At 35.1% G+C, this 72,089-nt stretch overlaps 1 protein-coding gene across 1 annotated transcript; it reads right to left on the bottom strand.

The window, feature by feature from the left end:
• Nucleotides 1–61,859: 61,859 nt before the first annotated feature.
• Nucleotides 61,860–67,134, bottom strand: LOC131662465 (zinc finger BED domain-containing protein RICESLEEPER 2-like). Its single transcript, XM_058932248.1, has 2 exons — nt 66,961–67,134; nt 61,860–64,263 (listed from the first exon to the last, which is right to left on the bottom strand). Exon 2 carries the CDS (start codon nt 64,252–64,254, stop codon nt 62,230–62,232), a length of 2,025 nt encoding a protein of 674 aa, XP_058788231.1. The 5' UTR covers nt 64,255–64,263; nt 66,961–67,134; the 3' UTR covers nt 61,860–62,229.
• Nucleotides 67,135–72,089: the final 4,955 nt, after the last annotated feature.

The following is a 72,089-nucleotide window of genomic DNA, read 5'->3' as shown; positions in this document are numbered from 1 at the left end:
AAAAACCAAAGCAAGTTGATAATTTTGCAGGTTGTGATATTGACATATCAGAAGTTGCTGAGCCAAGAAGCAACGCATCAGAAGCAGAGCTCCTCAGAAGCAAAGAATCTGAAGATCAAGTAACAGCTTCTCTGGAGGATCTAAGTATTTCTGAAGAACCATCTGTCAGAAGATCATCCAGACTCATCTCTGGTCATTCAGAAGATGTCATTCTTGGAAAGAAGGATGATCCAATCAGAACAAGAGCATTCCTTAGGAACAATGCAGACTGTCAATTAGGTCTTGTATCTTTGATCGAGCCAACTTCTGTTGATCATGCTCTAGAAGATCCAGACTGGATAATTGCTATGCAAGAAGAACTAAATCAGTTTACAAGGAATGATGTTTGGGATCTTGTTCCTAGACCAGATGGATTCAACATAATTGGTACAAAATGGGTCTTCAGAAACAAGCTTAGTGAGAAAGGTGAAGTGGTAAGGAACAAAGCCAGACTGGTGGCTCAGGGTTATAGTCAGCAAGAAGGGATTGACTACACAGAAACCTTTGCACCAGTGGCCAGGTTAGAGTCTATTCGTCTATTAATTTCTTTTGCCACTCAACATAACATCACTCTCTATCAGATGGATGTTAAGAGTGCCTTCTTAAATGGTTATATAGATGAAGAAGTTTATGTCCATCAACCTCCTGGTTTTGAAGACTCTATGTCTCCTAATCATGTTTTTAAACTTAAGAAATCATTGTATGGATTGAAACAGGCTCCCAGAGCTTGGTATGAACGCTTAAGTTCTTTCCTTCTAGATAATGGTTTCACTAGAGGAAAAGTGGACACTACTCTCTTTTGTAAAACCTTTGAAAAGGATATTTTAATTTGTCAAATATATGTAGATGATATTATTTTTGGAACATCTAATGCTACACTTGGAAAGGAGTTTGCTAAGTCTATGCAGGCTGAGTTTGAAATGAGCATGATGGGAGAACTCAAGTATTTCCTTGGAATACAAATAAATCAAACATCAGAAGGAACGTATGTTCACCAAACCAAGTATGTGAAGGAACTTCTGAAGAAGTTCAATCTTCTAGACTGCAAAGAAGCCAAAACTCCTATGCATCCAACATGCATCCTAGGTAAGGATGAGGTAAGTAAGAAGGTAGATCAGAAGCTATACAGAGGTATGATTGGATCTCTTCTATATCTGACTGCTTCTAGACCTGACATTCTGTTCAGTGTTTGTTTGTGTGCTAGATTCCAATCGGATCCTAGAGAATCTCATTTAACTGCTGTTAAGAGGATTCTAAGGTATCTGAAAGGTACTACTAATGTTGGTTTAGTTTACAGAAAATCTAAAGAATACAACTTAGTAGGATTCTGCGATGCTGATTATGCTGGAGACAGAATTGAAAGAAAAAGTACTTCAGGAAGTTGCCAATTTCTTGGAAGTCACTTAATCTCCTGGTACAGCAAGAAGCAAGCAACCATTGCTCTATCAACCACAGAAGCAGAATATGTCGCAGCTGCTGGTTGTAGTACACAGATGCTCTGGATGAAAAGTCAGTTAGAAGATTATCAGATATTTGAGAGTAACATTCCTATATTCTGTGATAATACTTCTGCTATATGTTTATCTAAGAATCCTATTCTTCATTCAAAAGCTAAGCATATTGAGATAAAACATCATTTCATAAGGGACTATGTTCAGAAGGGTGTTATTTCTTTAAACTTTGTTGATACAGACCATCAATGGGCTGATATCTTTACAAAACCCCTAGCTGAAGATAGGTTTAAGTTCATTCTGAAGAATATCAGTATGGATTTATGCCCAGAATGAGAAGATGAGAAGTTCTCATATATGAGTATCTTCTGAAATGAATGAGGAACATTTTTTTTTAATCAGAAGTTCTGATTGAATTCTTTTAGAAATTATGATTCGGTTATTACTAACGTTTCATTGTCTAAGTTGATTCAGAACCTCTTTTAAAGCAAAACAGCTGTTACGCTTTATCTCGGGATGGTAAACCTGTCGTTACTATTCATGGATAAGCGCGCGTGCAGTTGAAGGGACGCCGACCATAGGTAACTGTGCTAGTCACCTCATTCGTCTTTATTATCTCTCCTCACGTCACGTAACATTAAATGCTTTTCATCATTCGTTTCATTTTATTTTCCTTTAAATACTCTTCAAAATGGTTTTCGGTTTCCTATCTCCTTGTTTCCTTCTTAAAAATTGTCTCTCCCTCTCTTCCTTATCAAACCCTACCTGATCATTTTTTTTTTTTTGCAAACCCATCATGAATTCTTCTTCAAAACCAGCAAATAGTGAAAATGATAAAAACAACAAACGAAAAGCTGTTGAAACATCACCTTCCAAACCCAAAAAGATCAAAATCACCTATGATCCTCTCAAGGTGAATCCTTTCGAAGCAATGCTGTCTGGAAATTATTCTAGACGTGTGTTTCATCCTCCTGGTGAAAGCCCTCCATCTTCTCCATCTTCTTCCTCATCTCTCGACCTTCAAGACTCAGCTTCCTCTGATTTTTCCTCTCCCTTAATCTCTTCTGAAGACATCTCTTCATCTTCACCCGCTGAGGATGTTGTCTCTGGAAAAGGTGGTGGAAGATCTGCTGCAGGACCAAGTCTCCCTGATCCCTCGCCTGAAAGCCCTAGAAGCAGTCAATGAGGCGTTTCACTCCTTCATGGCATGCTGGCACAGACGTGGTCTTAGCTAGGGTCCTAGGATTTGGTCTCAGTAGTTTTATTTTTCTTTGTTGCACATCTTTTGTAATCCTCCTTTGCTGATCAATGAAAAAGTTTCTTTGTGTTTTACATTCCAGTAAATGTTTTCTTTTGTCGTTTTATACATCTGAATCTTTTTATATATTCTTTTTGATGTTATGACAAAAAGGGGGAGAAAGATAAATGATAAATGATTTGATTAAATCTATCAGTTGCTGGGTAAAGGCTCCCACACATTCACTAACAAGAACTGCAAGTTCTATATGGTTTAAGTGTTTTGCAGGTACAAAGAAGTGAAGTGAATCTTCAAAGCAAACACTAGAAGCAAAACCATTGAAACTGAAGCAAGCTGAGTGCTGTCAAGCTTCAGAGATCAGAAGCAAGAAAGAAGAATGAATCAGAAGCACTGATAATAGAATTTGAATATCATTGTCTATCCTGTTCTGACAAAATTCTATTTGCCCTGATACACATAATGTTATGGCTCTGATACATTATTTGCTCTGATACATGTTTTTAGCCTAAAATGCTCTGATACATTTGGCTCTGATACATATCATGTATTTGAATATACATTTTATGTTCTAACTCGTTCATGCTGACTTTTGTCGTTTAGTTTTTGTTCTGTAACATTTCAGGATGTAGAGATGCTCAAATGATGCTCTGGTACATTCAACAATGTTCTGATACAAATCTAGCATGAAGTGATGTTGGTAGACATTCAAAGTTCTGAAGCTATCCGAGGGAAGCAGAAATCAGAAGATGTGAATGTTCTAAAAGATCCAGAAATTCAAGTTCTGAAGCTGTCCTGAATGGAAGCAGAAGTCAGAAGCTGTGAATGTTCTGAAGATCAAAGAAATTCAAGTTCTGAAGCTGTCCTGAATGGAAGCAGAAGTCAGAAGCTGTGAATGTTCTGAAGATCAAAGAAATTCAAGTTCTGAAGCTGTCCAATGGAAGCAGAAGTCAGAAGCTATGGATTCTCTGAAGGCAGAAGCTCATATGATCGTCTCTACCGAAATAATCAGGGAAGTCTTTTATTAAAGTTCTTCGAGTATTTATTTCAGGGGGAGATTATTTATCTCAGGGGGAGATTGTTAATCTCAGGGGGAGACATATTCATATGCTTTTGCTATAGCTGTGTAATTTGTCTTTTGCCGTCTACTCTTTCTGATCGCAAATTCATATCATTTATATATGTTTTTGTCATCATCAAAAAGGGGGAGATTTTTAGAACAAGATTTGTTCTTATCAATTATCTTAGTTTTGATGATAACAATAATATGAATTTTGCTTAAGATAATATGGTACTCTAATCCAATGCAATTTCCCTTTCAGGAAATATATAAAGAGTACGCATAATTCAGCGCTCAGAAGATGTGTCTCAAATGGTTCAGCATGCAACATCAGAACATGGTCTGGCAAGACATCAGAAGATGGTCGAAGCAGAATCAGAACATGGGTCTATGGAAGCATCAGAAGAACATGAGATCAGAAGCACTGAAGATCAGAAGATGGTATCACGCTCAGAAGCACTTCAAGGTCAGAAGATCAGAAGATGCTGTGCACCAAGCTGTTTGACTCTGATGATATTCAAACGTCGTATTCACAAACATCAGATCAGAAGGAAGTACACGTGGCAGACTACGCTGACTGACAAAAGGAACGTTAAAGCTACTAAAGGCTACGTCAGTAGACACAGCGTGAACAAGGCTCGAGGTAGTTGACAAAAGCGTATAACATTAAATGCAAAGCTGTACGGAACACGCAAAGCATTAAATGCATTCAACGGTCATCTTCTCAACGCCTATAAATATGAAGTTCTGATGAGAAGCAAGGTTAACGATTTCACACCAATACAATTCAAATTCACTTGCTGAAACTCTGTTCAAATCTAAACTCAGAATCTTCATCTTCATCAAAGCTCACTACATTGCTGTTGTAATATCTTAGTGAGATTAAGCTTAAATTGTAAGAGAAATATCACAGTTGTGATTATCGCTTTTAAGAAGCATTTGTAAACTCTTGAATAGATTACATTAAGTTGTAAGGAACTAGAGTGATCAGTTGATCAGTATACTCTAGGAAGTCTTAGCAGTTAGCTGAGCAGGAAGTCTTGGCAGTTAGCTGAGCAGGAAGTCTTGGCAGTTGGCTGAGCAGAAAGTCTTAGGAGTGAACTAAGCCTAGAGTGATCGTGTTGATCAGTAGACTCTAGAAAAGTCTTAGGAGTGAACTAAGCAGTTGTTCCTGGAGTGATCAGGTTGTGATCAGAAGACTCTGGAAGACTTAGTTGCGGCTAAGTGGAGAACCATTGTAATCCGTGCGATTAGTGGATTAAATCCTCAGTTGAGGTAAATCATCTCTGCGGGGGTGGACTGGAGTAGCTTCGTTAACAGCGAACCAGGATAAAAATAATTGTGCATTTTATTTTTATCGCTCAAGATTTTAAGTCACACTTATTCAATCCCCCCCTTTCTAAGTGTTTTTCTATCCTTCAATTAGATGTTCTGATCCAAAACACATCAAACTGCCAAAGTCAGCAGATCAAGAAGCAAACAACCAAAGATGGAAAACAAACCTATTCAGAAGAACAAACAGCATCAATGATCACATAGATCAAACTCAGAAACATCAGAAAGAGTATAAGACAAGCTTCAAAGAATCAAACAGACAGATCAGATACAAGAAGTTTTTGCTATATCAGAAGATCACATAAGAGGAAAGATCAGAAATTCTGATGTTAAAAGTTCTGAAGTTACAACGCAGTGACATTCAAAATGCAAACAACAAAAGATCACTTGTGAACCAATGAAGAATCTACATCTCAGCATACAGATTAAATAAAATACAAAGAGGTGAGAATGAATGGAAGAACCATTACAAACATCATCACATGGAAAACGGATACAACACTTAAAAGGAACAACTCCCAAGATTGATTAAAGAAGTAAGCCACATGCAGCGCATTGGGAAGACAAGTTAATCCTTAGAAGCAAGCTATCAACAGTTATCATTTTGTTTGAGATAAGGCTCTGTCACAAACACATGCAGCCAATCAAAGCATAGCATTCAAAAACCATCTCCAACCAGAATGCAACGGCTACATTCCAACGGTAACCACTCATCAAGCTATAAATAAAATCAAACTTCAATTCTGAATGTATGGTGTGGCATCCACCTATCCATCCAGAATAGAGAGTGAGTGATCATCCATCCCTTGAATGGATCCGGAGAGAAAAAGAAAATATTCATTGAGGATCATCGATGGAGATAAGAAGAAGTGTGCAACCAAAAGATATATTCAGCACAAAACAAGAAGAAAGAATCTACATAATGCATCTGTGCATCTGTAGATGAAGCAGCTGAGCATGTACATCAAACTGAAGAAATATGAAGACATGCATCAGAAGATACAAGAGGCAACACATACTATGTATGTGACAAGTAATAGTGTTGAAATGCACTTGTCATATGCCAGTACCTTACAAAAGAGAGAAAATGTGTGAGAAAGAAAACACACATCAGAAGATACACAAGAGGCAACACATACTATGTATGTGATCAGTCCACAGTGTTGTTATACACTAAACACATGCCTATGTGAAGAAAGATGGAAATGGAGAGCCTGGTTGTGAAATCTTGCAAGCTAATCAAATTTCTCCATTGGAGGCAACATACACAATGTTTATGATGATTAAATGTTGAGAAATACATCATAAGCCTACCATGCCTATGTGAAGAAAGATGGAAATGGAGAGCCTGGTTGTGAAATCTTGCAAGCTAATCAAATTTCTCCATTGGAGGCAACATACACAATGTTTATGATGATTAAATGTTGAGAAATACATCATAAGCCTACCATGAAGAAACTCTCAAAGGGTGAAGAAGAAAATTTGTTGTTTAGTTGTATCCTCCAATGGAGTTAGAAGACATCCAAGAATACTCAATCAAGAATTAATTGATCATGTTGAAAAGAAGAGGAAATAGAATACACTAAGTTGTTGCTCGTAGAGTGTTTCATGTTTACCAATGTTAATCAATATGTTATCAGCTGTTACAAGCTTTATGATCAGTATTCAAGAAAAATATGAAGATCTACAAGCCAGAAGCAATCAACAAAAGTGCTGATGTTCTAAATCTGCTTTCAGAAGAAGAAGAAGATCTCATCCAGAAGTTGAAGAATAGAAGACTGCAAGATATTTTATTCTTGTATTTAAAATGTAAAACACATAGAGTTGTTACTCGCAGTGTGTTATAGCTTAGAAACTTCTGATTTATTATTCAGGCACCAGAAGTGATTATTAGTCAGTGTGTCATAAACTTACGTATTGATAATAGGATACCATCTGCTTAATTAAGAAGCACAGTTGCAATCTCACGAAGATAGATGAACGTTATATCTCGCTGAGATCACTAAACGGTTCATCGTCAGAAGTTAGTCACAAGCAGTTAGCTTGTGCGGGGTAAGTCACAATTTGTTGTTGTGTAGAGTTAGTCACAACACGTTGTTATGTAGGGTGCCTGAGTCAATGGACGTTAAATCTCGTGGAGATCACTGAACGGGTCATTGCCCAGATGGTTAGTGTAACACCCTTCTAAACCCCACAGGAATTAATAATTAATTTTCAGAGTAAAACATGAAAACAAGGGTGCCACAATTCGAAACAAAACAAACTCATCATATATTCATTGTCATGCTTTCACTAAGGAACAATTCATCATAATACATAAAATCTCATGTTTACGCAGCGGAAAATTCATCATACGGATAAGCATAACATCATCTATGCAATATCCCACATATTTTAATACAATAACAACACGATAGAGTATCATCATAAACTCTAATCTAACGTTCCCCCAGTGTTACAATATCAGAGCATGACACCTGACGCTACACTAATACACTGACTTATGAGCTAATCCTCACCAAGTCGAAAGCAGCTATCCTCAATCTGAAAATGTCAACAGTAAGGGTGAGTCTCATCACAGTTAACAAATATTATTGCATCTTAGATAACAACACATCATAGTTATATTATTCACCCAATTCATCATATTCAGATTATCAGGAACATCCATCATTTTACACAAACGTCAACAAAACACATCTTTCAAACAGACAATCATATTCAACATTAATTCAACAAAACACACAACCAACACGTCATCAATATTTACAACACTGGAATACTTCCAATCATGTTATAAAAGTATGCATATGTATGAACTGACACTATGCATGTGGTACCAAAATTCGTGAATCATATTCACAGGACTTCTCTCCGCGATACTGCCCTTTTTAATCGCTCACACCCCACATGGGCACACGATTAACCTCATCGCTCACACCCCCATGGGCACACGATGACTGCTTACTAATCTCCGCACAATGGGAATTAGCCACCAACGATCCACTCATCAACGGGATCCATCATCAAATGCATATGAATGAATGAAAAACACATAACATACTTAAAAACATCATCGAATCACGATGAACAACTCATCTCAACACCACATCACCAATAAGTATGCACATGTTTTTCAACATCATTCATTCACAATCAATCATCATCATCATCATTAAAGAACATACATGTGTCCACATCAATCATCGTCATCAATAAGAAGAACACACATGTATCCACATCATTCCAAAACAAATCAATCAACATCATACAATTCTCAACAATTCATCACATCATAATGTTTCTCAAAACAACATCTTATATTGTCACATTTCATCATATATGTCCACAATATATCATCCAATTAAACAAATCATCACATGATTAATATTTCAACGTAGCATGTATTTAACACATCTCATCACGTACATGTACAATACATCATTCACCAAGAAATAAAATCATATTTAAAATAATTGGATTCACACCTCATTCCATCATTTAAACACGTAGGCTATCTCATAAGATTCATCGTGCTCGAAACGGCACTAAAAACGGACCTACGGTTCGAAAGTTACACATCATTTAACTTTTCCAAGAAAACAACTAACGCTACAGCACGCGGCGCAACCAAAGTTCGCGGCGCGACCTGAAGCACACAAGCACGTTCGCGGCGCCAACCTATGCACGCGGCGCGATGCGAGAAAACAAGTACGCCTTCGCGGCGCCAACACTAGGACGCGGCGCGAACCGGCGATTTCGCAGACTATCGGGTCTGCGTCAGATCCTGCGATCTGACTCAATCTGAGTCCAAAACTGACTCTAAACATCATATGCAGGCAGTTAAATCATCAATTGCATCACTATTCATCATCACACATCAAAACAACACATAATCTATCAATAATTCATGCAATTTTCATCAATTCATAACCTCCCTAAACCTAACATATGATCCAATTGACTCAACAACATCCCTAATCAATATTATTATCTAAGAACACGATAATAGATGATAACCGGAGAGTCCCCCCTTACCTTAGCCAAGAGTTCTTGATCTTTGGTCCTCTTCCTCTTTGATTCCTCTTTACGTTCCTCAGCTCTTCTCTTCCACTTCTCATCTTTCACGTTCTGACTCTTTTTCCTCATTTCCCAATTTTCCTTATTTTATGAAACATAACATTTTAGTTAGTAAAGGCTTTACTAACATAATACCCCCTCTTTACTAACACCACACTTGGCCCAATAGCCTATCTCATATTTCTTTTCAAATAATTCCACAAAATACTGAATAATTCCAAATAATAATTTAATTTCCAATTAAATTAAATTTAGAAAATATGGGGTGTTACAACTCTCCCCCACTAAAAGAGTTTTCGTCCTCGAAAACATACTTCAAGTAACCAGCTCGTATAAGAGTCCTTCACCTGACTCTCCAGCTCCCAATTAACAGTACCATCAGTCAATCCTCAAAATCCATCCAACATAACCAACAGGAAACATGTTTCATACATTCCAATCCCAGTTCTTACGTCACATTTGACCATCCAAGGTGTACCACTCATAATATCTCCAAAAGGTTAACAACAATAGAACATTGAGGTACAACCTATACCATACGCTCAACAACTGAGTAATACAATTACACAATCCATAGTATGATCACACTTGATCAACAATGCAGTAATGAATTCCATCTACCAACATACCAACCTTAGACACACTCTTCCATCTGAGCGATAAAATAATACTTACATTTTTCACCAGCTTCTTCCTTCAAGGAACTCAACTGTAATATTCATATATCATCGGATTTCAACTTTCTGACTCCTCTTAAGTCACACCAGCAATTATCCAACACGTTACATTCCGCTTTTCCGCATTACTCTGATTACTCGTCACAATCATCTATACCAAATAGATTTTCTGAGTTTTACCCGATTCCGACTCTCTCTTTACTAATTCGTTCAAGAATCATTCTTCATCATTCATGGTACCAATTTATCATTTAGCAATACTTACTCGTACTCAAAAACAAAGTCTTGAATTACTACATCTATTAAAACATTCTAACCATCAGAACGAGTATACACAAGCAATTATAATCACACTCATCAGCTTCGATACACCATTTCTTACAAACAACTCAAATTGAGTTTCGCTCTTTTCTAAGAATTAAATCAATTCCTCCCTTCATAGAGTATAATTCTTCATTATATCTGGAATCTACAATGTCACTTCAATAACAGCGCAAAATTATTACAACATCATATAGCATCAACTCTTTGTTTTAAATTCGCCGAATACATACTTGTTAACTACGTACAACCGTAGTAACATATTCATCATCTCGGTAATTATTCAAAAGAGTTACAATCCTTTGACACGACACCCTCACATTCACTGAATTCTAAATCCAACGTATAGATCAATACATATTCTCTATGTAGGCTTCCGACATATTAATTCCTTACTTCCCGCGAGTAGTACTCATAACACTACTCCTCATCACACTTTCGCTGCGCGACTCTGATTACCCATCTTAAGTCATCATCCACCATGTTGCACTCTTTCATATTCACCTCTTCATAAGTTTACACAACATAGTGAGTGATTATTCTCACAGCTTAGTATTCATCACATCTTAAACCATTAAGGTAACAAAACAAGCTTATCTCTTCTATATGATTCCATCTACTACCAACAAGAGATTTAGGGTGATCAAGTCCTAAATTTGTCAATAGATAGTTGATAATCATATTTAAGCATAAACCGTTGTTACTACATAATAGTGTCCCTTCCCGAGTTTGCACCCAAACTCATTAACATCGTCATAGTCCAATAATTCACTATGGTGTCCTTCTTCTAGAATATTCTTCCGCAGCTCAAAACATCAGGAACACAAATCTAATCACTCAACCTCATTATACTATTCTCGTTGATTATGAATCCACCGCCTTTACCTTGGTAATTCAAAGTCAACCTATCGATCAACCCAACATCATCTTCCTGACCTTCTCTAATCTCGTCACGAATACCACTAGTAATCTTCTAGCATACCCAATCAAACACTACTAGGAGTGCCTTCACATACCAACTCAAGTCTCAAAATTGTCCAATTAAATCCAACTCATTCATCATTAGCACCGACATATTTAAAGACTTCATACGCAACACAGTAGCACAACATTTTCCTTACCAGAATGGTAATTCAAACCAAAATTATAATCCTAGAAAATACTCTAATCATCTCTGTCGCCTCATATTAGGCCCTTTCTGATCAAAGAGGTACTTCAACTCTTATAATCCCAAAACACTTCGAATCTTAAACCATACAATTAACCTGCAAGACCAAGACAACGTTCATAACTCGTGGTCCTACTCCAAATTTTACGACATATTTCGTGCCTAATTATCATTCCACTCGACATCTCAACAAAGTCTTCCTCACATTCAATAGGTGTCAGGAATCCTTTAAAATTCTTCTTTTATACTTATCGTTACTCTGCCATCACAATTACGATTCCAAGAGTTCTAAAGTTTATTTCATCTTTACTACTAATGCACTCTTCACTAAAATCCATCGGTACTCAAGTCATCTTTATCATCGAACATCTCGTCAACTTATTCATCGATAACATATTCTGCTCAATTCTGTTTCAAACAATCGCGGTATTAGGCATTCTTATTCAACCAGTTTCACGCTTCCTTAACCGACTCCTCAATATTTCCTTATAGGATCAATCTACTGTATTTATAACTCTCCCATAAGGTATAACATAATTCCACCTCTTCGTAGGTTCAAACGGCACATTAATCCGACACTCGAAACTCAAGATACGAACTTCCAATCATTGCCCAAAAATGCAACACTGACATCATGCAGCGACACTTTATACGATATATCCAAAACTCCTCAAATGCTATATTCAATTCTTAAAATTACTCCTCAACAAACCTTCTAATTATTCCTTCGATCCATTCAACACTGACACTGACATCCCGTGCAGTACCAATAAACAAGTCTAGTTATAAGAACAAGAGTAACCGTAACTTCTCCTCTTTCCAATGTCATCCTGTCACAATTAATTATGTTACAGCTGCTGTAACCATTTTTATAACAAAGTTCATCTCGTTAGCTTTCCGACGCTTCAAACGGAACTCAATTCGGATGTCCAGAACTCCAGTTATGAATTTTCGAAGTTCCGCAGCCATTCAGCAATTTTCCTGCGTTTTGCTTACGAAAATCTCTCTCCAAAACTCATTCTCTTCAACTCTATCACATTCCAAACAGCCCCTTATCGTATCTCTTCACTTCCAAACATCCTTATAACTTAAGCGACACATTCCCCCACCGAAGTCCGCTTTCTGCAACATCACGACAACAATCCTCATTGCAAACTCGTAACTGAACCTCTTCCGAGACGCAAGGCTACTCAACTGACAACTTCGCAGCACACCGGCAGAGCTGACACATCGCAACTCTCCAATCTCCTTCTCTTACAATAACTGTCAATTACCTCTAATCACCTTCCTTCAAGATGTTCCAACTCAATTCCCAGTGAAGTCTTAATTCCAAGTCACCTTCAACTCGGGAAACAACAAACTCCGACAACGCTCGCACTGTTTCCAACAACAGCCTACTGAATCAATCTTCTTCAACTGAAACAAAACCGAGAAGCGAAGCTTCTCCCCCACTTGTTTCAATCCCACACCTGCAACAAACAACCAAGTACCGACAGTGATTCACTCACATGTCGCGTACCAAGGAATAAAATGCCGACAATGTACAACTGTCGCGCAACTCAACTGACTCAACAATTGGCCGGACGGACCGACCTGCTCTGATACCACTATTGTAACACCCTTCTAAACCCCACGGGAATTAATAATTAATTTTCAGAGTAAAACATGAAAACAAGGGTGCCACAATTCGAAACAAAACAAACTCATCATATATTCATTGTCATGCTTTCACTAAGGAACAATTCATCATAATACATAAAATCTCATGTTTACGCAGCGGAAAATTCATCATACGGATAAGCATAACATCATCTATGCAATATCCCACATATTTTAATACAATAACAACACGATAGAGTATCATCATAAACTCTAATCTAACGTTCCCCCAGTGTTACAATATCAGAGCATGACACCTGACGCTACACTAATACACTGACTTATGAGCTAATCCTCACCAAGTCGAAAGCAGCTATCCTCAATCTGAAAATGTCAACAGTAAGGGTGAGTCTCATCACAGTTAACAAATATTATTGCATCTTAGATAACAACACATCATAGTTATATTATTCACCCAATTCATCATATTCAGATTATCAGGAACATCCATCATTTTACACAAACGTCAACAAAACACATCTTTCAAACAGACAATCATATTCAACATTAATTCAACAAAACACACAACCAACACGTCATCAATATTTACAACACTGGAATACTTCCAATCATGTTATAAAAGTATGCATATGTATGAACTGACACTATGCATGTGGTACCAAAATTCGTGAATCATATTCACAGGACTTCTCTCCGCGATACTGCCCTTTTTAATCGCTCACACCCCACATGGGCACACGATTAACCTCATCGCTCACACCCCCATGGGCACACGATGACTGCTTACTAATCTCCGCACAATGGGAATTAGCCACCAACGATCCACTCATCAACGGGATCCATCATCAAATGCATATGAATGAATGAAAAACACATAACATACTTAAAAACATCATCGAATCACGATGAACAACTCATCTCAACACCACATCACCAATAAGTATGCACATGTTTTTCAACATCATTCATTCACAATCAATCATCATCATCATCATTAAAGAACATACATGTGTCCACATCAATCATCGTCATCAATAAGAAGAACACACATGTATCCACATCATTCCAAAACAAATCAATCAACATCATACAATTCTCAACAATTCATCACATCATAATGTTTCTCAAAACAACATCTTATATTGTCACATTTCATCATATATGTCCACAATATATCATCCAATTAAACAAATCATCACATGATTAATATTTCAACGTAGCATGTATTTAACACATCTCATCACGTACATGTACAATACATCATTCACCAAGAAATAAAATCATATTTAAAATAATTGGATTCACACCTCATTCCATCATTTAAACACGTAGGCTATCTCATAAGATTCATCGTGCTCGAAACGGCACTAAAAACGGACCTACGGTTCGAAAGTTACACATCATTTAACTTTTCCAAGAAAACAACTAACGCTACAGCACGCGGCGCAACCAAAGTTCGCGGCGCGACCTGAAGCACACAAGCACGTTCGCGGCGCCAACCTATGCACGCGGCGCGATGCGAGAAAACAAGTACGCCTTCGCGGCGCCAACACTAGGACGCGGCGCGAACCGGCGATTTCGCAGACTATCGGGTCTGCGTCAGATCCTGCGATCTGACTCAATCTGAGTCCAAAACTGACTCTAAACATCATATGCAGGCAGTTAAATCATCAATTGCATCACTATTCATCATCACACATCAAAACAACACATAATCTATCAATAATTCATGCAATTTTCATCAATTCATAACCTCCCTAAACCTAACATATGATCCAATTGACTCAACAACATCCCTAATCAATATTATTATCTAAGAACACGATAATAGATGATAACCGGAGAGTCCCCCCTTACCTTAGCCAAGAGTTCTTGATCTTTGGTCCTCTTCCTCTTTGATTCCTCTTTACGTTCCTCAGCTCTTCTCTTCCACTTCTCATCTTTCACGTTCTGACTCTTTTTCCTCATTTCCCAATTTTCCTTATTTTATGAAACATAACATTTTAGTTAGTAAAGGCTTTACTAACATAATACCCCCTCTTTACTAACACCACACTTGGCCCAATAGCCTATCTCATATTTCTTTTCAAATAATTCCACAAAATACTGAATAATTCCAAATAATAATTTAATTTCCAATTAAATTAAATTTAGAAAATATGGGGTGTTACAGTTAGTCACAGCAGTTGGCTGTGCAGGATGGTTAGTCACGATGGAGAATCCTGCAGTTGTAATCATGATTTGGTTATAGTGAATTAAGACTTTTGTTTAGAGGTAAATCACCTGAAGAAGGTGACTGTAGGTAGCCTTATTCAGAAGGTGAACCAGGATAAAAATAAATGTGTCTTTTACTTTCTGCATAATGTTAGAACAAGATTTGTTCTGATCAATATTCTTGTTTTGATGATAACAATATATATGAGTTTTGTATAAGACAATATGGTACTCTAATCCTTTGCATTTTAAATTTCAGGAAATACATAAAGAGTATGCACAATTCAGCGCTCAGAAGCACTGACTCAGAAGGTTCTGGATGGCTACATCAGAACATGCTCTGGAAAGACATCAGAAGATGGTCAAGCAGAATCAGAACATGGACTATGAAGCATCAGAAGAACATGAAGTCAGAAGCAGAAGCACTGATGTTCTGAACGGTATCACGCTCAAGCACTTCAAAGTCAGAAGACAAAAAGATTCTCTGCACCAAGCTGATTGACTCTGATATTCAAACGTTGTATTCACAAATCCGAGTTCAGAAGCAAGTACAAGATGACAGGCTATTAAGTCTAATCTCTGACTGACAAAAGGAACTTTAAAAGCTAAAAAAGGCAAAGTCAGTAAAAGCAGCAAAAGCATGGCTCGAGGTAGTTGACAGAAGTGTGAAACATTAAATGTAGCGTTGTACTATTCACACAATGCATTAAATGCAACCTAACGGTCATCTTCTCAAACGCCTATAAATATGGAAGTTCTGATCAGAAGCAACAAACCAACTCTTGCAAAAATACTGAAACGTTGTCAAATTCAAAGCTCACGAACTTCATCTTCAACCTCACAAACTCTTGTAATATTTAGTGAGTGTTAAGCTTAGAACTTAAGAGAAATATCACTGTTGTAATTATAGCTTTATAAGAAGCAAATTCATACACTTGTAACATTATTTCTACATTGATTGTAAAAGGTTCCTAGAGTGATCAGTGAGATCAGTAGACTCTAGAAGACTTAGAGGTTATCTAAGGGATGATTTCTTAGAGTGATCAAGTTGTGATCAATATACTCTAGAAGACTTAGAGTGTTTCTAAGTGGATAACCATTGTAATCAAGATTGATTAGTGGATTAAATCCTCAGTTGAGGTAAATCACTCTAAGGGGTAGACTGGAGTAGTTTCGTTAACAACGAACCAGGATAAAAATATTGTGTTCATTGTTTTTATCTTAAGAGTTTTTAAAGTCACACTTATTCAAACCCCCCCTTTCTAAGTGTTTTTCTATCCTTCAATTTCCATCAGAGCGCCGGTTCTAGGTGCAAGCACTTAACCGTGTTAGATAAAAGATTCAGGGAGAAAAACACAAAGTCAATATGGTTGAAACAACTGCATCAACAACCACACCTGTTCCTACTGATCAATACAACAATGGAAATGGAAACAATGGCTACACTAGACCACCAGTGTTTGATGGTGAAAAATTTGAATACTGGAAAGATGGACTCGAAAGTTACTTTCTTGGTCAAGATCATGACTTATGGGATCTACTTGTGGATGGTTACAGACATCCTGTAAATGCTAGTGGAGTAAAGATATCAAGACAAGAAATGAGTGATGATCAAAAGAAACAATTCAAAAATCATCACAAGTCAAGGACTAAACTGTTGAATGTTATTTCTCATGCTGAATATGAGAAGATATCAAACAGAGAAACTGCCCATGACATCTTTGAATCCTTGAAGATGACTCATGAAGGGAATGCCCAAGTCAAGGAGACAAAAGCTCTTGTTTTAATCCAGAAGTACGAAGCTTTCAAGATGGAGGAAGATGAAAACATTGAAGTAATGTTCTCAAGATTCCAGACTCTGACTGCTGGATTAAGAGTGCTTGACAAGGGATATACAAAGGCTGATCATGTCAAGAAGATCATCAGAAGCTTTCCCAGAAGATGGGGCCCAATGGTGACTGCATTCAAGATTGCTAAGAATCTAAATGAAGTCTCTCTTGAAGAGCTGATCAGTGCCCTGAGGAGTCATGAAATAGAGCTTGATGCTAATGAGCCTCAAAAGAAATGTAAGTCTATTGCGTTAAAATCAAATAATAAAAAATGCACTAACGCTTTTCAGGCTGAAGAAGAAGATTCTGAAGAGTCAGAATCAGAAGAAGAAGAAGAAGAAGAAGAAGAAGAAGAAGAAGAAGAAGAAGAAGATGTTGAACTGTCCATGATCTCCAGAAGAGTAAATCAACTCTGGAAGAGTAAACAAAGGAAGTTCAAGAACTTCAGAAGTTCTAAAAGGCCTAAAAGAGGAGAATCTTCTAGACACAGAAGATCTGACAAAAAGAAAGTGATATGCTTTGAGTGCAAGGAGCCAGGTCATTATACGAACGAGTGTCCAAAGCTTTAGAGGGAAAAGCCCGAGAAGAAGTTTGAAAAGAAGAAAGGACTTATGGCTACTTGGGATGACTCAGATTCTTCTGATCAAGAGTCAGACTCTGAAGATGAGCAGACAAACATTGGGCTCATGGCCACTGTTGATGATGAATCAGAATCTACATCAGACTCAGATTCTGAAGAGGTATTTTCTGAACTTTCTAGAGAAGAGTTAGTTTCTAGTCTAACTGAACTTCTGGAAATCAAGGCTCAACTTAGTATCAAAGACAAGAAGCTGAAAAAGCTCTTTGCATCTGAAACTAAGAAGCTTGAATTAGAAAATTCTGAACTTAAGGAAAAAGTTTTAAAATTACCCAAAGATGTTGAATCATCTTCTAGTTCAGAAAAGTCTATTCCAAGCATGAACAATATTCTTAAGGAATATGACTTGAGTTTCAGGAAGTTTTTATCTAGAGGTATTGGAAGAAGTCAACTTGCCTCTATGATATATGCAGTTAGTGGAAACAAGAGAGATGGCATAGGCTATGAAGGTGAAACCCCATACAAACTTTAATCTATGGATGATATGAAAATCACATACAAGCCCTTGTATGATCAATTCAAGTATGGCCACTCCCATGATATTAAGCTCACATCACATGCTAAGAGTTTCCACATTACACACACCAAGAAGCATGTTACACATACTAGAAAATATCATGTGACTCAGAATAGGGAATATCATGTTGTTCCTCCTGTTAATTTTCATGCTAAACCCAAGTTTAATCAGAACTTGAGGAGAACTAAGAAGAAAGGACCCAAGAATTTGTGGGTACCTAAGGAAAAGATTATCCCTGTTGTAGATATCCTTAGCAGCAAAGAAGACAAAGGAAAACATGTCATGGTACCTGGACTCTGGGTGCTCGCGGCACATGACGGGAAAAAGGTCTATGTTCCAAGACCTGGTGCTTAAATCTGCTAGAGAAGTTAAGTTTGGAGGGAACCAGAAGGGCAAGATCATTGGCTCTGGAACCATAAGTATTGGTAACTCTCCTTCCATAACTAATGTTCTGCTAGTAGATGGATTAGCTCATAACTTATTGTCCATAAGTCAATTAAGTGACAATGGTTATGACATAATCTTCAATCAAAAGTCTTGCAAGGCTGTAAGTCAGAAGGATGGCTCAATCCTATTTACAGGCAAGAGAAAGAACAACATTTATAAGATTGATCTTCAAGATCTAGAGAAGCAGAAGGTGACTTGTCTTATGTCTGTTTCTGAAGAGCAATGGGTCTGGCACAGAAGATTAGGCCATGCTAGTTTGAGAAAGATTTCTCAGATTAACAAACTTAATCTGGTCAGAGGACTCCCTAATCTGAAATTAAAACAGATGCTCTCTGCGAAGCATGTCAGAAAGGTAAGTTTTCCAAACCTGCATTCAAGTCTAAGAATGTTGTTTCTTCCTCTAGGCCGCTAGAATTTCTGCATATTGATCTTTTTAGCCCAGTCAAAACTGCATCAATCAGAGGGAAGAAATATGGATTAGTCATCGTAGACGACTATAGCAGATGGACATGGGTAAAGTTCTTGAAACACAAGGATGAGTATCATACATTGTTCTTTGACTTCTGCACTTAGATCCAATCTGAGAAAGAGTGTAAAATCATAAAGGTCAGAAGTGATCATGGTGGCGAATTTGAGAACAGATTCTTTGATATTTATTTCAAAGAAAATGGTATTGCCCATGATTTCTCTTGTCCTAAAACTCCACAGCAAAATGGAGTTGTAGAACGAAAGAATAGGACTCTACAAGAAATGGCCAGAACCATGATCAATGAAACCAATATGGCTAAGCATTTCTGGGCAGAAGCAATCAACACTGCATGCTATATTCAGAATAGAATCTCCATAATACCTATTCTTAATAAGACTCCTTATGAATTGCGGAAGAACAGAAAGCCCAACATTTCTTATTTCCATCCATTTGGATGTATATGTTATGTTCTAAACACTAAAGATCATCTACATAAGTTTGATTCTAAGGAACATAAGTGTTTCCTTCTTGGATATTCTGAACGCTCTAAGGGCTATAGAGTATACAATACTGAAATATTGGTTGTTGAAGAATCAATCAATATCAGATTTGATGATAAGCTTGGTCTTGAAAAGCCAAAGTAGTTTGAGAATTTTGCAGATATAGAAATCTCTAATTCAAACTCTGAAGAACCCAGAAGCAAAGTATCAGAAGATCAAGTTGCTGCTTCATTAGAGAATCTCAGAATTTCTGAAGAGCCAACTATCAGAAGATCTACTAGACTCAACTCTGCTCACTCAGAAGATGTTATCATTGGGAAGAAAGAAGATCCTATCAGAACAAGAGCATTCCTTTAGAACAATCCAGAATGTCAATTTGGTCTAGTATCTCTTATTGAGCCAACTTCTGTTGATCAAGCTCTAGAGGATGCTGACAGGATAATTGCCATGCAAGAAGAACTAAATCAGTTTACAAGGAATGATGTCTGGGATCTGGTTCCTAGACCAAAAGGATTTAACATCATTGGAACTAAGTGGGTCTTCAGAAACAAGCTAAGCGAAAAAGGAGAAGTTGTAAGAAACAAGGCCAGACTGGTTGCTCAGGGCTATAGTCATCAAGAAGGTATTTACTATACTGAAACCTTTGCACCAGTGGCCAGGTTAGAATCTATTCGCTTATTAATTTCTTTTGCCACTCAACATAACATCACTCTGTATCAGATGGATGTTAAGGGTGCCTTTTTAAATGGTTATATAGATGAGGAAGTATATGTCCACCAACCTCCCGGTTTTGAAGACTCTAAGTCTCCAGAACATGTTTTCAAATTAAGGAAATCATTACATGGATTGAAGCAAGCTCCTAGAGCTTGGTATGAAAGATTAAGTTCTTTCCTTCTGGATAATGGTTTCACTAGAGAACAAGTGGATACTACTCTCTTTTGTAAAACCTTTAAAAAGGATATTTTAATTTGCCAAATATATGTTGATGATATTATCTTTGGAACCTCTAATGCTACACTTGGAAAGGAGTTTGCTAAGTCTATGCAGGCTGAGTTTGAAATGAGCATGATGGGAGAACTCAAGTACTTCCTTGGGATCCAGATCAATCAAACTTCTGAAGGAACTTATGTTCATCAGACCAAGTATGTGAAAGAACTTCTGAAGAAGTTTAATCTTTCAGAAAGCAAAGAAGCAAAGACTCCTATGCATCTAACGTGTGTTCTAGGTAAGGATGAGGTAAGTAAGAAGGTAGATCAGAAGCTCTACAAAGGTATGATTGGATCTCTTCTATATCTTACTTCTTCTAGACCTGATATTTTATTCAGTGTTTGTCTGTGTGCAAGATTCCAATCAGATCCTAGAGAATCTCACTTAACAGCTGTTAAGAGAATTCTGAGGTATCTGAATGGTACTACTAATGTTGGTTTAGTCTACAGAAGATCTGAAGAATAAAACTTAGTAGGATTTTATGATGCTGATTACGCTCGAGATAGAGTTGAAAGGATAAGTACTTCTGGAAGTTGTCAATTTCTTGGAAGTCATCTGATCTCCTGGTACAGCAAGAAGCAAGCTACAATTTCCCTCTCTACAACAGAAGCAGAATATGTTGTTGCTACTGGATGTAGTACACAGATGCTCTGGATGAAGAGTCAGCTGAAGATTATCAGATATATGAGAGTAACATTCCTATCTTCTGTGGTAATACTTCTGCTATTTGTTTATCTAAGAATCCAATCTTACATTCCAAAGCTAAACATATTGAGATTAAACATCACTTCATTAGGGACTATGTTCAGAAGGGTGTTCTATATTTAAACTTTGTGGATACAGACCATCAATGGGCTGATATCTTTACAAAACCCCTTGCTGAAGATAGGTTTAAGTTCATTCTGAAGAATATCAGTATGGATTTATGCCCAGAATGAAAGGATGAGAAGTTCTGATATATGGATTAGATTTGAAATGAACATTTATTTCTTTTATAAGAAGTTCTGAAAGTTGATCAATTAGATATTCTGATTCTGTTATTGCTAACGTTTCATATGTTTAAGTTGATTCATAATCTCTTTTAAAGCAAAATAGCTGTCACCAGCTATTCTAGAAGATGAACATGTGTTCACTCTAATTGGACAAGCATGCGTGTAGTTGATGAGACGCCGCCCTAGGTAACTGTGCAAATTATTTCAAATATCACGTTTTGCCCTAGCGTCACTCATCATTAAATGCTAACTGATTCAAACTCTGTAATCTTGTTCATTTAGAATCATATTTCATATCATTTCAAATTCGTGCCTATATAAACTCATCTCCATATCATTTCATCTCTTTCCAGTCTCTCATTGTTCATTATTTGTGTTTGTTCGTCTCTCTCTCTCTTTGCATAAACCCTAGTTACGTAAACCCTAAATCTCAGTGTGTATCCATGGCTTCTTCTTCAAATGTTCAACGCAAGATCTCTTCAAACCAAGTTCAACAAAAGAAATCTGCAAACCCTCCTTTGAAGTCGTGTTCGATTCCTTATGATGAACTGGAGGTTCTCTGTGAAACAATGGTAGATTTTGAAAATCTTTTGGCTCATAATTTCACAATCAAAACTGGAATGCTTGTACAAGGATGGACAAATTTCTTTGAAAGGTTGAATGGACCAGTTTACCCTTTATTGGTTAAGGAATTCTGGACACATGCTACAGTTACTTCAACTGCCATCATCTCCTTTATGCTAGGGCATGAAGTTGTTGTGACTGAGAAGCTGGTAAGGAAAATATATAGTCTTGATGGTATGGATGGAATCACTGGAGCTCTTCATGGACGAACTGATTGGGATAAAGTTGATCGAGAGTTGTTTTCTTCTGGTGTTGCCTCTCCCTACACTACTGACTTGAAGCCTCCCTACAGAGTATGGGCTAAGATCATTCTGGGATCTCTCTATCATAGAAAATCATCAAGTTCTGCTACCTACATCAATCAAGATCAGAAGTATGTCTTGTTCTGCATTGGAAAAGGCATGGGAGTGAATCTTCCTCACATTTTGTTTCAGCATCTAAAGACAAATGTTGAAGAATCAAGGGATGAAGAATGTAAGAAGTATCAGTTTCAGAAGAATACTATTCCTTTTGGAAGAATGATATCTGATATTCTGACTGAAAGTGGTTTGTTAGATACTTTGAGAGCAGCTGGCCTTTCTCAGAACTTTACTGCAATTCGTGGGCGTATTCTAAATTCTCAGTCTCTAAGAAGGATGCTATTGATTGAAAAGGTGACCACTCCTCCAAAAGTGTTTCCATATATTCTGACAAGAAGAACTCTGGTTGTTGGTTTCTCACATATGTTCAAAGAGGAGCTTGATAAAACTGTCAAACGTTATTTGAAATCTTGTGTTAGAGCACAAACTTCTGTTGATCCTGCTTGGATTCGTGGAAGAACTCTTCCATCTCTGGATGAGTTAAGAAAGAAGGATAAGAAGAATAAAGAAAAGAAGCTGAAGAGAAAGATCACAGAAGAAGGACCTGATGCTAAGAAAGCAAAGAAACAGAAGAAACCTTCAGATATTGTAATATCTGAATCTGTACATGCTACTAACTCTGAACGTGTATCAACAGATTCCCTTAAAGTACCCAGAACTTCTGAACAGTTTCAGAAGCTCATAGAAGATGCTTTCAAAGCAGATTCTTCTAGCTCTCAATCTACCTCTGCCCTTCCCCCTCAGAAAAAGCCTACTCCTTCAAAAATTCAATCTTCTTCCACCATATCAAATCAACTCCATTCTTTACCAATTCTTAACCCCCCTAAATGTTGTTTTTCCTTAAATTCCATCTGAAAATATATTCTCTACAACATCCATTCATTCTGCAATCTCACCTATTATTGATCATTCAACCACCTCCATCGTAGATTCTTCATCATCTCTAACCTCTTCTTTCACCTCTATTTTATTCTCAAGAGAACCTGGACCCTACTTCATTATGAACCCAGACTCTTCTACCACCCAATTCAAAACCCCTAACCCTGAACTATCTATTGGTGTACGTTTTGAATTCTTAAAGCATAAGGTACAGACAGGATTGGAAGCATTGAAGGTTGCACATAATGCCAAGACGGATTATGTTGCTACTAGGAGTCTCTAGAGAGCTTTCAGAAGAGAGCTTAATTCTGACTTAATGAAGCTTCAGAAAACATGTGAAGCAGAAGCTCCTGGTCCTTCTGGTTTTCTAAGGGATTTTGAAGACAGCTATTTCTTTCCCATCAGGAGCTGGAAATCTCTTGAGGAAAAAGAATTAGTTGATGAGCTTGAAGAAGTACATCCTCTTGCTATGGTCGTGTGGAAGCCTCACTACAATGTTCTGACTGGAGACTTTCAGTCCATATTCAACTGGCTAAGGGAGAATCCCTCTGTTAAAGCACCAGATATGGTATATCTAAGTGTTGAATATCCATCAGAACCAGTTGCCCCAACACCTCCACAGAATCTGGCTGACATTATTCTGGCTCTAGAGAATCCAGATGCTGCTATCCCTACTCCTGTGTATGCTGAAGAATCAGAAGTTGATGCTGAGAATCAAGATGCTGAGACTCATTCTGCTATGAAATCTCCTGTTAAGGAAAATCAAGATGATGTTCTCATGGTCGATGCACATGCTGAGAATCCTCCTATCTTGGATAATAGCTTTGATGCTTCTTCTGCTGGACCTTCTGTTTTGATAAACACCATGAAGGCTCTTCAACAGAATCAAGCTGATCTAGCTTCTCGTTTGGACAAGCATGAGGATACTCACAATGAGTTCAGATCATTCATGAAGACGCAGACTGAAGACACTACTGAGATTAAAAACCTTATGGCCATGTTAGCTAATAGGCTTGGCCCGTCGTAGTCTATCTTGGTCTTAGTTGTTTTCTTGCTTCTATGCATCTGTTTTTCTGCATCTGCTTCTGCCAACTTTTGTACTTCTGATATTTTGATCAATGAAATCATTATCTTCTTCACTCTATGTGTCTTTTATCATCTGAATCTTTTAATGCTTTTTGATGTTATGACAAAAAGGGGGAGAAACATGATAATTGATTTGGTTTATTATATCAGTTGTTGAGAGTAAGTATCAACATTTCCTAACATTATTTGCAAGTTCTATGTCTTTGAGATTTTTTTCCGGATTGAAGATATTCTGAAAAAGCTCAACATGAGAAGCAAATACATAAGGAAAAGCAATTCTATAAAGAAGCATGCTCTTGGAAAATTGAAGCAAGCTTAGTGCTGTGAAGCTTCAAGATCAGAAGCAAGAAGAAGAATGTTCTGATATTCATTTTTAGAATTCTCTGATATATTCTCTTTTGAATACTCTGATACATTTTCTTTCTCAAGAATGTTCTGATACATTTATGCTCTGATATTTTCGTCTAGTATGCTCTGATGCATTTCAGGATGTAAAGATTCTCTGATACATTCAGGAATGTTCTGATTCAATCAAGCATGCTATGATTCGATTGATTAAAAGGAAGAAATTCAAAGCTCTGAAGCTGTCCTATGGAAGCAAGAAGCAGAAGCTTTGAATATTCTGAAGTTCTAGGCAAAGTGAAAGTCTCTATTGAAATGTAAAAATACCCAGGGAAGTCTTTTATTTATAAATTCTTCTAGTATTTATTTTAGGGGAGATTGTTAATCTCAGGGGGAGACATATTCACACACTCTGATTATATGCTTACGCTATATCTGTGTAATTGTCTTTTGTCATCTGATATTCTGATTGCAAATTCATATCAATTATATATGTTTTTGTCATCATCAAAAAGGGGGAAATTGTTAGAACAAGATTTGTTCTGATCAATATTCTTGTTTTGATGATAACAATATATATGAATTTTGTATAAGACAATGTGGTACTCTAATCCTTTGCATTTTCCATTTCAGGAAATACATAAAGAGTATGCACAATTCAGCACTCAGAAGCATTGACTCAGAAGGTTCTGGATGGCTACATCAGAACATGCTCTGGAAAGACATCAGAAGATGGTCAAGCAGAATCAGAACATGGACTATGAAGCATCAGAAGAACATGAAGTCAGAAGCAGAAGCACTAATGTTCTGAACGGTATCACGCTCAAGCACTTCAAAGTCAGAAGACAAGAAGATGCTCTGCACCAAGCTGATTGACTCTCTGATATTCAAACGTTGTATTCACAAATCCGAATTCAGAAGTAAGTACAAGATGACAGGCTATTAATTCTAATCTCTGGCTGACAAAAGGAACGTTAAAAGCTACAAAAGGAAAAGTCAGTAAAAGCAGCAAAAGCATGGCTCGAGGTAGTTGACAAAAGTGTGAAACATTAAATGCAGCATTGTACTATTCACGCAATGCATTAAATGCAACCCAACGGTCATCTTCTCAAACGCCTATAAATATGGAAGTTCTGATCAGAAGCAGCAAACCAACTCTTGCAAAAATATTGAAACGCTGAGAAATTCAAAGCTCACGAACTTCATCTTCAACCTCACAAACTCTTGTAATATTTAGTGAGTGTTAAGCTTAGAACTTAAGAGAAATATCACTGTTGTTATTATAGCTTTATAAGAAGAAAATTCATACTCTTGTAACATTATTTTTACATTGATTGTAAAAAGTTCCTAGAGTGATCAGTGAGATCAGTAGACTCTAGACGACTTAGAGGTTATCTAAGTGGTGATTTCCTAGAGTGATCAAGTTGTGATCAGTATACTCTAGAAGACTTAGAGGTTATCTAAGTGGAAAACCATTGTAATCAGATTGATTAGTGGATTAAATCCTCAGTTGAGGTAAATCACTCTAAGGGGGTGGTCTGGAGTAGTTTCGTTAACAACGAACCAGGATAAAAATAATTGTGTTCATTGTTTTTATCTTAAGAGTTTTTATAGTCACACTTATTCAAACCCCCCCCCCCCCTTCTAAGTGTTTTTCTATCCTTCACACAATTCATTTTAACTTAGAACACTTCACGCAGAATATCCTTAGAGCTGTACTGAGCAAGTCAGAAGTTCTGTTGGTACAAAGAAGTTAAATTGAACATCTCATTGGTTATGCAACACCATTCCAAACATGCTTCCGCAATGATAAAAGCATATCCAGAAAATGAGATAAGATAAGAAAGAAAAGAAATTTAAAGAAAGGGAATTTTAATTGATAAAGAACACAATTCAATACCCCCTTTCATGTGTTTTTCTCCACCTTCAATTGGTATCATAGCATGGCTCTGTATTGATCTCGATATCAAGAACTTAACCGTGTAGAGAGATCTAGAAGGAGAAAAACCATACTGAGTTGAAATTAAAGACAAATTCACACACTCAGTATAATCAGGAGATGTCAAGGCAAGATCTCAAGAATTTTTGTGCACACCATCAACAAATTATAAGAAGTTTTGTGGATCAACAATCAAAAGTGTCACAAGATGCTCAAGACATCAGAAAAAGTAAAACATGCTCAAATGAAGACATTCAGAAGTTAAACAAGTGTAGCTGACTCAAAGAAAAGATAATCAAATTCAGCCAGACTGATCAGATCAAGAGTGGAGACACAACAGAACAAAATTGCAAAGCCAAGTCTCTAAAGCAAAGGAAAGGCAAAACTTCTGCTCAAGAAGTAGCTCACTCTCAAGGAAGACAGAAGAAAAAGTTATCTTCAATTCGGTCAGATCTTTCTGAAACTCTCTCTCTTAAATCCCTGTCAGTATGTGTATTAATAATGTTTATAAGTGTATCTAGAATGATCATATAAATAGTCTCTCACAGCCACTTACTCTGCTGTCTATTCTATTCCCCATACATGTACAGTAATTCTAAGCTAGCTTTAACTTCATATTTATTAACTAAACAACCACCTCGTGAATAAGTCTAGGTCAAACTGGAAAATTAACTCCAACATTAATGTATGTCAGTATCTCTTGTCAGCTCATGCATGCTCACCAGTTAACAGGAAAAGACTAAAGCTCTTGAGTGCTCATCAGTATCTTTTCATATCATAACTGACACCTCTCTACTTTTCTCTACTTGTACTAACTAATCATGAACAATATCATCTGGAGACTCGTTGTTCGGGAAGTACCTAAGCAGACACTTAACTCAAAAATGTGTGATCAGGTGAACAAGATTGAAGAACTTAAGCACTAATTTCTCTTATGGAGAAATTCACTCAGAAGTTCTGATAAGATCACATGGTGTGCACAAACTCTGAAACTATTTGAAGATCGCTAAAATTGACTAAATCTGTAATTTCTAAGTCTAGAAAATATTGTGGTCAATATTGTACCTTATATAATATGGTTACTAATTAAATCTTACCTTCTGACTAGGATAAAAACATAACTCCTAACCCATTCATGTTATCTAAACTAACACTTGTCATTAATTACTCTCCCTAGGAACAATACAGAATAAATGAAAAACAATGATCTCGAAAAATTAAAAGAATCAAAATTGCTTGAACTTCTCCCCATGCGCCAGTATGTAATGATTAACCCTACTCTTTAGGTTCATCTCCTTTATCACTCCACATCCACAACATATTCCACTTCCTACCCTTCTCTATAAAATCCTTCAACACAAAATTCCACTGCTCTTACTCATCTTAAATATCTCTGCTCTTAACCTAGCAAAACCCCAGCTCCATGGCCGTCAGAACTTTTCTTGGAGACGAAAGTATGCTTGTGATCATTAATGAATCTAAACTGGATAACTTAATTGATGAATATGGCTTCCATAGATTCTTTAATTATCAAGGCTAGAATGGATACAAGGAAATCCTTAACAAACCCATTTACCCTAACCTTGTTAAGAACTTCTGGCTACATGCTTCCGTCAGCAGTGATGGACAAAGCATTATGTCTTACATATTCAACTCCAAAATTGTGATTACAAAGGAGTCTATTGCTATTGCAATTCAGTGTCTGTCCAATCGAAATCTTACGCCCTAAGAATTCTTTGATCACCTTGATAGAGAAGAAATCGTTAAGATTTCCAAAGTTCTAGTCACCCTCAAACGTTTCGACAATAACTCAACTAATCTGAAGCCCATATACACAGCCTGGGTCCTGTTTGTCATGTCAAACATTATGCCTCGAAGGTTCTGCCTAAATACTCTAACCACGCGAGAAAAATATCTAGTCCTCTGCTTTCGTCATGCTTATAAGTTAAATCTGCCAGCCATTATCTTCACTCATCTGAAGGAAGCTGCAAAATATTCCAGAAACTCTCAGGATACTTGCTACATTCCCTATGGGTGAGTCATCTCAGAACTAATTGAGAAAATTGGAATCCTCTCTAACCTTGCGCAAACAACACTAGCTAGGAGTAATATCATGTCTAGCTATGAATGTCATGAGTTTTTTATTGCAGAATTTGCTTAATCTCTTAAATTAATTTTATGTTCTGTTTGTTAAAATTCATGATTTAGTTCCGGATTAAGCTTTAAACTGTTATGTTCAAACCTATCTTTAAACACTCTTCTCTAAGCGTTAAAATATACATTCTAAATAGGCTAAAATTTGAGGTCTAAGGAATGCTCTGATAGAACTGTTGTGAAGATGCACGCATAAAACAGTCAAAAAAATTATGAATCTTCTCAAAAGCCAAACAAGAGCTTATCTGAGGGAGAGTTGTAATTCATAGGATAATCTAGTTTAGGGGGAGCTTCGAAACAAAGTTTATATGAATATCTGGCTCAGGGGGGGAAATCATCTCAGTGAACCTAGTCTGCTCAATCCCATCAACCCTCGTAAAAGCTTTTTCATTATGACAAAAAGGGGGAGAAAGAATAATAGATTTTGATGAACAAGTTGCTGAAAAATAAACTGCTCGAATGAACACATATAAAAGAGGATGAAATATACTTGCTGAATTATTATCACCTCATAAAATTGTTCCATCAAAATACATAGTTTTTTTCATCATCAAAAAGGGGGAGATTGTTAGAACAAGATTGAGAATCTATGTTCAGAATCTAGTTTTGATGAAAAGCAAACATATGTATTCTGAAGCAACAATTTTATTACTAATGGTTTCATTTAGTGTGTAGATATTATGCTATAGGCCTTAAACAAGATTCATTAGAAAAAGAGTACAAAGACAACATCAGAAACTGACTCAAATATGAAAGAAAACATGAAGAACCAAGCATCCAGAAGATTAACAAAGCCAAGACATCAGTCATCAGATGTTCTGATCCAGAACACATCAAACTGCCAAAGTAAGCAGATCAAGAAGCAAACAAGCAAAGATGGAAAACAAGCCTATTCAGAAGAACAAACAACATTAATGATCACATACATCAAACTCAGAAATATCATAAAGAGTATCAGACAAGCTTCAAAGAATCAAACAGAAAGATCATATACAAGAAGTTTTGCTATATCAGAAGATCACGCAAGAGGAAAGATCAGAAGTTCCGATGTTAAAAGTTCTGAAGTTACAATGCAGTGACATTCAAAACGCAAACAACAAAAGAGTCACTTGTGAACCAATGAAGAATCTACAGCTCAGCATACAGATTAAATAAAATACAAAAAGCTTAGAGTCAATGGAAGAACCGTTACAAACATCATCAAATGGAAAACGGATACAACACTTAAAAGGAACAACTCCCAAGATTGATTAAAGAAGTAAGCCACATGCAGCGCGTTGGGAAGACAAGTTAATCCTTAGAAGCAAGCTATCAACAGTTATCATTTTGTTTGAGATAAGGCTCTGTCACAAACACATGCAGCCAATCAAAGCATAGCATTCAAAAACCATCTTCAAACAGAATGCAACGGCTACATTCCAACGGTAACCACTCATCAAGCTATAAATAGAATCAAACTTCAAACCTGAATGTATGGTGTGGCATCCACCTATCCATCCAGAATAGAGAGTGAGTGATCATCCATCCCTTGAATGGATCCGGAGAGAAAAAGAAAATATTCAGTGAGGATCATCCATGGAGATAAGAAGAAGTGTGCAACCAAAAGATATATTCTGCACAAAACAAGAAGAAAGAATCTGCAGAATGCATTTGTGCATCTGTAGATGAAGCAGATGAGCATGTACATCAAACTGAAGAAATATGAAGACATGCATAAGAAGATACAAGAGGCAACACATACTATGTATGTGACAAGCAACAGTGTTGAAATGCACTTATCATATGCCTGTACCTTACAAAAGAGAGAAAATGTGTGAGAAAGAAAACACACATCAGAAGATACACAAGAGGCAACGCATACTATGTATGTGATCAATCCACAGTGTTGTTATACACTAAACACATGCCTATATGAAGAAAGATGGAAATGGAGAGCCTGAACGTGAAAGCTTACAAACTAATAAAATTGCTCCATTAGAGGCAACATACACTATGTGTATAATGATTAAATATTGAGATATACATCATATGCCTACCATGAGGAAACTGTCAAAGGGTGGAGAAAAAAATCTGTTCTTAAGTTGTATCCTCCATTGGAGTTAGAAGACATCCAAGAATACTCTATCAAGAATTAATTGATCATGATGAAAAGCAGGGGAAACAGAATACACTGAGTTGTTGCTCGTATAGTGTTTCATGTTTACCAATGTTAATCAATATGTTATCAGTTGTTACAAGCTTTATGATCAGTACTCAAGAAGAAGATGAAGATCTACAAGCCATAAGCAATCAACAAAAGAGCTGATGTTCTAAATCTGCTTTCAGAAGAAGATCTCATCCAGAAGTTGAAGAATAGAAGACTGCAAGATATTTTATTCTTGTATTTAAAATGTAAAACACATAGAGTTGTTACTTGCAGTGTGTTATAGCTTAGAAACTTCTGATTGATTGTTTAGCCACCAGAAGTGATTATTAGTCAGTGTATCGTAAGCATACGTATTTAGAATAGGAGATCATCTGCTTAATTAAGAAGCACACCTACAATCTCCAGAAGATAGATGAACGTTATATCTCGTTGAGATCACTGAACGCTTCATCATCAGAAGTTAGTCACAAGCAGTTGGCTTGTGCGGGGTTAGTCACAACGTGTTGTTTTGCAGAGTTAGTCACAACGCGTTGTTGTGCAGGGTGCCTGAGTCAATGGACGTTATATCTCATGGAGATCAATGAACGGGTCAATGTCTAGATGGTAAGTCACAGTAGTTGGTTGTGCAGGATGGTTAGTCACGACGGAGGATCATGCAGTTGTAATCATGATTTGGTTATAGTGAATTAAGACCTCTGTTGAGATGCAAATCACCTGAAGAAGGTGGACTGGAGGTAGCCTTATTCAGAAGGTGTACCAGGATAAAAATAAATGTGTCTTTTACTTTCTGTACAATTCATTTTAACTTAGAACACTTCACGCACAATATCCTTAGAACTGTACTGAGTAAGTTAGAAGTTCTGATGGTACAAAGAAGTTAAATTGAACATCTCATTGGTTATGCAACACTATTCCAAACATGCTTCCGCAGTGATAAAAGCATATCCAGAAGATAAGATAAGATAAGATAAGAAAAAAAAGAAATTTAAAAAAAGAGATTTTTAATTGATAAAGAACACAATTCAATCCCCCCATTTCTTGTGTTTTTCTCCACATTCATATATATATATATATATATATATATATATATATATATATATATATATATATATATATATATATATATATATATATATATATATATATATATGGCATATCATATGAGAATGTGAGAATTAATCTGAACCATTAGAGTTTAAAATAAATGGTGGAGATTATGAGTGAATCTTTTTTTTCTCTCTCTTACATAATTTATTTCAAAATGTAGGATAGAGAAAAAAAATTCACCCATAATCTCTACCATTTATTTTAAAATCCAATGGTTCATATTCATTCTCACATTCTCATATAAATATGGCATTCTCATAAGATATGTCCTATGTATATATTCTCTTTTCTTTTTCTTTGAGGAGCTATTTTCATTTTTTATTTTCTATTTATCAAAACCCGCAAACTTTCTAGAAGTCATATCTAATCATCCTATTTTCAAGAAACCTCTAAATCTTAAGCCTTCACAAAATCTACTTAAAAAATCATACCATCCTTCTCAAAACTGTTAGCCAAATCCCCCTTGAGTACCTACTACCTAAGTTTAATTTCTGTTACTATTAATTTAAATTGTACTATGTAATTTTGTATATATTCTAAACACTACCATATATATTGAATCTTTGTTAATTGGAACAAAAAATCTTGAACCTCTTTAGAAGGTTTCTGTTTCAATTGCTCAATGAAAATCTGGCGACATTATTTAGTATGAATAGAGCAATATTGTTGAGACAAATGTTGCATGTTCTTCCATATGCATATATAACATAATCATAAAGTAGTATTCATATCAAGCAATTATTATTATTCCCAATGTTTCAACTCTTTCTTCATTCTGTCTAATAATTGGTTTTTAGTACTAGATAAAATTTTCCAGTATTATGTGGACCATGAGATTATACCTCAATCAATTGTCAAGTTTTAAACACAATGAATTTTTTTTAATCATGATGTACAAAAAAACAAAAAGTACAAATATGAAAAAGTATATAAATGCAATGAACTCCACTTAGGTACACATACAAAAAACAATACACATTGCAAGAAAGACTTCTAGAAACAAAAATTAAACAGGTTGGTTACTTCCCACGAGATTCGCAGGCTTGGATTTTAATAGTGTACTCTTCTCAAGAGTTCAAATGTAAATTTTACTATGTACTAATAATTGTTGTATCAGATTAATTTATGCAAAATTTCAAATGAATCATTCGTTAATGACCAGTGAGATTAACCCTCTTAGATTTATCGGTCACATGGCTAAATACTAAACTTTGTAAGAAAATAGGATGGCGGTAGGTTCCTAAGTTTGATGTGTTAGAGGTCTCTATTCATTGCATAGTTTTCCTAACCCTAGAAAACCTCCATTTTATACACTAGCTATATGTGTTTCTTCAAAGCCCATCATTTTTTATGAACTTTAAATGCAAAGTTTGGCCATGCCAGCCAGTTTAATGGTGCTATTAAGGCTATATTGTATGTCTAGGTGACCTCACATCACAACATACAAGGAAATTTGAATCCTATAAGTTTCTTTTTTGAGGACCACAATATTGTTCTAAAGAAGAAAGGAATTTGACAATAACCTTTTGATGAGTGCAATGATTCCTTTGTGCCCACCCTTAATCATGGTGTCTCGAATTTAGCTGTATAATCACATTAAATTTTCTTGACAATTTCTAACCAATAACACTTGATGAGTTAGAGTATTTTCAAGAGGGTTGCTTTAGCTAACATGGACAAATTTTATTAGTCACTTTCAAGGGCCACTATTAAAAACAAAGGAAGTGTTAAAATGAAATAATTAGGATTTCAAACAAATATATAAAAATTTTAGTAAGACTTATTTAATAATGTATTTATGGTCAACTTGGTTGAACTGATGAGAGGGAAGAAGAAATTTTTTTATGGAGATAGAGAAAATGGAGGGGCGAAGAAATGGAAGGGAGAGAAGAGAGATGGTATTTTAATTAAATATATATTTATCTTAAAAGACGGACAGGAATGAGAGAGATAAATTTTAATTAAATATATATTTAATTTAAAAGTGGAGGGGAGAGATTTTAAATCTAATTTATTCTTTTTATCCTTAAAATTTTAAAATGCTTGTGTTAAATAAAAACAGTTTTTGAGGATATTTTGAAAAAAATTCGTTCATAAAGAATATAAATAATCAAATATAAATATTCAATATTTCCTATATTTTAAAGTATTTTAAATTGTAAATAAAAATTCATAAATATCATAAAATTATTATTAAATGATTAATTAGATTAATTATTATTGAACCATTTTTTTGATCTCGTTAATTCATTTAGTTTCATAAAATAATTATATAATTAAAGTATATAATGTATAACTCATATACTACCATTATATAGATATTATATAATGAATAAAAATGAAATAAATAAAATAATTAAAAATAAAAGAAATTTGATTATAGTAATAAAATATTGAAAATAAATATTAAAAGAATTGAGTCATAGTATCATAAAATAATGAATTTGTCTTTGAAAAAAGTAAGTAAAAGTAAAAAAATAAAAAAATAAATAAAAAAAGAGTTAAAGTTAATATATATATATATATATATATATATATATATATATATATATATACATATATATATATATATATATATATATATATATATATATATATATATATATATATATATATATATATATATATATATATATATATATATATATATATAAAGATAAAATTGATTGAAATAAATTTTAGATTAGTTAGAAGCAAAATTAGAATAGCATAAAAGAAAACTCCAACGCTAAAAAAATAAAAGAGAAGTTGGACAAAAAACATAACCTAAATTTTTATTTTTCGAAGTAAAATAATTTAAAATTTTAATAGAAAAAATTCAAAGTAATATTGTTGTGATAATTTATGTTTTAACATGACTCCTCTCCTTTTAAATGCAAAAAAAAAAAAATTGTTAGAACAAGATTTAATTATAAATTTAACCTCTAAATTTTGATGATGATAATAATACATATACTTTATATGTAATAATTTTTGTACTCTTACAGTTTCTCAAAGTTTGCAGATATAATATTTATTTAATTTCGGATAGTTATCTGAAAAGATCATCAGAATCAGCACTGACACACCTCAGAAGAACTATCATATATTTCTAAAGAAACATCAGTAGTTATGAAGAAAGCTGAACGTTCGTTAGAAAGGATTTCTATGTGTTTCTAAGATAAGTTTTTGCTTCCTGCTCAGAAATCAAGATATGTTATTTAGATAAGTTGTTGCGTTCAATTCTGAAGACAAGATTCTGACTTTGAAAACTCTGATACTGTTGGATTATTCACGTAACATGATCTCCTTCAGATCAGAAACTTGCACATGAAGATAAATGGTACAACAGTACGAATTCCACTACGGTGCAACGCTTGTACGAATTGTGTACTCTTTGTCTCCAACGATCTCATAGAAGCCGTTATGGCAGCAGGCTTGAAAGAGGCGTTTTGTCCTTCTCAATGGTCTACTTTTAGGTGCTATATATAGAAGCACTACTCCGTTGAAGAGTTTGCTAATCAACTGAATTACTGAACATAAACATCAACGTGAAAGAGAAAGCAAGAGAAACACACTTGAGAGATACTAATCAAAACACTCCAAAGAGAGATATTTACTTCAAGAGAATCTCGAGAACACAAAGTTTTCGCTCATTATTTGTGTGTAAACATTTGTTCTTAAACTTTATTTCATTTTCTTATTTAGAAGCACTATTTGTCGACACTTTCTTTTGTAAATATTTTGAGATTTGTTTTTCTCAGGGGACTAGGTTGTTAGTCTGTATACTTGAGAGGGCTAAGGTATCTTTCTAGACTCTTAGAGGTTGTTTGTAATCTTTCAAGATTAGTGGATTAAGTTATTTTTGAAGGCGAAATCACCTTGGCGGGTGGACAAGATTAGCCTTGTTTAAGGTGAACTTGTATAAACTGAAAGTGTCATTCTTCCTTCTCTCTTATCTTATTTATCTTGATTGTTTGAGTGAATAAGATTTCTAAAAGAAAAAGTTTTTGAAAACCCAATTCAAATCTCATTTTCTTGTGTTTTTCTCAACTTTCAAAAATTACTTTAAGAAAGATTCTGATCAACTCGTCTCACCTTCCCTCCCATCCTCTCTTCATAAAAAATGATATAAATAAATTTATTTAAAATATCTTTTCATCTCTCTTCCAAAAACCTTTGATAAAAAAACCTGAGAAATATTAGGTTAAAATTGATTATATATATCCTACAAGGAATCCACTTTAGCATATTTATAAGAAATATTTATATATAAAGAGAAAGTTAGGATTATTGTTTTTATAAGAAATTGCATTAATGAAGCACACAGGGTGCTAAATCCAATACAAAGATAAACCAACAAATAATATAGAAGAAAACGACCCTTAACAACAAAAATAATTAGCTCCAACATTTTGATTGTAAGTCTAAACTTCTCTAACTAAATCAAGTCTACCCTTCGATAATATGGAAATTCAATCTCAACCAAGGGATTTAATCAAAGACAAAATATCTCTATTATTCCAACATAATCATTAAAAACCACTTTATTCTTACTTAACCACACACCAACAAACTAACAACCAAAAGAAAACAAAAAAGAAAATTTTATGAACCACATAACCTTTCTTTGAGCTGCACTAGAAGCGGAATCATTGAATCATCCACTGGAACACCAACCTGCATCGTCCAACTCGTTGCACCACCAGCCAACCATCTCAACACCTCCCTACACACCATACCAGTTCTACTACAAGCAAGAAACAAATGTTGAACCGATTTACTCACCTTATTGCAAAGAGAATACAAGTTACCACTCAACAAATGCCTTAGACCTCTATTAAAAAGCTCACTTCTAGTAGGTAAGCTATTCAAACCTAGACTCTGGTTGAAGCTCTATCGGAAAACTCATATAGATTCACCAAAAAAACGCATGCATTTTCCAGAAAAGAAAGAGCTTCAACTGGAACCTGAGTTACCTCATGCCCGGAACGTAACTTACGACGGAAATAATGACGGAATAAGCCTAAAACCTCATCGATGACGATGAAGATTTTAGCATCGCCACCGTTAACAACCAACATGTAACACCCTTCTAAACCCCTGCGGCAATTAATAAAATATTCAGAGTAAACATGAATTCAAGGATGTCACAATTCAAATTAAACGATACGTCATATAGATTGTCATGCTTCACAAGGAACGAAATACCAATTTCAATAAATCATGTTCAACACAACGTAATTAAATTAAAATGGAAGAGCATAATCCTCACCGATGCATAAACCAATTAAAAACATAATCCAAAACCAACAGAAATAAGAGATAACAAACAACTCTAAACTAGCGTTCCCCAGTGTTACAAATCAGAGCATGACACCGACGCTACAACTAGATGGACTAGCCTATAAGCTATTCACACCAAGCTAAAGCCGATACTCTTCAATCTGAAAAATGTAAAAAGTAAGGGTGAGACATTTCACAATTAAAATATATTATCAGTTCATAATGACAAAACATCATAAGCATATAATTCACTCAACTGCAGTGTATTCACACTTTCAGAAATATTCCCCAACAATACAAAATGCAATCAATCACATCACTGTGAAATAACACTAGAATTCTTCCAATCATGTTATAACAATATAAATGCAATGCACTGACACTATGCATGTGGTACCAATTCGTCATGGGATTAACTCATCTGACCGATCTAAACATCACCGAGATACGGCCCTGCCAGCACTAATTTCACACAATGGGAATTATGCCATCACTGATCCATAACATCACCGAAATTCAGCCACCAAAAGATGATTATGAATGCATGCAACATATAACATACTTACCATCTTCACCGATTCGATGAACAATATCATCTCAGCACAACTCATTGTTATCATCACCGATTAAGTATGTACATATCCCAGCATCATTCAATAATCAATCATACATCATTCCAACAATCATCACAATCACAACACAATCATATGATGATCACATCATCACATTGTTACAATTCACAATACATGCACACAATGTATAATTTCACCAAGATAATTAAATCGGAGTTTTAAATAAAATCAATCCTCTGCCTATTTCAATATTTTATCACATAATTTATTTAATTATCTTCACTGTGCTCGAAAAGGCATTTAAAACGGATACACGGTTTGAAAGTTACGAATTTTAGAAAATAATGTATTTTTCAAAAACACAACAGCGGTAACCGGTTACCTCAAAGAGAGTAATTGGTTACTGCCTGACAGAGTAACCAAAAATTCTATTCGTAACTGCGGTAACCGGTTACCTCAAACAGAGTAACCGGTTACTGCCTCCCAGACAGCCCAAAAACGCAAAATGCAACAGAGGTAACCTGTAACACCCATAATTTCAGTTTATTAATTTAATTTGGATTTAAATTAAATAATTGGAATTTTTGAATTTAAATTGGATTTAATTGGAAAATGATGGAGTAAGAGCTACTGGGCTTATGGTATGGTGATAGTAAAAGAGGGGTGCTAATTAGTTAGGCCTTTTACTAAGTTATGGTTAATTTATTTTATTTTATTTTTCATAAAATAAGAAAAAGGAACCATTTGGGGAAAAAGAAAGAACACGTGAAAAGAGCAAGAGAAGAGGAAGAGGCAAGAACGTGAAACCGGAAGGAGAGCATTCAAGAAATTCATCGAGGTAAGGGGGGACTCTTCCTTTTAGTATCTCTTATGTGGTCTTAGGTGATAGGTAGATTGATGTATGATTTGGTTCAATCAGATATTCGGATTGTTAGGTTAGGGTGTTAAAATTGAATTGAATTGATGATAATTGTGTGAACTACTTGGTTAATAATGAGTTTGGATGATGTTTTATGGTGTATAATTGAATGTATGATGATTATATGCCTGTACGTGATGTCTGGAATCGTTTTTGGGTGAAAAGGGAGTGAAATCGCAGGGTCTGTCGCAGACTTGGGGTTTGCTGAAATCGCAGGTCCGCTGAGCGGAGGGGGGTCCGCTGAGCGGAGGTCCCAACGTAGTTCGCTCCTGTTTGACGTCGCTTGAGGTCCGCTGAGTGGGGGTCTGAAGGATTTCGCTTCTGCCTTGCTCCGCTGAGCGAACCTTGCTGTGTGTGAATCTTCCCAAACTTCAAAATAACGTATCTTTTGATCCGTGAATCATCTCTTAGTGCCGTTTTGGGCGTTGTGCAAGTAATTAAATGTTTTACATGATGAATGATGAATAATGGTATTAGCCGACTTTATTTCCTTAAAAACTCGATTTAATTACTTGATGAGAATTGAACATTGTGTGCATATGAGATAGGTGTGACAGTGTGTTTGATGTGATGATGAATTGGTTGTGATTTGTTATTATGATTATGATGGATGCATGACTATTTGAATGATGTTGAAAACATGTACATACTTATTCGGTGATGTGGTGTTGAGATGAGTTGTTCATCGTGATTCGGTGTGTTTTAAGTATGTTATATGTGTTTCATTCATTCATATGCATTGATGTTGGATCCCGGTGATGTTTGGATCGTTGGTGGACATATTTCCCATTGTGTGGAAATTGTGTCGGTGGGCCGTATCTCGATGAGGCGTAGATCGGTTAGGTGGATTGATTCCACGGTTTATTGGTACCACATGCATAGTGTCAGTTGTGTCATATGCATTTTGTCATAATATGATTGTATGGTTTTCTGCAGTATGTGTTGTAATCTATTATTGTGTGAATTAATGAATAATAGATGTGAATCTGAATATGTATAATTGGGTGAACGGTATATTATGATGCTTGTTGCTTATGAATTGCATAATATTTACTAATTGAGAATGAGACTCGCCCTTACATGTTGTCATTTTCAGATTGAGGAGTAGCGGCATTAGTGCTTGGTGAGGATGACTCATAGAGTTTATCCGTTTATGTTGGGTCGTGTCGGTCATGCTCTGATCTGTAACACTGGGGAACGATAGTTATAGAGTTTTTATGAAATTAATCTATTTTATTGGTGTTGGATTATGATTCCATTGGATGTATTTGATAATGTTTCTTATTCCGCTGTGATAAACATAATTACAGTTTGGTGAACCGTTTCCTAATGAAGCATGACTTGACCATGATTGGTTTATTTATTTTATATAATTGTGGCACCCTTGTGTTTATGTTTTACTCTGATATAATTGTTTAAAAATTGCCGCGGGGTTTAGAAGGGTGTTACATAACCGGTTACCACACCTGAAGTAACCGGTTACTTCACAACGAATAGGCCTCCCTTGCCTACGTAACGCCAGGTAATCAGTTACTACCCTCAGGTAACCGGTTACCACGTACCTGCAACTTAAAAAAGTCACTTTTTGACAACACTTTTCCATATCCATCTCAACCCAATTCGTGTCAAAATGATTATCACATTAAAACAGTACCAATTCACATGTTATAGCACAATTCTAACATGTTTTAGGAGCCATTTAACATCATACACAATCATCATCATCCAATTTCATCAAATCACCCAAAAGTTATGAAACTTCCAAAACCCCAAACAATCCAAAAACCCAAAACATACAACTGGCATGAACAACACATAGAGTCAGTCATATCATCCCTAAACTAATAATATAGGCTAAAAGGATTGTCACCCCTTACCTTAGTAAAATTCTTGGATCTTCATCTTTCTCTCTTCCTCAGCTTTTTCACGTACTTGCCCTTCTCCTCTTTTGGCTTTCTATTTCTCTTTTCACAAAATTCTTCTATTTTATGAAAACTAGATTAATAGTTAGCTCAATAGCACCTCCCTTTTACTAAACACTATACAAAGCCCAATTACTTCCTTTCACCATTTCTCCACTTAATTCACCAAATAATCAATTAATTCTAAATAATTAATTTAAATTCCAATTAAATTAAATTATGAAATTATGGGGCGTTACAACTCTCCTCCACTAAAAGAGTTTTCGTCCTCGAAAACATACCTCAAGTAAACAGCTCAGGATAAGAGTCCTTCATCTGACTCTCCAGCTCCCAAGTAACATGACCACCTGCTGGTCCTCCCCACGCTACTCTGACCAATGCTATCTCTTTGCCCCGCAAATACTTCAACTTTTGATCTTCAATTCTCACAGGCAGTGTCTCAACAGTCAAGTTGTCCTTCACATGTACATCATCCACTTGGATCACATGAGAAGGATCCACAATGTATTTTCTCAATTGAGACACATGGAACACATCGTGCAATTTCGCAAGCTTCAGTGGCAAAGCAATACGATAAGCCACTTCTCCCACCCTTTCTGTAATTTGAAACGGCCAATAAAACACGGCGTTAACTTTCTTGACTTCAGCACTCGACCAACACCGGTCATAGGAGTAACTCTCAAAAATACATAATCTCGCTCTTGAAATTCAAGTGTTCTCTACCTCTTATCATGATAGCTCTTCTGACGACTCTGAGAAGTTTTCATCTTCTCCTGAATCATCTTGATCTTTTCTGTAGTCTGTTGAACAATCTCAGGTCCAATCACAGCACTCTCACCAGATTCATATTGAAAGTGTAAAAGCTATAAGATTCCAAACTTCACAAATAAGAGATGCTTTATTGAAATTAGGTGAAGTAAATGATGAACCTAAAATAAAAAGTGAGGCTGAATATTTGGCAACTTATGAACTTGGAAATTTTGAATTTTTTTTAGGCATGACTATTTGGTATGAAATACTGTTCGCAGTAAACTCAGTTATTAAACACTTTCAATCAAAGGATATGTGCATCAATGTTGCTATAGAGCAATTGAAAGGACTTATTTGTTTTTTTGAAAAATATAGGAAAGATAGATTTGAAATTGACATAATTTATGCTAAAGATATTACTATCGAAATGGATATAGAACCAAAGTTTTGTGAAAAATATATTATTCACAAAAAGAAACAATTTGATGAGATTATTGACAATGAAGTTTTTAAAACTCCTGAAGAATTATTTAAATTTGACTATTTTTTTATACATATTAGATCATGCAATTACATCATTTTAAAGTAGATTTGAACAATTTAAAATATATCAAGGTATTTTTTCGTTTTCTATTTAGTATTGAGAAATTAAGGTCATTGGAAATTTAAAATTTAAAAGAATATTGTCTTAACCTTAAATTTTGGTTAAAACATAACGAAAACTTTAAGTGAGATTTTTGGTGTTCCATAAAGTGATAGATTTTTTTCTCTCTCTAGAGTTGTGTCTCTAACCTCTCTCTACGAAGAGGGTTAGGGGTGGGTTTTTTGATGAGCGAACCGCCGGAGGATTGAAAGGAGAGGCGGAGGATGGCAGGAAGTGCGACGAAATCGATTTTTCAGAAATTTGAAACCTTCATGGGACACATTTCCTTTGGGTGGCTGTTTCAACAATCAGGGAAAAAATCTTTCCAAGGTGTCTTCTTTTTACTTCTCTGAATTTCCAGATCAAACTAAAGCTAAGGAGTTCTTCGATCTGTTTGGGTGTATTGGAAGAGTGGTGGAGGTCTCTATTTCACCAAGAAGGAATAGCATCGGAAAGAGATTAAGTTTCGCTAGATTCATAGAAGTGGAGGATAAAAGGATGTTAGGGGTTCGATTGGACAATGTTCAGATTTTAGGGAAGAAGATTCACGCCAATGTATTGAGATTTCAAAGGGGCATGAAAAGGGTAGGGGATACGGAGGTGAGGAATAGGGTTGTAGGTCGTGAGTTTGTGCAGAATCAAGAAGGCTATCTTTTCAGAGGAGGCGAAGCGACGACAGTGGATAAAATAAGTTATGTAGATGTGGTGGGAAAGAAGCAAGGGTCGGGGGATTCATAGAAGGAGGAAACGGCAATGTGGAAGTATAAAGCTAAAGAAGATAGAAGGCTTAGATTTAATAAGGCGTATGTGGGGCGTGTTAAAACTCCCGGTTCAGCATACAACATTCAAACGCAGTTTGAAATGGAGGGTTTCTTTGCGATTAAAGCAACACCGCTGGGAGGAAATCTTTGTTTGCTTGAGGAGATGGAAAAGGGCTTTATTGAAGAATTGATAGGAGGAGGTGAAACATGGTGGAAATGCTGGTTCGAAGGTATCTCAAGATGGAACGAAGAGGTGGTTGATAAGAGCTGGGTGGTGTGGTTAAGCATTTTTGGGGTACCGGTTTTGGCTTGGAATGTGGATTTCTTTAAGATGTTAGCTGAACAGTTTGATTCTTTCATTTGTGTCGATGCTCAAACAGAAAGAGAATAATGTTATGACATTGCAAGGGTAATGCTCAGCGTGGACAGGGATTACAAGTTAGCAGAGCGGATGGTTATGGACATTGACGGCATGGAATTTAATCTTGTGTTATGTGAATATAAAGTTGATGCATTGAGGATTAATCCAGGTAACTGTAAAACTCAAATCTCTGGCTCCGAGTCTTTAGACTCGGAAGGATTCTGTTATAATGATATGCATGTGGGTAATGCTAAGTCAGTGGGGGGAAATTTGTATGAGAGTATTGAGGAAGTTTCTGTCAATTTAGAGGAGGGTATTTCAAAGGACAGCATTAAGGAATTTACGGTAGATGCTACGTCGTCGAGGGGAGGTGGTGAAGGTCATGGTCGTAACGGTTCACTGAGTGAAGGTGTCAAAGGGAGAGATTGTATTGCTTTTCCTGGGGTCGCATCTTGTGAAGTAGGTGATGTTCACAATTCAGTGACGGCAACAGAAGCGGCAACTAAAGCGGTGGGTCTGTTTGATAGATTAGTTCAGATGCAGCACAAGGTAAATGGAAACAGTGCTGAGAAGTTCATGCAAAATTTTCCTGCTGAGTCATCGAACCATTCTTTTGTCAAGTGCAGCGTGAAATCTAATTTGGGTGCTACGGCAAAAAAGATGCTAAAAGTGAGAAGATTGGTAGATTGTGACACGGTTAGTAGGAGAAAGAAGGGAGATGCACAACAAAGGAAGGTTGGTAAGTCAACCAATTCTGGAATTTGTAAAGGGGATGTTTCAGTGAGTAGAGGTGTGGAGCCGGATAGTAGGGAAAATAGAAATAGTGTTGATAAAAAGACTTTCTATGGTCAACACAACGAAGAGTCGGATATTTGTAGGAGTATTAAAAGACAATGGGAGTTTTTGGATTGTAACTATGGCGAAAAACTTTTATCGTCTATTGTAGCTTTGGGTGTGGTAGAAGCGGAGGGAAGAAGCAAATTAGAGAATAGAATAGATAGTTTGGAGAATGGAGGAAAGTTGTCAAGGAAGGGGAAAAAATTGTTTTCAATGATTATTGGATCTTCAAATATAAGAGGGGCGTTAATGCACTAAAAAGAATGAGAATAGATGCGTTGATCAAAAAGGGAAAGGCGAAGATTTTTATGATTCAAGAGACAAAAATTACTTCTTTGAAAGAGGAGGTGGCGAGGAGTTTTTGGGTCTCACCGAAGATTGGGTATTCTTTTTCCAACTCTATGGGAAGGTCGGGAGGTTTGTTAATTTTGTGGAATGTGGGAAAGGTGGAGGTGGTTAATAGTTTTAAAGGAGAGAGTTTTTTGGGAATTAAAGCGGTGTGGAAGGGTAATTGTTATTATGTTGTTAACGTTTATTCGTCTTGCGAGTTGGTAAAGAAGAGATCGTTGTGGAATGAATTATTAAGATTGAAGGATTCCTTTGATTATGGTGAATGGATTATAGGAGGGGATTTTAATGTGATTAAAGATAGAAGGGAACAGAAAGGGAGAACGGGGGTGGTGAATAATCTTGAAGTTGATTTATTTACGGAGTTCATTAACAAAAGTCTTTTGGTGTATGTTCTGTGTAAGGGGAAGAAATTCCCGTGGTATAGTGGAGATGGAAAATCGATGAGTAGAATTGATCGGTTCCTTGTATCGGATAATGTGGTGAGTAGATGGGGGTGATTAGCCAATTGATTGGGGAAAGGGATATTTCCGATCATTGCCCAATTTGGCTTGTGGTGGATAATTCGAATTGGGGTCCGAAACCTTTTAGATTCAACAATGAATGGTTTAATTTTGAATCCTTTTTGCCTTTCGTGGAGAAGGAGTGGGTGAACATGAAAATTTACGGGAGAGGAGATTTTGTTCTTAAAGAGAAGCTTAGGCTTTTTAAGGATAAGTTGAAGGTGTGGAATAGGGAGGTCTTCGGTAGGTATGATTTGGAGATGGAGGAAGGTGTTAGAGAATTAAATATGGTCGATGCTTGTTTGGAGGCGGTTTCTGATGATCTTCTTGATGAAAAATTAGAAAAGAGGAAGGAAGCGACTAGTAAGATATGGAGGAACTTGAGAATTAAAGAAAACATGTTCTTACAAAAAGCTAGTTTGAGGTGGATTAAGGAGGGGGATGCTAATAGAGGATTTTTCCACAAGGTCATGAAAGAAAAGAGAAGTTTTAATCATTTAGGCCCTATTGCTTCAGAGGAGGTAATGGCGGTTTCGGTGGAAGATGTGAGGGACGCGGTGTTTAATCATTTTAGAGATAAATTTGTAGAAGTGGAGGAGAGTAGACCTTTGTTGGAAGGTGTTGATTTTAAGAGTATTAGTGAGGAGATTGCGGTGAATCTTGAAAAACCGTTTCTTGAAGATGAAATTAAGGAGGCGGTGTGGAGTTGTGGGGGAGACAAATGTCCAGGTCCGGATGGTTATTCGTTTCTTTTTATTAAGAAATGTTGGAATTTCATTAAAGAAGATTTTGTGCTTTTTTTCAAGTACTTCTATTCCAGCAATGTTATTTCCAAGGCTATCTCCTCTTCTTTTTTGTCTTTGATTCCTAAGACTAGCAATCCGCTATCCTTAGATGATTATAGACCCATTTGCTTGGTGGATTGCATGTACAAAGTAGTGACTAAATGTTTGGCTAGGAGGTTAAAGTGTGTTCTTGATAGGATTACTTCTCCTTGTCAAAACGCGTTTGTGCCTGGTAGACATCTTTTGGATGGAGTTTTGATGGCTAATGAAGTGGTGGATTACGCGAGGAAGGAAAGGAAAAGTTGTTTGTTGTTTAAAGTCGACTTTGAGAAGGCGTATGACAAAGTTAGTTGGAGTTTTTTGAGGTATTTATTGAAGAGAATGGGTTTCGGAAGGAGATGGATGGGATGGATGGAGATGTTGGTTTTCAATAGTAGTATGTCGGTCCTTGTTAACGGAAGCCCTACTAAGGATTCGGTGTGTTTAAAGGTTTGAGACAAGGAGATCCTCTTTCTCCTTTTCTCTATGTTTTGGTGGCGGAAGGTCTTTCGGGTTTGGTGAGGAAGTCTATAGAAATTGGGGAATTTGGGAGCTTTGGTATAAAAAACTCTTGTTGGGTGGATATTCTCCAATTTGCGGATGATACTTTATTGGTGGGGGAAGGAACATAGAAGCAAGTAAAGGTGATTAAGGGGGTGTTAAGGGCGTTTGAGATTGTTTCGGGCCTAGGTATTAATTACCATAAAAGTAAATTAATTGGTATCAATACAAGGGATTCTTTTTTAGAAGCCGCGACTTTTTTTTTCTATCTTGCAAAGTGGAGGAAAGCAATTTTTATTTTCTTGGTATACCGATTGGTTTTGATCCAAGGAAGGATTTGACATGGAAGCCTTTAGTGTTGAAACTAAAAAAGCGTTTAGGGAGTTGGAAAAATCGGTTCCTTAATTTGGGAGGTAGAATCACGCTTTTGAAGTCCATACACACCTCGTTGACTATTTTAACGATGTCGTTTTACAAGATGCCTTTGAAAGTTGTGAAAGAAGTTAATAGGATTCAAAGTAACTTTTTATGGGGAGGTGTGGAGGAAAAGAGAAAGATTCATTGGGTGAGTTGGAGGAATGTTACTCTTCCTTTTGACAAAGGGGGAATCGGAGTAAAGAACATTGCGGTTTTTAATAATGCTCTTCTTACAAAGTGGCGGTGGAGAATCCTTCAAGGGCATGAAGCTCTTTGGCTAAGGGTGTTGAAGTCTCGGTACGGTGATTTATCTTCTTTGGTGTACGGTACGTTTGGCTCAAAAGTCCCTTCTTTTTCATCTCCTTCATCTCTTTCTTCTTTATGGTGGAGGGATCTTTTGAAAATTGGGAGGAGTTCTTTTAGGGATCCCATTGTTGAAGGGTGTAATTTTGTCGTGCATAATGGGTATAACATTCCCTTTTGGGAAGCTAATTGGTGGGGAGGTCTTATTTTGAGGGATGTTTTTCCGGATTTATATGAGGCTTCTTGTTTGAAAGGGGTGTCAGTAGCGACAATGGGAGGGTGGTTAGAAGGGAGATGGAGGTGGGATGATTTCGGGGTTTCCCTGAATTTGGAGGCGGGGAGGGGTGTTTCGGAGGGAATAGTTCAGTTGAAGGAGGTGTTGGCCGAATTTGGTGGAGTGGGGGAAGGGAGAGATGTTGTTTCATGGAAATTTAATTCCGATGGAGTTTTCTCGGTGGCATCTTGTTACTCTTTTTTGGGAAAAGTTTTCATTCCGGATGGGCCTCCTAACAAGTATGATGGGGCATATGGGCTAGTGTGGAAGGCGGAGGTGCCTTTCAAAATCAAGGCGTTCGGATGGAGACTTCTTCTTGATAGGATTCCGACTAAGGACCGTTTAGTGTATAGAGGTATAAATTTTTCTTTAGATAATTTAAAGTGTATTTTTTGTGGATATGAAGTAGAAAGTAGAAACCATTCTTTTTTTGGTTGTCGGGTGGTGAAGGCTATTTGGAATGAGATAGCTCTTTGGATGGGTAAAGAGGGTGGTATGTAGGATGGGTGTTTGTCGAATTTTATGGATTGGCATTGCTTCTTCCGAGATAAAAAGGTTAAGAATAGCAAGGTGGACATCTAGTGGCTTGCTACTACTTGGACGTTATGGTTGGTTCGAAATGGTGTGTGCTTCAGGGAGGAAGATTGGAATTTTAACGATACGGTTTGGAACATTAAGTACATGGTTTGGAAATGGTCTTTTTGCGGGAAAACTACACACTCCAACTATTCGTTTTATGAGTTCATAAAAGATCCGCTTCTTTTTCTCTCATAAGTTTATTTGGTTGTAATTTTCTCTTTTTTGTGCGGGTTTTCTCGTTTCTTGTGTAATCGGATTGGAGAACCCTTAGTTCTCCCTTTCAATATATCTTGCTTACACAAAAAAAAAAAATAACGACAACTTTAATATTGATGGATTAGACTTATTTTTCAGAATTGAAAATATCAAGAGAAATTATGCATGTCGAAATCGATACACCAATTGATATACTTAATTATATAATAAGACTGAACTCCTTCTCAAACGCTTTTGTTGCTTATAGAATAATATTAACGATTCTTGTAATTGCTACTTCAACAGAGTCGGGTCTTAGATTGGTCGATTTGGTGTAAGAACCCGGCTGCTTGTCTTTGTTAATGAGACATCATCGTCTATTTTTTTATAGGTTGTTTTTGTAATTTGGATTGAGCATCCCTTATACTTTTATATTTAAATTGAATTTGCTTATAAAAAAAATTATCAATAAGGAGGATAGTGAAGTTTTACTGCAATTGCACTTTTCTAGGAACGCGCTTTTGTTTTTGACAAATATAGGAGTAATAGATTATTTTTAAAATAACAATTGAGGAATAGAAACATATACTATACTAACCATTATTTTGAATTCAGTTTTTTGAGGAGTGCTACTCGAAAGCATTAAAAATCAGTATCTTGTATTGTAGAAAGAAGAAAAAATCTAAAGTTCCATGTTCTTTAAATTACATTTTTCAACCAAAAATATCTAGTGAATTTCCCATTTCTATGTTTGTGTTGAGTTATAGCTGTTATGCATGATTCAAAAGTCCAAATGCATCGATTCTCTTGTATAATACATATCTGAAGGGACCACATGCTACAACGTGATGTTTACATCTATTTCTATCCTAAAATGGGAGGTGAAGATGACAACCCTTCGAAGTTCAAAGGGATACATGCCCCATTATTGGTAGAGTAATTAACCTCTTGATTTGACAGGATTTTCTTCGTGACAAATGTCTACATATGTATGATCAAATTTAAGTCATTAAAAATTAGATTTAGGGTGTAGGGTATATATATATATATATATATATATATATATATATATATATATATATATATATATATATATATATATATATATATATATATATATATATATATATATATATATATATATAGGGAGCATATCAAGTGAGAGCATTTTTAAATGAGAGATGAGAGGAAGAAATATCAACCATTGGATTTATCAAGAGAGAGAATGTTAATACATTAATGAGGCTCTCATTTAAAAATGCTCTCACTTGATATGCTCCCTATATATATATATATATATATATATATATATATATATATATATATATATATATATATATATATATATATATATATATATATATATATATATATATATATATATATATATTAATTATGAGAATGTTATTTTTATGTGAGAACATGAGAATGAATTTAAACTATTAAATTCTAAAATAACCGTTGGAGATTATGTGTCATTCTTTTTGAAAATTTCTTCACCCACCTCCCAACCTTCTTGCCCACCCCTGGTGAATTTACCACAATACCCCTTGTTTCGGAAGTTCATTTCTGAAACTGTACTTTTTTTCTTAAAAAAGGTGTTTTCGGAAATGCATCTCCGAAAACGTGTTTTTTTTAATATAAAATATTGATTTCGGAGATGCATCTCCGAAATAAAGTTACTTTTTCAGAAAATGTGGTGTTTCGGAAGTTCATCTCCGAACGCACCCCCCTTGGGGAATTCGGAAATGAACTTCCGAAAATATGTCTGGACAGAAGAAAATGAAAAACAACAACAATTCGCTTTATTTAATCGGGTGAAGATTACAACGATAATATTACATATAATTAAAGTTACATATTGTTGATCACAGGTAGGTGGGGATGAGTCGACATTTTGATAACATCGTCCGCCGATCATTGAAGTTTCGCGTCCAACTCGATCGGGCCTTTCAAAAAAAATCGGTCGAACGTTGTCCACAAAACCGCCAAATCATCGTCGTTCTTGATCTCAAAAGGTGTGAACTTAATGCCTCCCTCGTCGTTAAGCGATGGCGAGCGGTACTCGAGCTTGACAACCTTTCGATTCTCGGGATAGTGCAAAAGCGTGTTGAGCGACGGTATCAACTCCGCAAACGGCGTGTCGCGCGAGAAGCGAAATTGGAACGGCATCGGGTAGCCGGTTTCAAAGTAGACGAATGCTAGGTGGGGGTAGGTTTGTGTCATTTGTGTTTTGTGGTGTGGAGAGGATGAAGAAGAGTGTGTATTTATAGACTTATTGGAGCATTAATGGCCTAACAAACCTTATCCTGCCTCAGGGGACATTTCGGAAATGAACTTCCGAAAATAGGAGGCAGACTAGCATATTTCGGAAGTTCATTTCCGAATTATGCAGAAACAGACATAAATTTTGCATTTTGTTGATTGCTTAGTGTGTTGTCTAAATTGAACATATGGAATTGACATTAACCATAAATTAGACAAGCAAGTCATAAAACATAATTATATTATAAATGTATTGAATCGGTCCGATTTTACATGATAAACAACAATACACACAAAAAACGATCCGGAACAAACTAAAATTCACCGAACCAATCGGTGGATCCTAAGTCCAAAATAGGCTCATTCTTCGACCGCTCTCTATTTTGCTCGCGCTATTGGCTCATCATTTCTTCAAACTCCGCCATTCTTGAAACAAAAGGATCCGGCCAAGTCTCCGCCTCATTTGAACGATGTGCGGTCCATTGACAACAAGTAGCCGGTATAGGACACCCCGGTTTCAAAAACACTTGGACGAAGTGCCGCGATCGTAGATACCCGATGCATATGATTCGGCCCGACGAGTCCAATGGCGGTCGACTATGAAGTGGAAAGAAAGTCTCACATAGTCCAAACCTCGTCAAATCGACGCATACAATATCATATGCACTTGCTATGAGATGACCCATATCGGGGAATGACATCCACTTCGAGACCGGAGCGATACCGGTAAGTGGTGGAACAAGTGAATCATGAATTTTTGCAAACTTTTCTTGATTTTCATATAGTCGGCCGTAGATGTCCCGATACGAAGTCAACTCCGCAAGAAGTTCCCGTCGGACTAAAGTGTGATTATTTTCCCCTTTACCGAGCAAACCCGCAACGGCCCGATATCCACAATTGCTGTCTCCTCCAACATCAACGATGTTATCGATATATTTGTGCATAAAAAGTGGCATCTCATCAATGTAGACAATGGGTGATTTTTTTATCGGCGGTGTGCGAGGTGGCTTCGAAATACGGGCACCTTTGTTACCACTACCCTTGGACTTAGGTGTCTCATGAATATCCGGTAACGATGCATCAACATGTTCAAAGTAGGAAGGAGATCATTTTGTTGATGTGTCATCTTGTGTAATTTTGGACTTTTTCGGTGCACCTTTAGTCTTAACCGGTTGAGATGGCGGTTTCAAATCGGTGGTCTCCGGAAATGCGATCTTTCGCAATTGTTCTTTTATATGCATTTTTGTTGTGTCGTCCGCTTTAGCAAACTTCTCCAATATCACTTCCAACTCGTCGGAGATGGTGATTTTGGAGTCATTTTCTTTTGGCGGGTCAAAATCATCAAAACGAAGTTTCTTCCAATGGTCGGCTACCTCATCCATGCGTATGGGTGAATTCAAATTCTTTTTTTTTGCAAGTATACAAGCACATGGTAGGCCGTATGTCTTTCTAATCGTGCACCCACATAATGAACTATCCGGCCCCGTCGTCTCCGACCGCTTAGCTTCATGAAACAAAAAATTCAAACCCGTTCGAGATATGTTGTAAATCAATTGGGAGAATAGAATTTGCCCTTTAAACCGGTGTTCCATAACCGTCTTGCTCCGACCGAACGATGTTTGAATTTCATTGTAGTGATTTTCAAGCATTTGGTTCACGGTGTCCCATCCCCGACACAAATCTCCCTTGCTATCACCCAACCACCTCTTGAAGACCGCATGTGCGGATTCAACTCGGTTAGTCGTGGTGCAACCAAGATGTCTAACTCGATTTGTCCAAGCGCACACGACTTTTTCTCTAACTTTGTCAAGAATGGTGGATTCGACATAATGACAAAAAGTCTTAAGGGAACCACACAATGACCTAAAGTGTACCAATTTCTCGGTATACACATCTTCGGAGTAGGCATCCAAAATTTCCCTCCATGCCGCCATTATCCTATCAACCACAACACCGGCTTTAACAACTTTACCGTTTTCATCCGGCCTATCTTTTGTCCCAACCGCGGGTTTCAACTTGCTTCTCACGTTGCAAGTTATGTGATACCGACAAAGTAAAGCGGTAGATGTCGGGAAGACGGTATCGACCGCATTCATCAAAGCATTGTCCCGGTCGGTGACAATGACGTTTGGCATAACCGCTTGATCAACTAACAAAGACTTGCAAATTCCCAAGGCCCACGTAAAGTTGTCTTCTTTTTCACACTCCAAAAAAGCAAACCCCACCGAATAAGTCTTGTCCGTCGAGGTCACACTGACGATCTCTAGAAGAGGAAGCCTATACTTGTTTGTCTTGTACGTCGAATCCATGACTAGAACGGTTGGAAATGTGTTGAACAATTTGATACTTTCGGGATGAGTCCAAAAAATATCACGCACGGTAACTTTGTCCTCGGAGGTTCGGAAGCTTGAAACATAAATGTTATCGCCTAGAAGTTTCAAAAGTTGTTGCATTTCCGACCGAGGGCCCATATTCAAAACCTTGAGATTGTGCCGTTCATTGTAAACTTGCTTGATATTTGAAACGCTATCCGGTTTCTTACGCTTCAAATCGGCAAGTATGTTGCGAGGCGCCACTTTGACTATCGTTAGGTCCGATATCACATTTCTCTCTTCGCGGGACAAACGACACGCCATTGGATGCCCGTGTAACTTGACATCCAAGGCATGATTATGCATTCCACAAATTACGGTTAACCGCCACAAATCATCAACCCTCCGAGTAGCACGCAACTTAAAGGGACACCCGCACTTTCTCGACCCCGTGTCCTCGTGTTTTAGCACCCGGTTTGATTGTACATAACTACCACCCCGTTCGTAATTGAAAACAACGAAAGCTTTCCGCCTACTATTTCCGTTGTCCGACCTTAAAATAACAATTGCAAATCCATTTTTGTTAGCTTCCTTCCGAACCCAATCAAGCAATTGTTCGCGACCGCCGAAGCTCCGATCAATTGTAAAATGTTGCCGAACATCGACCGCATTGATCATAGGAGTAACGTCAATAACCGGATCGTTATTATCGTTGACAATTTCTGGAACTAATACTCCATCGTCTTGCACAATGTTGTCCGGATGCACCATACCTAACAAATGAATAAATTATCAAAAGTTGGCCAAAACTGTTTTTTTTTTACTGCCAGGCCTATTTTCGGAAGTTCATTTCTGAAATATGTTAGGTAACATATTTCGGAAATGAACTTCCGAATTATATCAGTGTTCAGCAGAATTTTGTTGAATCAATGTAGTGAAATAGGGAATGAAATAAGTGATGTTTACCTGAAATTGTAGCTTTCTATGCTCCCTTTAACGTGATCAACGGTTTGAAACTTGATTTTAGGACGAAAAATGGATGGAGATTGATTGGATTTTGGAGAGGGTTTGGAAAAGTGTTGGAGAAAAATGATGAAATAGTGAAGGAGGGAAATTTGTATATGCAGAAATATTTTCGGAAATGAACTTCCGAAAATATTAACGGTTTTGACATTTTCGGAGGTTCATTTCCGAAGACAAAAAAATTCAAAAAAAAAAGCGCTTCGGAAGTTCGTTTCCGAAGCAGTGGTAGTTTTGGTTTTTCGCTGGGGGTGACCCCTATAGGGAGGTGGCTAAAGAAAAATTCTTCTTTTTTTATCTCTCTTCTATCATTTATTTTAATAATGGAGGAGAGGAAAAACAATGACATATAATCTCTACCATTTATTTTAAAATTTAATGATTCAAATTCATTTTCATGTTCTCATATAAAAATGATATTCTCATAAGATACGTTTAAAAAGACAAAATGGATTGTTCCGCCGAACGTGTCCGTTTTACCTACACATTTTCGACTCGGACCAAAATTTCAGGCTTACACTTTATATACTTTATATTATGACTGTTCCATTTTGTATTTTTATTTTTATGGATTTTTACTAATACAAACATTAACGAATGAATTTTTGTAACTTTTAAAATATACGATGCAAGATCTGTCTGGGTCATCTTCATTTTTTCCGAACAAATTAAGATTTTAGACTCGCAACCTCAAGTATGTATCTCTCGCCCTATTTTTTTGTAGAGTAGACAGTAGCTGAGGGGACATAGTCTGTTTGCCACCTTCACACGTCACTTTAAAATTATCAATTAAAAACTTTAAAATTATCAATTAAAATGAAACTTTTAAAATTTAAGATTGAATTAATCAATTTAGATATATTTTTCATTAAAAAAAATATTAAAAATAAAAAGAAAAATCTGTTTATAAAATATAAAACTTATTTTTAATACAGAACTAATAAATTTCAAATTACCATTGAATGACAAATGCGAATTGATTGACCTAATGAAATTAGTTGGCATGCCTATTATGTTGTAACACTGCTTGTAATCTCTTTTTTTTGGTTGGGGTCAAATTAGGAAAGGAAATTACTTTTCATTTAACCACTCTTTCTTTTTTCTTATCTTTAAGTTTAAAAGGAAAAAACCTTCCTACAACTAATTTATTACCATTTTAAACCAATGGAAATAATTCATCACCTAAACTAGCTAATAAATCCACATAACAAAATGTTCTTGCAACAAAAACTTCAAATAATTAGATTTCACTTTTTTAAAATTAAATAAATGAAGTGACTGTTTGATTCCGCGTCACATTTATTATTATTTGCTTATGAAAAAAACATTTATTATAACTTTATAATTCTAGAAATTTTAGTAATATTAAGAAGTTATAAAAGCTTCACTTACGTATGTTTGAGTCTGCTCCACTGTTAAAAGAAACATAAGTGAAACATTGTAAATTCGAACAAAAATTTATATAAAGATACTTTTACAACTACCGACTCATATGTAGATACAATAATAGAACACGACATCACTAATTATTTTGTAAAATGTTTGATATTTTGTTTTACATAGACAATAAAAAAAGGTCAGAGAAAAAATTCTAATTCACATTCCACATATTTTTAGTTGAAAACCCCATTAATACACAAAAAGTTAGCACCATTAATCAAAACTTCATCTCCATCCATTTCAAGTAGTATTAGGCAATGAATTCCAACAAAAACTAGATACGTTTCTAGTGTGTAAAGTTGTATTTGAAAGCTAAGAATGGCAAGATAAGAATCAAAAGTCTACATCCACTTTCAAGAGTTGTTATTCCTTTTCCACCATACGTATAAAAACAAGAGGATAGCATGTACCAAAAGAAAATCAATACAAGCAATGTCAATGTTGTTACCAAACGACTCAGGGTGTGTTTGGATTGGCCGTGGACAGAATTAATTTTACAAAAGTATTTAAACAAAAAAAAATTAATTTTTAAGTTGAAGTGGACTAGAAATGTTTTTGGAGCTTGTAGAAGTCAATCCAAACGTGCACTCAATCTATATATGTTTATCTATATGTGTTTATTTAGAATTAAAATGATTCTTTCTATATACATTTGGGATGGTTCAATACTCTTTATGGATTCCTCATTCACTCCAGTAAAATTTTAAAAATAAAATTTTGAATTTTGAATTTTAAAATTCAAATGTGCTTAATATACAACAAGCTCTATCTTGAACACGCTAAAGAAAGAGATAAAATAATTCCGACTTCAGAATCTGTATTCATAAATTATAGAGATTGAACTCCGGACGCGCCTTGACACATCACGCACATGCTTAATCTCACAATCATACAATTTAAAAATATTTTACATTCCAATGTCTGAGTAATTCATATGTGTCTGTTTAAGTATTGACATATGTCTCTCTCCATTCTCATTTTCACTTTTACATATAGAGGAAAACCACAGGAAAACCACAGCTTATACTCATTTGCATTCACAGAGATTTTCCATCATTTTTCAAGCATTCTCATAACTTTTACTCCATTGCATTAATACTTAGTAGGTCTCTCAAGTACTACTCCATTGCATTGCATTTCTCTAAAGTTATACTTCATTGCAAAGTTATACTTCATTGCATTAGTATGTTACTCTTTTTTTTATTTGACATGCGTGCATTACCTAAATAATTTATAGGTAGGCTTAATACATCTTTTGGTCCCTTAACTTAATTTTAGGTTTCATTTTAGTCCCTTATTTAATAAACGTTCATTTTAAGTCCCTCAATTCACGTTCTGTTATAAACATTGGTCCTTTCTTTTAAATTTTGCCAAAAACTATTAACTTGAGCAGATGTGGCACTCCAGCTGGTATTATTTAGTTGACATAGAATTATTTTAATAATATTTTATTATGATATATGAAGCAATCTTCTTTTCTCTTCCTCCAAAACCCTATTCGTCAACTCTCTATCTTCTCTTTCTCTCTTCTCCTTCTTTCGCTCTTTGAAGAAGTGAAACATCACCAACAACAACATCAACAAAAACAAATAAAACCAGTTTTATAAACAAATTTTCAACCTAATTTTATGTTTTGTTGTTGGAAATCACTATCTCCACTTTAGATTCAAAAATCAAACACTTTCATTCCAATTCCAACATCAACAACTTCATCATTTTCACTTTCTTGTTCTTAACAAACACTACTAATTTTAGTTACACTTTCTCTCTCTTTTTCATTACTTGGAAGATCTATATCTCTTCTTGAACTTGAATCTGAAGGATTAGGGAGAAGGAAGCTTGGGTCAGTAATGTTTTGATTTTGCCGTTTTTTTTTTAAATTGTTTTCTTAGGACCATTATAGACCCTAATTTAATTTCTTTTTAAATTTCTTTTTTTCCACAATTTAACGGAAAGGATTAAGTTAGTTAACGAAACTATTTTTAAGGGACTAAAATGTAACGTTTATTAGATAAGGGACTAAAATGAAATCAGAAATTAAATTAAAGGACTTCAGGACTAATTAAGCCTTATAGGTATGATACATTAGAGCTTGGGGTTTGTGCCTTGCTTTTCAAAAACGGTTTAGTTTCTCCATTTTCCACATTAGAGCTTAGGGTTCGTGTTTTGTTTCTCTCCTTCGTTTTACTGGTTCAATGCAGTCCAGATTTCAAAATTCCTGACTCTTAATCTAGATAACAAAATATGGAATTACTTATTATCTATTTTTTGGATTCATTTGTTTTTGTGTTGGTTCTAATTCGTTGTTTTTTGTTTTTGTACTCTGTTATGACATGATTTTTTTATTTGATTGTAGGAAAAATATTTGACACCAACAAAGACTAAGACATGGTAGAGTGGCCCAACAGTCTTTTGTTCGTAGGGAGAAAACTAGACCCTCGCGACCTGCAGTTTGAGAAACTTAATTAGCTGGTGAGGGATCATCTTCCCGAGTTCATGTGTCATCGGCATTGTCTTCCCAGAATCACGTGTCCCTTATTTCTATAGATGATGTTGTGTCTGATGGTTTCCCGAGATACCTCACATACCTTTCGTTTCCTTTGTATCTAGACCATGCTTCTAGGCACATTTATGAGGGAGAGGTAGTATAAATCCTTAATTACTCTTTTAAACAACTATGTTATAATATTTGAATTGTCTAATTATGGATGTACTTATTTTTTGTAATACCGTGTTACATTAAAATGTATCAAGCATGGTAGTAAGGTTGCAAAACTAGAGCAACCTGATGAACCATAGTTTTAAAATGTCTTGCAGCTATCTAGGTTGTAGGATTGGATATGGTTATACTAACCATAGATTATTTTCTAATTTTGTGGAGAGATGGGACGTAGAGACGCCGTCATTTTATCTTCCAATCGGTGAGATGTTCCTCACACTGGATGATGTATCATGCTCCTACATCTTTCGATCATGAGAAAATTATTAAATTACTCCTAAACAAGTAAACATGAGGTACTAGACATGATGGTGACTTATTTGGGAGTTGACTTTGGAATAGCCCAATAAGAGATAGATGACACCGAAGAATGTCATGCTAGATTTTTATTTCTGGTAGATCTACATAAAAATCACCTAGTTGTAGTTGTGGGTACTGATGGTGATGATGCACATGTTACATAATATAGAGCATGTGCATAATAGCCATACCTCTTGATTTTGATCCGCACGTTCATATTTGTGTAAAAATTGTGGCATATGTCGACATTATCTACCTTAGATACTTCATTGACTTAGATAAATCACTATTACAATTGGGTGGGTTCTCATTTGGTGTACCTATGCTCCAAGTTAGTTGAAGGTGATTTACGGAAGACTCAAAAGTTGACAAAAAACAACTTTCAATTTAAGGTAATTTGTTTGCACCCTTACTGATATTAATTTCATAATAATTTGTGTTACACCATTACTAATATTTCATCTAAATCATTTTTAAACATTAATCCACCAACATTTTCCACGTCTCTCCGGCTGAGCATATGTGGAAGAATACTCTAAGGCTTTGCCACGTGCATGCTAGATCATCCTGCTCATAGAGAATCATCTGATCGAGACATTCTGAGTTGCTCTTGATTGCATCGTGTCGGATGATATTTGCTTTATGTTGTACAGTGAGCATTGTGAGACACGGCCCTTGGAGGTGATAGCCTTGTACTCTAAAATATAGATGGTTGGTCTGTAGGTCTCGACTTATGTATCCATATTTAATTGACTGAGCCCTGCGGAAGTTTAGGTATATGCAAGGTACTTAAAGACCCTATCGTTATTGGTTGTGCCATTTTCCTCTGCATGGAAGTTGATGAGATTCTTATAGAGTATTATGATCATGTGGTCCTAGAAAATGTACGACGTGTGTCATTTCCTCGTCTATAGAGTATGGTATACGGCTACATCCAATAGTTTTATAGAGTGTTACATCCTTACAAGACACCATATGCAGAAGGAAATCCTTTAAGGTCAGCTCATCAAGAGATCTTAGAAGAGGAGCAGGTAAGGGAGGACCATGCCGTTGATGTGTTAATATGTCACAATGTTGTGGTTATTGGGAGAGAGATCATAGCTAGGGGCGAGTTAGAGGAAGATACTCCTTCGATAACCATTTTACATGTCATCTTAGCAGAGGCACAACATATGTGTTGCAGTACAGACGATAGGTAATGAATATGAATGCAGATACACAATAGTTGTCTCTTACTTTATATAATGGTTAGTTGGATTGATTTTGATATTTTGACATTTTGTATTTAAAATTTTTAATATTTTTTCATTTAGATATATATAGTAGTGGTTCTATTTTGATCTTACTATTGAATGACAAATATGTATGATTTATTGTGGGATCAATTTGTAAATAACTTATAATGTAACGTTTATTAAAAAAATGTCTTTTAACTTAGTATCTTAGGGTGTAAAATAATCCCATAGAGTTAATATGGAGATTATAATATAGAACTATGTTTTTTCTCATTATAAGAAAACACAGAAAATATGCAAGATTAATTCGAAAATTGATACATAGGAATTTTAAAATTTAAGATGGCGTAAGAATCTTAGAATTTTACTTTTAAATTGCTCCTCTTTTTAACAAACGCTTTCAACTAATTTTTAATGAACTCACTTTACAGCACTTGCAAGTTACAACCTTTTTATTATTTTCTTTCTTTGGTTTAAATTAACTGTATGAAGAAAATAAACGTTATACCATTTTAAGAAAAATTTACTTTCTTTTCTTTACTTAAAGCAAAAGAAGTGAATTTGTGTCTAAAGTCTATAATTCGGTTTAAAATCTCCAAATAATGCGAATAATAAATATTTTGCCAAACAAACACATACGACCAAATAATGCGAATAATATTTATGCCACACTTTTGTATCCAAATACAAAAACATTGGGTATATGAGAATAATAGTATGTCAAAATTTTGTTTCTGAATACAAAAACACTGGTTATATAAGAAAAATTATATATCACGTGTTGTGTCCCTGGATTCGTTGTATATTGGCAGAGCAATTTTTATAAATAAAAAAAATATATATTAAAAACTTGATACTCAATCTTGTACTGTACCCCGACTGATTCAACTATACATTTATTAAGCCATTTAAAATAAGAGCAAAGATTTAAATGGACTCTTCCAACAAAAAATTGTTATCGTCTAACAAAATTCAAAATTCAAAAGGATTTAATTTGTCAACCCCTTGTTGAACTCGACATTCCAAATTGAATGAAAAGAACATAATATTCTTGTTCAAAATTTCTTCATTTTTAAAACTAACTCAAACGAATTGAAAATTTTGAGATCCCTTATGTGATATCGGAAATTTTAAGCAGCTATCAAAAATTCTTCAAAAAAGTGAGTACAATACAAAAAAAATTGAATTTATCAGAAGATTTTTTCAAAATTTTTAGAACTTCAGGAAAATCCTACCAAAAATTAGGAAAATTTTGGAATTTTTGAGTAAAATTTCTGAGGAAAGAAAATCCTACTGTTAAAATTTCTGAATAAATAACTACTGAAAATTTCATAATTACGCTAAATTTCCGGTTTGAAATGGCACATTTTGAAAATTTCGAAAATATTTTAACACTTTCCAAAAATTTCAATTGAACTGACGGAAATTTTGTTGTATACCGAAAATTTCGAATGGCTTACCAAAAATTTCGTTCATACAATTTATTTCATTTTGCCCAGGAGCATTTTTGCCATTATCAAAATATAGAAAATGTCGGATTCAATTTTGGGATAGTAAGTTAAAACTTCAAAATTCAAATTTGGGACCTTAAGAGTTGCAGTGGGAGAGCTTGTAGAGAGAATAGAAGAAAGAGATAAAATTTCTTAGGTTAAGTTAAAGAGTTTCAGTAGGAGAGGTTTGAGAAGAGATAAAATCTTTCGGCTTATGTGATAATGTGAGGGTGTTCCAAGAGAAAATGATAAAGAAAAATATATTATTAACATATTTTTAATTTGGAGTATATTGTAAGGTTGTAACGGAAAGAATTTGAAAAAAGTTTATAAATCCTAAAACATCCTACTCTTTCAAATTGAGAAACTATCTTTTTTTCCATTTCTCTTTCGCCTGGTTTTTTTTTTTTTTTTCCTTTTTTCAAAGCAAAAGAATAATACAACACAATCAAACTTTACGTCATCATATTCTGTGAAAGACATATCATATTTCTTTTCATCTACATCTAGTTACTCAACTATTTCAAATCACTTACACCTATATTCCACCATACTCTACATGTTCAAATCACTTACACCTATATTCCACCATACTTTTATTATAGAAGATTTATTGTTTGAGTTTAGAAGAGAGATAGTCAATAAGGGAAAGATGGAACATGAGGGTTTTATGAATGGTGAAATGGAGGCATTATAAAGGAGAGCGTGGAGTTGATAGCAGGCATGGTTGACGCACACTCTATGCGGAAATTCAAGGTTTTAAGTTACAAATGCGGTAGTGAAAGGATTGGAGAGAACGATCCTCACGGCAACATGCATGCCAACATAACATAAATCATGGATAGAAAAAAACAAGACATAAAATAAAACTAAGAAAAAAGCAAAAACTAATACAATTTGAGGAACTGAAAATAATTAAACTATTGGAAAATTGATGTTCTTGACAGAAGTAGAATGGTCGTTCTATACCGACAAATATTTACCACTTCTCTTGCCGCACTAGATAAGATACTTTGTTTTCAACAGGTGACCAAAAATATTAACAAAAAAACAATGCTCTAAAGTTATCATAGATGAAGTTGCTAAGTTTCATGAGGTTGTGAGCTAAACAAATAGAACTTGCAGACAAAAGGTAAGGAAAATTGAAATGTGAAGTTAGAAGAAGATCCAACTTACAATGGCGATATTTCTAAGGGGGAATTGGCATGTACAGTTAGAATGCATAGGAAAAGCAAAACCTCTAGTTTTCCAGTTCACTCCGTATCCAATCCTGTGAACACACCAAAGCTTGGACAGTAGCCGAACTAAGTGAGCTCCAATCACGGTCAAGGGTCCTTCCGCTATAGTTAAATGCCAACTCCGGTGCAACCTTTGACATTGGAATTCCTAGAACATTTCGTGCCATCATGGATAAGACAGGATATCTCGGAGTGTGAACTTTCCACCAGTTTAATATGTTGAAATCAACGTTACGCGGAAAAAGAGGCTCTTCTAAGTACTTTTCTAGATCTGATTTTGCACCTTCGCCTTGAGAAGTTTCATGGAGGTATTTGTCAAACCCCATCAGCCTGTCCCTTGAGTCCTTCGCAGACCACGGCAAGCAAAGTTGACTACTACCGTTACCAACTTGCCAGGCTAATCCTTGGTCATGAGAAGCTAAGGGCGAGCCTATGGAATGTTCGCTGTAAAGATCCTTCACACCCTCGAAAACCTCTTCAATCCGACTTGCGGACATGCTACCATAGATTTGGGGATAATAATAGTCGACCAACTTCATCTTGAATCGAGGGTCTAACATGGCAGCAACTGCCAACCCTAAGCTGCATTTTTCCCAATACTCGTCAAACTTGCTTCTCATCTTCAACACCAAAGAACTGATACACGCATCTGAATTCTTGCACCATTCAATCAAATGTAACTTAACATCACAGAGCTCGGGGAAATATATATTTGCAGTTGGATACTTGCTCCTAGTGAAAATATTTATAACCTCGACAAAAAGCTTTAAGTAGCCGGTAACTGTGGTGAGCCTCTCCCACTCTACTTCAGATAAAGAGAGCCTCTCCCACTCTCCTTCAGATAAAGAGATATTACAGTCACCGATATTTTCTTTCAAAAGAATTAAAACATCCTTGAATTCTAAAGCAGCTTCAAGCATTGAATATGTCGAATTCCATTGCGTTGGATTATCTTGAAATAAGCATTTTTGAGTCATGATCCCGACTTCTTTAGCCATCTCATGGAACTTTCCCAGTACAGTTTGTGAACTTTTAATATATCGAGATGTTTCACGAATCTTATTGACTATCTCACTTATACCTCCCAAAGCAATCTGAGACATGACATTAAGAATATCCACAACACAGCGTATATCAAATAATTGACCTTTACAATAAAGAAACCTGTTTTGCATAAGTCTCTCACCGATTCTAGATGCAATGTTATCACAGGTAGAAGTACTGTCCAAAATCATGGAGAACAACTTACGGTCAATATCCCAATCCATCAAACAAGACATCACAGCTTGTGAAAGCATGTCTTGAGTATGAGAAGGATCAATCTGTATAAAATTTAATATCCTCTTTCTTAACTGCCATGATTCATCGATGTAATTTGATGTCAAACACAAATACTCAGCATAATCTGTTGCAGTCCACACATCAGCGCTAAGACTGATCTTTCCAGGTAATTTATCCAACATCTCATTCATCTTTTTCCTCTCTTTCTCATATATCTCAATACAATCAGCCTCAACCCGATTCAATGTAACAAGCTCAAACAAGGGCTGTAGGTTTTTTATAAAAGCTCTGAAACCAACATGTTCAACCATGGCCAAGGGATATCCGTGTAGAATAATCATGCGGGCAAGATCAAATCGACTACGTCTTTGATCGAAGTTACTACTTCCAGTGTTGAGAGATTCTTCTTTCAACTGTGCCTGCTCAAATTTGATATTCACAAGGTTAAGGGTATCATCTTTGTTTGAATCTTGATCCAAATTGAAATTTGCAATTGCAAGAGTCCCTTCCTTTCTCTTTTCTCTCGCTGTAATGTATTGCGCTAGACCATGGTTAGACCTTCTCTGACACCTGATTAAATGGTTCCTTAGATGTGACGTTCCACTCGTACTTGATCCACTCAGCTTCTTTTTACAATGCCTACAAACAGCCACACATGTGTCGCCTTTTTTAATCCTGTCAAAATCATTCCATACAACAGATTTCAACCTACTAGATTTGACAATCACAGCATCAGACATGTCCATCGCATGAACCTGGAACAAAAGCATGCCCATTAGTTTTGATTAATGTGTTTTCTATTCAAAGGGACAAAAATGCAAACAACATGATATGATAGCATTTTTTACTGTTTACTATATGTGGATGTGCATGTGTTTAAAATGATGAAACTGCAAGGAGATTTAAAGCCTATATTTAAAAAAGGAAAAAATGTCGATATGAATAACAAGATAAAAGGGCAATACCCCGCTGAGGAGGTTTATTTAAGAGTGACTTTCACAAAACATAGTTCACACATCAGCTTCTACGAGAGAATGAACACAATACAAACCTTGTCCAACATTCAATAGTATACAACTTTATACAATAATAATAGTTGATTGATGTTTCAAACAGACCACACTTGCTATAATCTCTTCGATTTTAGAGGCTCTGATAACTTATTATTGATAAGTATACAATAACTAGAGTAATATGCATGGCATAAAAATAAAACATGTGTGGACTGGTCACAGACTAACGCACTCGTCTCTACACCCAAATTTGTGGGGTTAGAATACTAATTCCAACTTTCACCGCGTTGAAGCTAACAACAAAAATGAACCTACAACATCCTTGTTCAAAAGAATTAAGATCAGTTAACCTTTTATCATTATCTAGTGCGTCTGTTTATAACTTATTAGAATAAGAAAAGACTGATAAATCGACTAGCTTACGATTTATCAGAAGCAGAAGAGAACCAAAGCTTTAGAAGGGACCAAGTCATTTTCCGTGGCAATATAAATCATAGGCTCATAAATATTGACTTTCCTCTAACCTTTAGTGTATCTTAACATCTAAAGCTTATCACCCAAAACCATTCTGGTCTGGTGTACTACTATTATTCAGTACCTAACAGTTGCCATGTAGTCAGGAAAACTATTTGCATTCAAATCGCAGACCAAACAAAAAGTCAGAATTTTCTCTTAATTTCTTAGTGACAGAATGAGGCAACTATCTCTGATAGAAATTGATTATTTCTATAAAAAAAGTCCACAGTCTAGACACTTGGAACAAAATCTAAACAATATGGAAGAGAAAGCTTGAGACTAGTGCAGACTGCAGACATAAGGACTTATTTGGCTCTAGTAGTGAATTCTGAAATCGCACAGAACATAAGAGGCTGATCCAGGAAGAAAACAAATGTCTATATAAAATGCCTTTGCAAAAAAAAAAAGTCTAAAATGCAGAGAAAATTTGTGAGGCTCAGTATCTTAGAAACTAAGGAGAGACAAAAATCTATGTATAGGCTTCTTATGGGAAGAGAAAGAAATAAAAGAGACTTGGATCAAGTGAGGTGTGTTTAAAAACAAAAAGGAAAAGTTTTGGTTCAAAAAAAGAATATAAAAGATAGAGGGAAAAAGTATTTCTACAACTTATTGAATGGTGCTCACAAAAATCACAAACAATTGTTTTCTTGCTCCGGCTTTTATAAGAGTTCCATTGCCCACCAATATCAAAATTGTCAATAGATTTGAAATAACCTTTTATTGTAGGAGGTCGGTGTTACTCTTGCAACGACAAGGGGATGATGATGTCATGGTTATCAAAAGAGAAACAAGGCAAGGGAAACATAACAAAGGTTGTAGGAGTGAAACAGAGCATGGAGAAGAGGCAAAGCAGAAGAAAGAATCAAAAGAGAATGGGGCAGAGCAGAGGAGAACGGTGAAAAATCAGATGACAACGACGAAGAATGCAAAAGACATGGTCGAAAACGTTGCAAGCGAGAACAATGTAGAAAAAGAAAAAACAATGGACTAAGCATAACATGTGGGGTTAAATATTAGACCAATAAAAGGGTGGGAAAGGCCAACAAAGCCTTAAAAAGAATATGTTTCAAGAAATTAGGGCTTATGATTTTGCAGGGCTTAGGACTATGCCCCAACTTGAGAATAGTGGTCATCAAACTGCGATGGCACTGCTATTGTGCCACTACGAAAGCGCTAATAGCAGCCGCTGTGACTGTAATTGTCAATAGTGTAGCGGTGAGGGGCCGTGCTGTTACGCTGCGCAGCTAAAGCGGTGCTATATCGCGCTATTGACAACCTAGATAGAAACATGGATTTTGATAGAATATTGTGGCATAGATTGATCCATGTAGCTAAGACCACTTAGTGTGATAAGGCCTGGTTGTTGGACAAAAAAAAATATTGTATAATAACCGCTATAGCGGCGTTCTAACACAATTGGATGGCCGAAATGTTAAGAAATCTTAACAATCCGCTATCCCCAAACAATGAATTTAAAAGCACTCAAAAGCCCAATCATCCAACAAGTGCACACAAGGATTGGCTACGATTGTCATTCAATACTATTCTCATCCAGTAGAAACTAATTACAAAATAATACATCTTCACTATTCAGTAATTTTAAGCTCAGTAGACTGCATTAATTCATCACAGAAAACTCCCTCTTTCTTTTCCCTATCCAAGTCTCTTTCAAATTATATTATAGAAATCAACAAAAACCATTCAATTTCATTAACAACAGAAACTAAAACAACACAATTCAAACAAAATAAAAAATAATACTCATTGATTCAGGTCAGAAAGACCCAATAAAAAATTAGTTATACATCATATTGTTGCGTTTAAATATTGAAATTTGAGATAAAACTTATTTTCCTATGGCAAAAACCTAAATTGCAAAAGGAATTGGAAAAGGAAGAATAAACAGAAAGAAACATTGTATACCGTGTAGTGGTTCGGTTTCGGTGATGCGTGGCGAAGAATAAACAACGAATAGGTTTTCGCTGAAAACCCTAATTTGATGAAAAAAAATGAAAGAGGAGGAAGAAAGAAGAGAAAGAAAAATCAATCTCTGACACAGTAACTCCTATTCTTCTTCTTTCGTTAAAATGTTAAAACGCAGCGTTTGTGTGTTAGGTTCCACTATAAATGTTTTATTTTTGTGCTATTGCTACTATAGTCCTCAAAATATTATATTATAATAAATATAATATATATTTTTATTATATTATATTATTTAAAACCATTTATGTATTTTTATTCTACTATAGTCCTTAAAATATTATATTATATTATATTTTATTATATTATATTATATTATATTACTATAATCCTCAAAATAATAAGTCTCTGATAAATTTCACATTTTTTTATTAAGGGAGTCTAATTAAAGATTTTACTAAAATTTTATTTGAATTGATCAACATAAAAGTATTACTAGTTAGTAAAATTTAAATTGAGACTTTTTGAGGAGTGTATTTTGAAGTTTTCACCCTAAACGTTAGTTTATAATATCAAATCACTTGTGCATTAAAAATATTGGATTTATTACATTAATTGAATAGTTCATATAAAATTAAAATATTTTTAGAAATACGGTTAAAACAGTTTAATTGGTAGTAGTTATGTGAGAATAAATAATTAAAATATTTTTTCATTTTTTAAAATTTCATAATTCATACAAGTACTAAAACAAAAAAGAAATCATTTTAAATGAAATTTAAGATTTAGAAATTAAAAAATATTATGTAATAAATTAAGAATACATAAATGGTATATATATATATATATATATATATATATATATATATATATATATATATATATATATATATATATATATATATATATATATATATACAAAAAATATGCTAAAGACAAAATAAAATTAAAAAATTGAATAATTTAAATAAACAAATAAAATCTAATTAATATATTTAGAATAAAAATATTTAAGAAAATAAATAGATAAAATAAAAGTCATCAAAAATAAATTATCAAATTAAGAATGAGAGACAAAATCAGTAAGTCTTAAAATAAATAATTTTAGAATAGAAAGTATTATTTTATTTCTAATTCTTTTTATCTAAAAAAAATTGATTTGTTTGAAAATAAAAAATATACAATATATAGATTAAAAAAACATGAATAATATATTTATTATAAAAAAAAGAAGAAGAAAGAAATCAATAAAAAATAAATACTTTATAATTTTATTTGAAAAATTAAACTAGAAAAAAAATGAGACTAAAAACAAGATTAAAACCAAAATAAACATGTTCAATTTTGTTGGCATCTTCATATTTAAAAATGCACATTTAAAAAAGATGAAAATATACTACACAATAAAAATAACAATAGTAAAATTACATAATTATATATATCTAAATCAAATGTATGGTACATTCTACCAAATCACTTTTATATCATGATATCACAATTATCTTATTTTTTGTTTAGAATCAATATTTCATGTTCTCTTTTAAAAATATCAGATATCAACTAAAATTATAAGTACTATATTACATATTAAAATATAACTAATGATATTTATTATTAAAACTATAACAAGATGTTGATATTATTTTATAACGATGATTAAAAATTTTGTGTCTAATTAACACAAACATCAAGAAAAAAACACCTATAAAAGTGAGTTGTTAACCCAAATATAAAGAAGAAAAGTGTGTTATTCTTCTATTAGTTAAATATGTGTTACACTATAATATCGGTCATTTATTTAAATTTATATTATTAAAATAATAATTACATAAATGAGTGTCATTATTAAAATAATACTTAGCTCTTTGGAAAACCTTTGCTACATACTTCAAATGAGTAGTTGAAAGTTTTCTCAAACTCTTTTTAGATCATTGAGAAAAATGGCCATAAAGTTAAGAAAAAGTCCAAGTAAAACACTTTGAAATTTCTCAAAGTCTTTTTAAAGTTATCTTCTTAATTCCATATCTCTCAAAATAATTACTTTTTGAAAAAAGTTCCAATGTGATAAGTTGTTTTTTTTCCAAGATCTACAACTTTCATGTTGGGAGTTTTTTGAGTTGTGTATGTGAAATTTTGAGATCCATGAAATAGGCCAAAATACACTTAAAACCCTAGTTTGACTTTTTGTTGACTTTTTGATTCTTGATGAATTCTTTGAATTTTCTTTGATCAAATGTATTCAATATCCATATGATGATGATTTGGATCTTTAAAAGTCCATGGTTGACTATTTTCTTCAAAAGTCAAAGGTTGACTTGCACAGTTGACTTTTTCTAGATGAATGACTGTCTTGTGATTTCCAAATGAACCAAGCTCTCCTCTTCAAATGAATGATATGAATGGACTATAATGTTGATTTGGATTCCCTTGAATCATATTTTAAGTCTTGGAACCATCTCCTGATTAAAAGTCAACCTTCTAGAGAAATTAGGTCAAAAACCCTAATTGGAGCTCCTGATGAACTTGAAGGTGATTGATCTTGCATTGAACCATCTTTGGGCCTTGATATTGATTGTAGAACCTTTTGAATCATAGAGGAATGTTGAATTTCTTTGTGGGCCTCAAAACCCTAATTTGCTCAACTTCTCCTTGATAAGTCTCCTGCCTTATGACACAAGCAACAAACAATAGTTTTTTTGTATTTTTTTGTTAGCAAATGATAAATGCATGATGATAATGATGATCCTAATGTTTAAGATATGGTGGGATCTCAGTTTTCAAAAATTGGGGTGCAACATACCCATGTTGGTTATGTTCTTTCATCATTTCTGTATGCTCATGTTGGTTCCCACCATCCAATAAGGTTGGTCTATATGAAGAAGGGTCGTGAACTTTTAGAAGTGTACATGGATTATTTTAATAATTTTAAGTATATGTTCTTCTTCATTGTGCCCCTCAACCTTATTCACATGAGATTCTCTATGAAATCCCTACAGAGGCGCTTGTGGATGAAGGAGAAGTGGAACTTGATGTAGAAAGGCATGGAGATATATTGAAGTCCAGTGTTGGTGATGAGTCCTTCGAGGACTGGATGAGCCTTGAGGAAGAGGTCAGATGCTATGCTAATGGTGTATGCTCTTCTAAGCCATAATGTGAGGACAAGTTCCCTAAATTTTCAGAGCCATTTTGCTTAACTTTCTAGAATATACATGTTCAAGGAGGCTAACCTCTTTGATGAGGAACTTAGGTTGAAGAAATGACTAGTAAATTTTTGGCGTGATTTTGAGTGTGAGGTGGATGTTGATCTCATGGGATTTGTCTCACCAAAAAAGATACATTAATACATTAACACTTGTTTACTACTTCAAACGAGTAGTACGGAGGACATGAAAGAGATATTCAGTGAGGATTGACTTCATTTTCTCCTCTTATTATTTTTCTATTGTATTGTTAACTTGTAATCATTTATATACTACGATGTGTTGTTTATTTTTGTCGACACTATGAGTGGCCTGACGAGGATAATGACTATAAAATAAAGCGAAAAACCACCCTTCCCCGAACTTTATTCAAGATCCATCTTCTGATATCATTGTTAAAGACACATATGGAATAATGACCCCATAATGGGAAACTTTGTCATCGAGGAGAACTTTATTGTTGAGGACGGAGATGTCGTTGAGAAAAAAATTATCTTAGAGGCTGTTGAACATGTGACTCCACACACAAGAGGAGGGGGAGAGTAAATTGTGTGTTTCATAAAAACGATAATTTGAGAAACTTTCACAATCCTCCTATTATTTGGTGCTGATAAATTTTAATACAAGAAAGTAAACACATTTAATCTTTATTTCTATCACAAAGTTATTAGGTATGGGATAATGTAGAAGATTGACACAACCCTCCTGTAAAATGAAGTTGGAGTTGTCATAGAAAGGAAAAGTCTTAATATTGAGTCAAAAAAGGATTATAAACTTCATAATAAGGAAAATGTTTAATTCATGAATGTTACTTTCAAGAAAGAATATGAAAAGATGTCAATAAAACTTATGCAAAATAAAATATGAATTTTTTATGATAGAAGCAAAATAATATATTGATAAAAAGTTCTATAGATTCCAAGTTCTGGTTTCTAGTCTGAATTTTTTTCTTAAGGAAGCAATCTAGTTTTAATAATCTACTTGATTAACATATGTAAAAAAGGGAGATCTACAAAGACTTTCATATTACAACCATTAAAATTAGGCTTTTAGACCTTAAAATAATATTTTGAAATTTTTGGCCTTGGGTTAGTCGATTCACTTAATCAAGTGAATGGACTCATATTAATAGAATTGAATTTTAAATAACATGAATCGATTCACACATGACTATAATTTGATTCAATTGCAGATTTTCTTGCCCAAAAAGGTTTGAATCAATTTACAAGAAGATATAAATTGATTCATGTTGTACTTTTTTATAAATTCACATTTTGACACTTTTAAACTACATCAAAAGCATTGGTCAACTTCCAATTCATCAAGGAATCATACTAAGTATTTTAAATATTTTAAATATAATCATTCACATAATATACCCTAATGTTAAATTTGTATCTTAAAAATTCTTTAGCAAACCTTAATAATATATATAACCCTAGATATTTCTGAACGTCCTTGTCATACCCCAATTTTTGACCCGCATTTTACATGTCCATTCGCATTTCTTCTAAAAAATAAAAAAAATGTGTGTTCTTTTTGCGCGTTTTATTAGATTTTTCGTTTAATAACTTTGTCTTGCTCATTTTTACTAACTTTTGATTTAGAATTAATTTGAATTCAATTTAATTTTAGATTGAATCTTATTAATTTTTTAAATCAAATATCTTTGTTATATTTTTCTTTTTTATTATTTGTTTTAGGTGCAATTAATATAAAGGGAAGTCCATTTGATATAGAAGGTTGCAGGCCCATGATTCAATTGCAAAGCCCATTCATTATTCATTCAAGCTTTGGATCCAAGTTTGCAAGCCAAGTGGGGACCATTCAAAAAAAGAAGAAAATGAACCATGCATTACACGTTCAGCAAAAAGTTCAACCCAAAATTAAGTCTCCATATTTCAATTACACAAATTCAAAATTATACATTCA

The sequence above is a fragment of the Vicia villosa genome, linkage group LG3, assembly GCF_029867415.1.
Source record: "Vicia villosa cultivar HV-30 ecotype Madison, WI linkage group LG3, Vvil1.0, whole genome shotgun sequence".
Classification (NCBI taxonomy): Eukaryota; Viridiplantae; Streptophyta; class Magnoliopsida; order Fabales; family Fabaceae; genus Vicia; species Vicia villosa.
The sequence above is the reverse complement of the archived record's forward strand: the minus strand, read 5'-3'. Positions and strand labels throughout refer to the sequence as shown.

Coding starts and splice junctions, on each gene's coding strand:
- LOC131662465 (XM_058932248.1), bottom strand. CDS start 64,254: ATGGACATGTCTGATGCTGTGATTGTCAAATCTAGTAGGTTGAAATCT.